This window comes from Argiope bruennichi, chromosome 4, assembly GCF_947563725.1.
Source record: "Argiope bruennichi chromosome 4, qqArgBrue1.1, whole genome shotgun sequence".
Lineage (NCBI taxonomy): Eukaryota > Metazoa > Arthropoda > Arachnida > Araneae > Araneidae > Argiope > Argiope bruennichi.
Window position 1 is genome coordinate 41,538,504 of NC_079154.1, and position 72,089 is coordinate 41,610,592.

Sequence of the window (72,089 nt, forward strand, 5' to 3'; positions counted from 1 at the left end):
CCGTTTAGCGGCAGAATATTTAAATTATGATTGATTAATTATAGCTAAAAGTTAACTTTATTTGGTAATGTTGTAAAATAACATCTGTTGTGTAAGTATAGATATTTCTTTTATTATATCTACCAATTACAACTGTTTTCATCATACGAATTCTGTTCAATTTCTACATATCTAATTTTGTCATGATCCTAATTTTGTTGAAAGCTTTTTGCGTGTGTACCTGTGCTCTTTTGAACACCAATACTAGAATAATTTAGATTGGAACTTCAAAGAGCTAAGAATATATTCCAAGGAGAGTGGAAAAAAGAAAATTTGAATTCTTAGAAAATTCATCAAGCTGATGGAAATGGCGGGAGGTAGTTACAGGAGCTACTTAAAAGCCCCATAAATAGTTAAAATGAGCTTAATAATAATACGAAAATGTTCATTTCACTCCTTCTACATAAGTTTTGAAAAATGATTATACAAGTTAGGTAAGTAATAGTCTCATTGTGAACGAACAATTGATTTTTTTTTAATTTTATAAACACCATTTTTTATAGTTATTAATCATTCTCGTAAATAAGTGCATTTATATATTATTATTTTTGTTGACATTAATTCAGAAAGTGAACGTTGATTTTATAGAGGAATATTTTATAGTGGAATATATTTTATAACGAATATTAGTTTTAAAACGAGACTTTTACATGTTTGAGACTCGTTCACTCAAACTTGATAAGTATGCGGATATAATACTTCCATCAAAACTAAAGTAAGAAAAGCAGTATGGAATCTTCTTTTGTTTTCCAGACTGCAGGAACACGATTTTGCTGTAGTAGATTTTTTATCATTCTGAATAAAAATGTAAGAAAATTTCTCTAAATTTTTAAGTTTACTCTTTATTTAGAAATTATATATATATATATATATATATATATATATATATATATATATATATATATATATATATATATATATATATATATATATATATATATACTTTGGACATTGCAAATGTTTACTGCAGATCAATTTTAACCATTAATTAGAATATTACTTAATTAAAAAAATTAAGGGATATTTTATTGTTTTTCCGGAAACTTTACAGTAAAAAAGATGATTTTTATATAGTCTTTAGACTCAAAATACTATCTTTTTAACAATACTTATTATTTTGCTGTATAACTTTTTAAATTAAAAAAATATTTTAAGCATAATTTGCAATAATACATTCCCCATACTATAAAATTTAACCCCCACGAGCACGTTATGCGTGCAGGAAAAAAATCAGTTTCAATCAACATGTGTTGCCGATAATCTGACAAAAGATAAAATTTACAGGTTAAGTTAAAATAAATAAGAAACACAATGTTGCAGAAAAAAACAAATGCTTGAAAAAAAATTGCGTGCCTTTTAAAATATCTGTATTATTAATTCAAACACTCATTACTACTTTAACTTGCTATATTAATACACACAGAATATCCTCTCTTATCCAGGCCCAACTACTAATTTTTAAGCTGTTATATTTGCGCATATATATATCTCACAGGAAAAATGGTCTAAATGAAGTAAAGAATACTATTTTATGCAATTTAAGTCAGTAAATGATCTGATGAGTCACGATTTTTATATTTTATACAGATCTTCTATCTTATGACTCTTATTTAGTAAATTATTGTTACAAACCTGTAATACTGCTTCCCAGCAGGGTTAGTTTTAACACAGGAAATATTTACAATCATCTGTATTGGATGCTGCTCAGATGCCGAATCAATAATCTCAGAGCTTGACTAGAAACTTGGTGACCATTTGCCGACTTGGCGACTTTGGCGGCAAAAAAAGATAATGCTTGCAACTTCAATAAGAACTGAGATATTCCTGATTGGCCCATAAGGTTCTCGGCTCACCTCCTGCGAACTATAAAAGGACAGCAGTCTCAAGCTGCAATGAATCGCAGTTGGAACCGTAGTCAAGTATCGAGTCTTCGAGAGGACAGCGAAGCAACGGCGGAGTGACAGCGTTGTGAGGAATTTAAACTATTGCTGAACTGAGCTGTGTGCCGAGTCCTGTTATCTATTGTGAAAGCAGCAACAAGTTGTTAATGGAGTAGCCAGTCGTGTGGTAGTGAGTCGGCAGTCGGATACAGCTAAAGCGAGGAGACAGCGGAGAATTTCAGTCGTTTGGAGAGAGACTGTAGAGAAAGCTCGAAAGGTTCTCTCTTCTGCTGAATTCTGTCTGGCCGCTTTGTGGGTTATGGTCGTTGTTATCACTGAATTACTACTTGTGTGCTACTGTCTGTTGTAGTGTGATGTCTTGTCTTCGTCTTGGCTATAGATATTTGTCGTCTGTGTATTCGTCGTCCTTGTGTTAGTGTCTTTGTGTTAAATAAACGTTTTCTACTGAGGCCTGCTGATTGTTTTCACATCAGACATCCACTATAAGGAACCGGGTGAACTTACGGACTTAGTAGTGATGTTATCCGTAACAATATTTTAAAACACCAACAGTTTAAATAATAAGAAAGGATAATTCGAGTGTGAACAAAACGGACTAAGTTATAAAAATATTAATATTTCTCTCTTAGGTTTAAACTTTGAAGCGTTCAAAACAATTCACTGAATATCATTCCCTATTATTACAAGATATTGTATAATATCTCCACAATATTGTGAGATATCTAGAAGAAAATTTCGATTAAGTGTTATTGTTTTACACCCATTTGTGTCATTAGGTTCATATACCCTAATCTGTAAATCAATCCTTTCAAAAATAATAAAATTGCTACCAAAATTTCAATTTATGATGTCCTTTATTAATAAATATTAATATAAATTATTCGATTTTATTCTGATTATTCCAATTGATTTAATTATAAAGAAAAACTTTATACTAAGTTATGCAAGAACACAGCAAAATATTAAATACTGGTCTCCTCGTGCGACTAGCAGGTTCACAAAGAATATATTTGATTTCAGATAAACCGTTTAGGTATAACTTAATGTCTATTATTCCTCAGAATTGTTAACGGTGTCTTGTTGTAGTTGTCTTTATTAAATCCATCTTTATTGCGTACATAAGCATTTCTAATACATACCAGTGCTATGACTTCATGTTTCTATTGGAAATGTAAATAAATGGTTCATATATCCCATAATTTTTTCTGAATTGTAACTTTTTTTTTATTGACTAGTAAACTACGGGGTTATTAAAAAGAATTCTTCTTTTTTAATTTTCAACAACGGAAAAATAGCCCAATCAGATAGGTGATGAAATAGAAAAAAAAAATCATTTGAACTCCAAGTCAAAAATATAATCAATTGTTGGATATTTTGCAAACAAAAATAAATAAATAAAATAAAATAAAAAAAAAATTGTAAAAATTCAGCAAAACTTTGTATGGTTATTAAAATGGTACAATCAAAAGACTTTTTTGAATTTTGAAACGAAGTAAAAATTATTTTTGTTCAATAATATTTTCGTAAGCTACTGCGGAAAAACTCCAAAATTCTGATTAATTTTTAATTAAATTTTAAATAAAATAACAAAAAATCTCTCAGAGGAGAACTTTTAAGTTCCAAATTTGATAGCTTTAAATCAAGCATTCTGGTCTGTAGAGCACCAGTATACACAAGCTTGCATTCAATTTTATATTTAGTAGAGACATTGTCTATCTTCTTATTATATCCTCATAAATAATAAATAATCAATGTATAAATTATGAAATATAACATTTGTAAAAGAAAAATTAATATTACGTGCTAAATATAATCGATAATAAGTTTAAAATATTATCGAAATTGTGTAAATAATCATTATAAATTCAATTTCTTTCCAAAACACAATCCATTTTAATCTAATTCAGGTAAAATTACATTACAATTTTTATTTCTTAAGAAATCATAGACGGACAATCGATAAATTTTCAGAAATCAGGAAGTATCAGCAACCAAATTTGTTTACAAAATTTCAATCTGATTCTAAATTTTATTTTATTTTTATAAAGTAATTCCATTATTACTAAATATATAAATATTGAAGAATGGAACAGAACTTTGTAAAAGAAGTTTTTCACTAGACTTTTTTTAGACACATAAATTTGAATCTATTTTTTAAAAGTCTTTCTTAATAAAAAAAAGTCCATCCATTGATTTCTAAAAGACTATTATATCAATCGTTTTTATTATTTCTTAACTCTGTTATTTGTTAAACAATATTTTCGTTCTAAAATTTGAACTTTCTTCAAATTTTTCTTTTTAATTCAATATATGATTAAATGATATAAATATATTGTTTGCAATAAAATATGTATACTAGAAACTTGTTTCCAAAATGTTTCTAGACGTGTTTCCAAAAGTAACTACATTCAGAAATTCTTTAATAAACGAAAACAATTCATTAATCTAAAAAATTAATTTACTTAGTCTCTTCTTTACATACGTTTAATTACTAATTTTTCTAGCTCTAACAATGTCAATATTTACATTTGTTATAATTTCTTGAGAGATGAATGGATTATTAATGTTTAAAAGAGTAAAATATTCGCAAAAAAGATAAACATATATAAGTTTACTTACGAATCAATTCATATTAAGGGATGCATAATTGTTCATATCTATAATTGTAAATAGAAAAAAAAAGAATTTATTTCAATTTAAAGCCTATAATAAAATGTATATGCCAAAAATGTAAGCGATAATTAGATAACAGTTATTAATACATTATACGGCTTCTAATAATTCTGAGTCTTGAATAATATATTCATAGATAATTTATGTAGGACGGTGCAATTTTTCTTCAATAAGTCATTATATTAATTGTAAATTAAAATTTGGGAAAGTCAGAAACATTTTACTAATTTCTCCCGTCCCAATTGAAATTCATTGATCTATTTCAATTGAAATGCGTTTATAAGTTCGCTATTAGCTTCAGATCTTTTCAGGAAACTTCTCCTTCAAATGAATTTCTTATGATATGTGAATATTTTAAATGTGACAAGAAAAATGCTCAACGCAATGTAAAGCTTATTCAAAAATACGCATTATTCCCTTAAGGTATCTGTTTACGTCAAGTAAAACTTTTGGATGATATCAATGAAATTTCTCCAGGCAGAAAAACATTTTCTTTCTTCGAATTTATTTTCTTTAATAAAAAGGAATTTTATTACCCCGAAAGTTGAATAAATAGAGCAATATTTTCTTAAGAATGTTTCATTTGAATGCCGAGACTTTTTAAAATTCAATGTAAGTTTAAAAGCTTTTCATTTCATGGAAGAGACTACTTTTGAAATAGAATATGATGATCTAAACTTTAAAAGTTATCTTGCTTCAATTAAGTAGGATCATTTGGAAAAGTATTTTCATTTTGTTATTGATAAAAAAATATTTATTATTATAATATATATATATTCATTAAAATGAAAATTGTTTTTACGTGGAATATTTTTATGAAAAATTCATAAGAGTTATAAAGATAAGTTTATTTTACGCATAGAGTAATTTTTAGTTATATATTTTATTCGAAATATATTCATATACAAAATTCGTTCTAGTTTTCTTATCCACTAATCATTTTAATAAAAAAATGCAAAATAAAGAGTGTTGATGTATTTTGTCTGCTGTAAAATATGTATTTTGTCTACAGAAATTTATTTACAAACCTGAAAATCAGTAAAGTCAATGGATTCAATTTAGTGAATGTATAGAAAAATAATCCAATCAGTTAAAAAACAAGTAAAGACGTTTTTTCAACACGAAGGCACAGACACAAAGACATCAAAAGCACAGTCGAGTTTACGCAAAAACAGCAATTTGCAGTATGAAGCTTCTCACAATCAGTTGTATAAATACTCGTAACAACACAAAACGATAAAAGTTATCTGAAGGAACGCATACTTCACACTATTATTCACACCTCTCAAATGTTTGCTAATCACCTCGTCTATTCGTTTTCACTAAAATTGAACGACTTTTTGACTAGACCATATAACTGGCTTCTTAGAACACGACTCGATGATGCATCAATACTTGTCTACAAGACTAGGTGCGACACTAAATATTCTACTTAAAACAGATTGCCTGAGCTCAAATCAAATTACTCACTCCTATACGATCTCTCGGGTTTTATAATGTCTGAAGGAGGACATAAAAACTTCAGAAAGAATCGTCATCATTCGTATCCTAATGGTCCTATCTCTAAAATTTCAATTAATTCTAGAATATTCTAATTTGTCGCCAAAGCTGGAAGTCATGGATCGAGCATCCGATCAGTATCCATAAGGGCTATGTTTAATATGACTTCCTTCTTAGGAGACTTACAACACTGAGAAGCAACATTACAAATTCTTAACAATACGGATTTTTTTTTTTGTTGTTGTTGTAAAATGCAATTTTATAGATAAAATTTCATTTTCATACATGAACATGCGAAAAAAATTTATTGTGACATGAATTAAAGATATTACGTTTACCCCATTTAACTTTAGCCATTAACTAGCTCCTATTAACTTTAAATGTCCATTGAAGTAAAACATAAAAATATACAATGAAATATTTGTTTAAACATAGTAAACTTTAACAAAAAAAAAACCTAAACAATTTACAATAACACTTGAGTGATTCAAATTTTGAGGGATATTTGTTTTAATTTCATTCTACTTTTATGGTTGTTTGTAAATTAAATATTCAGTATATTTTTTATTAACCAGTATAGAAACGAATCTATATTCATAATTCAAGGAAAAATGATTTGAAAATTTTAAATGTCAATTACAATTTCTACAATATGTTTTCAAGAGTCTTCTTGTTTTAGAATTTCACTATTGTTTCTTAATACATAACTAAGTACTTTGCAAGATGTACATATTTTTTTAAAGATATCATACAGTATTGCGAATATTTAATATTATGCTGCAGTTTTATTCTACAAAGATATTTACACAACACTAATTTAGTTCTGAAATTAGTTCTTCATCGTATATGACATCGTTCTTCAACGTATATGAGAAACGATATAAACTCGTATCATAAAGGATATTCACAAAGGAATTATACCCTGCTTCAGCATCCTGAGCAATCTGAATGAATTTTATCCTATAACAGAGAAAAGAGACAAAATTTGGAATCTAAAGCTGAAATAAATGTATTCAGTGCCACTAACAAACTATTCCGTCAGAAGTGTATCGTGTCTTGAAATTGATGCAACTTGACCCCACAACATTACCCATCAAAGAAATGAGAGCTCTCTTGATTTTCCGGAAACATCTCATTTAATTAATCCCGGTTCACATTTGTTAGGGTATCATATCGTACAAAATATGAAAACATGCTGTAAATCATTGACATGAAAATGCAATTTTCTTGCGATTTTGAATAACGTATAAAAAGTGTTTTAGCAATTCATGAAACAAAACAAAAAAATGTGTTCAATGTAATGCATGAAAAACAATATAAGTTATTATATTTGTGTAAAGACGTTTTTCTTAACATAATTCCAGTTATTTACTTTATTAAAACCAATTAAATGTAACATGGATTTATTATCATACTTTCGCAAAAGTTTATTAATGTTTTCTGTTCATTTAATATAATTAATAGATGAAAGTATCCAATACTAGTTAAGTTCTGAGAATAATATTATTTAATAACCACTTTATTAGTTTGTATTAAATGTATATGTATAAAAATGTTTCATTCCTTATCAATTATTAGAAGTGATCTAATATTCTGTATTCATTCAAAGGAAATTTTACGTTATACTGCTTGCAATGAAAACATCTTGCATTCATTGCAACGTAATGCATGTTTACAATTTTAATAATAATCAAGATTCTGATATTTTATTAAATATTCAGATTTAAATAATTCTGCTACAGCTTTAATGCTTTAACATATTGAGAAAAATATCAGCATTTTTATTCACTCTAAAGTAAAGTTTTCTGTAACCCACCTATATTTTCATTGGTAATCAGATTTGCTTTTTTTCGGTAAAGTATTTTCTACCTACAGAATCGTATTCTTACCTTTCTCTGGGAGAAATTCAAAAACGTGTTTACTATATGAAACTCATAAACATATTTTGAATATAAAAATACAGAAGTCAACTGCAGTTTTGAAGACGAAAACATTTCATAACATTCGAATTTTAATTATTTATTAAAGCGCGAGTAATATGTGTCGAGCTGTATTATACTGAGTTGACAATAATATTTTGTAATCTCTAGAATATTTTTAGTATGCGATGTATGTCATTCTAATCTCGGCTTAATTAATAATTTTAAAATAGGAATGAATCATATAGCACTGATTGAAGAAATATTTTTATTTTCGTTTAGAAAGTATCAGTGACTTAATAAAAAAATGGTGACCACGAATTCCGTTTTATATATTTTCAGTCATTAAATCTACTACTGATAAATAACCAATTCTAAAAATTTACAAATATCCTCAAGCATGTTCGTTATACTTCAGGAAATATATTTCATGCACTAATTTGTTTTTAAAAATATTTATATACATATATATATATATATTTATATATACAACTGCGGATGATTTCAACAGATTTTCGAAGGTATATAAACCAATCAATCTTCTTCACAAATTCCGAAAATTGGTCTAAAATAATGCAATACAAATTTCCAAATCTGCATCAATTTTTCTAGAAGAAGAATAGATCTTTTATTTTAAATGTTATTTTACAAAGAATATTTTAATAAACATGATTCATAAACTAGGAGGACTCCATAAAAGTTTTGATTTTGTAATTTTTTTTTCAACAGTACATTTATTGGTTGAAGCATTTTTTTCTCAAATTAAGTACTTTTCTAACTTGAATTATCTTTTCATATATAATTGTTTATTGAAAGGAAATGCTTAGCATATTATATCATGTATATTAGGTACCGTGTATATTGTAAAATGTGGACATCGTCGAAATTTTTGTTAGTAAATATTGAAAATTTCCGTAGTTATCTTTAATGAATCGAAGATTTTAAGCCTTGATTATCTATATCTGGTCATTCCTTATTCTTTAAAAAAATACTAATAAAGAGACTTTGAGGAACTAATATGAAAATCCAATTATAAAGATGAAAAAAGTGGAAGCAACGTTTGGAATAATGTATAGCACTTACTGGTGATATATAACTAATGTAGCAAAAACAGAAGCTAAGAACTATGATATCTAGATACTAAACTTAGGATTCAGAAACTTCAAACAACTTTTCTCAGAAAATTAGGAAGCAAAAAAAAAAAAAAAAAAAAAAAAAAAAAAGATAACCTTGTATATCGGTAGTTCAATTTTCTTCATCATCACGAATCAAGCAATCATGCTCGTCAACTTTGGAGCGAAAGAATGTCTTACCCCTGTATAAACACTACAGGAATGGCTAAAACTGATGAAGTGAAGCGAAAGAACGTAATCTATCTTCGTCTCCCCAACCCATTCACCTCTACCAACATTTTCGTATCAAAAATGAGCGACCCTCTCCCACTAAAAGCAAGCAAAAAACGTAGGGTGGAAAAAACTTATAAGGAGCTAAGAGGAGAGTGGCATTTTTTTTTTCTCCTTTATTTTTCTTTCTACTCTCCTCCTCGCACAAGTCTGTTTCTCGTCAGAATTTAATTAACAGAAACATATCGGGTAGGTAAAAGACCAAGGAACAAGAGTTTGATGACAAGGAAGGGGGTGTCCTTAAATTAAAATAAATAGCTTTTGCTCTAGAATAAGGATAATGATGGCAGGGCTTTTTTCTTTCTAAATTTTTATTCTTATTTTTTTTTACTTCGATTTTATCATTTTTTTGTTACCGAAGAATTGCTATTAATTTGACAACCAGCACTTCAGCAGGGATATATGAAGAACAGGTAAATCCAAAGGTGAGTATGATTATCTACTTGTTCGTATCAAAAAATGGGGCGATTTTTTTTTTCATGCGTTGATCGGTTCTAAGCGTCTTGCTATTATTTTGATAAATTATAGGCATCATTTTTCAAAAGTGTTGCACATAGGTTTTAGACTGTCTTTCATTTTTCATCACATTATTTATTTAAATTTAAATTCCTAGGCATGGATATTTTTTTCTGGAAATATATCACAACAAAAAAAATTATTTTATAAAAAAACATTAACTATTGATTTAAATGACAAAATTTTAAAATTTCAAGCACTGCTTGACATATCACTTTCAATGGGACACATGGTATATAGAAAAGCAAGGGGGGAAAAGGAAATAAAATCAGCGAAAATTTGAAAAGATAATTGTTTATGCAGTATATCATTATAGAAAAAAATGATCTGAAAAATACATTATTAAGCTCCAATAATAGAAAAGATACATTAATATTACCTATTTTTCAAATTTCATTAAGAATGACAACTAATTCAAATAATGTTGTCGCATCAAAGGCAAAGATTTAAAATAGAAAGAAGCAAGTCTTGTATGGGAAATGAATCATAAAAGCAATCACAAGCAGAATAAACAATTCCGATTCGCTCTGAGGCACAGATATATAAAGGAATGATGTACACCGCGATATCACAAAGCCAGAATTATGGTAGAATCCTAATAGCCATCACCAGTTACGATACAGTACAACTCTTTTCGTAGGAGGCACGTCTTGTCATAGGTACTTAGGGGTGACCATCCGACATCATTTTGCACCTATCAAGCTTTACAAACCAACCATCATATTAGTAGCTTCTCTTCCCCATATCTGCTATGTCCCCATGGCGGGGGACAGTTTCAAATTTTGGAAAATTGGAGACCTTTCAGATATATTAATTTAATGTGGCTACTGAACAGTATATTTTATAATTTATATAATTAGTTTAGTATTTAATACTCATCCTTATTTTGCACATTTATCAAAAAAACTAATTTAACCTCGTTGCATTTTAAACTTCTAAATTTATCTGTATTATGCTTTTGCAAATGTAACTTAGTTCTATAAAAGTAATGCCCCTCAATTTTCAGATATTTTGTAGGACATTAATATTATAATGTTAAAATTTAATTATGAATTAATGTCAGAAACGATGTCATTCAAAAATAAAATTATATATTCTTTTATAAATAAAACCAATCAAATTCAATTCTAGATTTGATATTGAAATTCCTTCAAATATAGTCAACTCATTACAAATTTTTAAGAGCAATTCATATGCTCAATTACGAATAATGCTTTAAGAATTTCCAATGGAATGCGAAAAATTATAGATTGGAATTTTCGGTAGATTTTTGTTGTGAATATAAAGTATTTACTAAAATTCAAAGTAGAAATTTTTTTTATGAAAGAAAACACCTAAATCCTTGAATTAACTGAAACAATTGGTGAGCATCTCAAAATTTAAATAGAAAATTTAAACAATATTTGTATATAATATCACTTCGAGTAAATGAAATATATATATATAATATTTTCTATTCACTCTCATTGGTGAAATTAATTTACTTCAGAATCTAATAGCGAACAAAAATGTGCAAAATATCTTCTTATTTATATAATGGAAATTCTGGAGGAAAATATCAACAATTGTCTTGGTGCTGGGAATAATAATTAACAGATTGCAAATTGCTTTTGAAAATATGAATTTAGAAAAACTAAGAAATGTGATTTAAAAAAACTCAGTGGAGAGCAATTATTATCATAGATTTTTATTTAGAAACATAAAAAAAACCATTGCTAAGAAATATGATTCATATTTTATTTTATAATATTAAACAGAATAATGTTAGAAAGAAATATACTATTGCATGGAAACACAGTGATAAATAGATCATTTTGGCAAATGTTGATTTAAGGTGCATTATCTGTTTTTATTTCTTATAATAAAATCTATATATTTCTGTATTATGATGTATTCTTCTATTCCGTGTTATCTTATTGCCCTTTCATAAATTTCTATTTTGAGGATATTTTGTAAACTCCCAATTTCCATAAATAAGTAATGTCAAAATTGGCCTGTGTCCAAATTTTCTGAGATTAAAATAGAGTCTCATTAGTTAAATTTATTTCATCCCAATTTTGACATGTATGCTCAATTTGCCCTTTTGAAAATTTAAAATAGTGTCTCATTCGTTAAAATTATTTCATACCGATATTAACATGTAAACCTATGCTCAGTTGGCACATTTGAAAATTTAAAATAGAGTCCCATTTATTAAATTTATTTCAGACCAATTTTAACATGCAAACTTATGCTCAATTTTCACATTTTTAGCCTATATGGGAATTTTCAGGTACAAAAAAATCATAAGATTCAATATTTTTACTTTTATTCCTATGAATGTTTATTCTGTTTATGTAGATAATCAAGTTTTATGGCACGTTACTTCGAATAACGCGATATTAGGATTAGCTATTTTAGCCTTATAATAGTTTATCATATTTTAAAGATCTTCCATTGTCATATTTACATTTCAATTGAACAGAAAGATATACAATGCAAAAAAATCATATTTTGTAGAAATGAAAATGTTTTTTTTTCCTCTAAAAGTATTTCGATTATTCATGAAGTGATTCCATAACCTTTTGAATTTATTTCATATCAAATTTAAAATTCAAAATTTACAATCAATTTGCTCATTTTAGAATATATGGAAGCTGTTAAGTACAAAATAAACTTATGACCTTGAATTCAATATTATCAGTGGACATCGATAAATAAATGTGATATCAATTTTTGCTATTTTTTTTTATTTTGCTATTTTTGGAAGTACATTTAGTAAGACGAATAGTAATAGCAACAGTTATTGGTACTGAAACTTGAACGGTATTAGGAGTAGTAAAATTCAAAGAATATGAAGAGAATTTATATTGAAGCATAGAGCTATTTTCTGTAAAAAAAATAGATAACATCCACATTAAATGCATATACATTTTTTAATTAAATTCTAGAAGATTCTGTGAAAAATACTACAGCCGGAACAAAATGAGACCACTGACATCTGCTTAATTTAAACGAAAATAAATATGATTAGAATTATTTTCGTAAAACAATAATGGTCTCCTTGATAATTTATATCTATAAGTAAATTTAAGATTTTTAATAACAATTAAATTTCGAAGAAAAATTTCACACTAGAAGCAGTATTTACTGATGGTTCAGTTAAATCTTTTTTTTTTTAATTATTTGTTATTTCCGAGTCTAATATCCGAAAAAAATTAGATTCATTTAGTTGAAAATATTTTTCTTTCCTTCATTAAAAAACATTTAAAGAACTTACATGCACAAACACAATTCATTATTTAGCGCATTTATAGTTCATTTGTAAATTAATCATTCCTTAAACTTTTAAATTGATAACTTTATCCTACATAAATAATGATATTTAGTAAACATTATTTAAATTGATCTTGTTATCATGCGATATATTTGATTACCTTTAATTTTAGAAATTTCTAGAGATAGACTAAAATGAACGACGGATGTAACTTTGCACATCTTTAATAAATACTGTAAAAAAATTTCAATTAAAATGGAATCAAATCTAAAAATAGCCATGTGTGTGTGTGTGTAATTTATTTCTTAAATATTTGAGGAAGAATTTTAAGCGTTTGAAATTATTATTAGTTTCAAAATAAGTTTCATAGTGAGTTTCATTGCATTAGTATAATTAGATTAAGGAAATTTGATCTATTTATTACGATCTAGAAATGAAATAATACCGGATCAGTAGGATATTTTTTTTTTTCTCTCCACTTAATTAAACATTTATTCGTCTAATTTCCAGTTCCACATGCCTAGTCCATTTTGCATTTACTCCATATTTAATTCATATATCTTAAACCAAAATCAAATATAAAACTATGTTATTAATCATAACATAATTTTATATTATAACTTCTTTTAAATTTTATTTTTAATGGCAGATTGTTAGTAAGGAATTTAATTAATGTTCAGACTAAAGTAATAGAAAATTGTTTTATAGGAAAATTTGTTCTAACATTTTGATAAATATTAGCTCCACTTTTAAAAATCATAAGATATATAAATTCATGATTTTCTTTTCAATTATAATATTCTTCAGCGCTGATATATTCAGCTTGATTGCCTAGAATTATATTCAATTTAAAATGCATACTGCAACTGTTCCTTAGTGGGATATACAAATATCAATGTAATACAAAAATAGTATTTATTTTATTAATTAATATTAATATCTTGAAAATGAAATTAATATCCTTGTCTGAAAAGTTTTTCTTTGTAAATTAGCATTTTTGAAATTACAGAGCTCTTAATAGAATCTGCCAAAAAATATTTAATTACCATAGCAATGTTTTAATTCTAACGGAATTTCCTATTTAGAATTTCAATTTTCTGTAATTTAAAAATGAAATTCTTGAACATATTGGCTTAATTTTATGACTAAAATTATTATTGCATGAATCATGAAATAATGAATTACTAAGAAATGGTTCATTAATGAGAGAAAATTAACAATTCTCAAAACAGCAATAATATATTACAAAATTATTTCAAAGTTATTATAAATTTAAATCATTTCGAAATTATTTACACCTTTACTATAAACACATAAAAATGCAATTTTAAAAGCAAATTTATCAGTACAAATCATTAAGAAAGAAAAGTACTTTACATTTTATTATTTACGTAACAATCAATAAACGTATTTTAAACAGTTATGAAATAATAACAGCAATTCTTTTATAAATATTATATCTGTTTTTACAGAAAAATTACACATCTGTATATGAATTTTTTAAATCAGTCTTTTTGTTTGAGATAGAGAAAAAAAAACCCAATGAATTCAAAAATTATATATGAATTTTTGTTTTAAATAGCAACAAATTCCATTCCATACAACTGTTAAAATATTTCAGTGAAATAGGGATGAAATAGGGAACTAAATTATTACATAAATAAATCTCATTTAAAAATTTTTAATTCACCTTTTTCATTAGTAATAGCAATTCTTTTAAACGCCCTACTGTTTTTCTAAATAAACAGCAAATTAATACTAATTTCATTTTTAAATAAAAATCAGAATCCCGTACAAAATCCTTGATCTTTAGTCATTGTTTTGAGAATAAGAAAAAAAGCATTCCGGTTCGTTAAAATTAATTACTTTTTTTATTAATTAAATTCCATTTGCATTTATTTCCCGTTATTTTACATCTAAAGATATTTTTTTTCTAGTTTGGAACATCGCACCCCTAAGGACACGTTATCAAGAGATAAGGAAAGATAATTTTTTTCTTAAAAATGAAAAGGTACGAAACAAATTTTAATTCCGCTCCAATTTCAAAAGAAAAAAAACGCATTTGTTTTGTTTGGATTAAAAAGAGAAGGCCGAATTTGCTGTTTATGGGAAAGAAAAATAATTCTCTAATACTTTGTTAATTCATCAAAGCTAACGAAATTTGTTTGGTTGTAGATATTGTTATAATTTTTAAAAAAGGCTCAGGGAATGGATTTTAAATGAGGTTTTAAGGAGTCAGATTTTTTTTGTATTGAAATGCTTTATAATCCTATTTTTTTCATATTTTTTGTTATTGTTTTATTTCTTATTTGTTGAAATAAAGAAAAAATTTTATTACTTTTTAAAATAAGATTAACAGGCTAGAAGTTTATATGAAATGCTTTTTGAAGAAAACTATAAAAAATGTTTCAATAGTTTGTGCGTGATCATAAATAGGTTTAGAGATAGATGGCCATATACCTTTTTATTTAGAGATCATGCTTCTTCTTCAGATAGTTTTATGACAAGTTATCATTGACATTTCAAAGAAATATAAATAAAATAATGTCACGTAGATAGTTTAATGTGGAACACAATGACACACGCAAGAAGTAGAGCTAAACCAATTTATTAACTCAACTCTGAACTGAGAACACAGTAACTGACAAATCTTCTGATTTTATACTAGCAGGGAAAGTTCCAGAATACTTTTCTGGTGACAGTAAGAAAAGTCCAGAAAACTTGTCTGGTAAACTAAAGAAATGTCCAGAATTTTCTATAACATGAAATAAAGAGAAACATAAAATCAATTAATTAAATATTTACACAAACTGTGAATCGTAGGATTCGAACTCAACCCTTGATTATGAGATCAGTTCTATGACCATTCGGCCATGGAGAGCCGACTGATTCTTTTCAACGCGCACATTGCTCCCTCCTTAGAAGAACAGCGTCTTGATGTTATGACATTTAATTTTATGGCTCTAGTTCTTGATCGAGTCACAGGGCCAGTATAAGTTTCCGTGTCTTCACGGGGAGTAGTCTCTTGAGAAATGTCTCTTTTCGAAACCTGCATATTTTCATAAGAATGTTGGTCGTCTTGTTCTTCTGGGTATGGCTTCATGATAAGACGTGGACAACTTCCTTCGGTTTCCGCCTTCTAGAATTAGGATCGAAATCGGCTACTTCATAGGTGACGTCGGACAATCGCCTCAAGACTTGATAAGGAAAAGAGCTTGAAAGAGCTTCTCGAAAAGCCCTTTTTTACCAACTAGAATAAAAATCCATACCAAATCCCCTGGTTCGTATGCCACTATCCGATGTTTGGAGTCATAATGCCGGCGATCTTTCTGCTGAGCCTCGAGAGTTCGTGCACGAGCTAATTGCCTCGAATCTTCTGCCATAAGGCAGAAGTCATCTGATCAATAATGATCAGATGACTAACGTAATCGTCTTCTTCGCTGAACTTGTTGGAGCAGAGAGGAAACATCGTATCCAATGTTGTATCAGCTTCTCGCCCATGTAATAGGTAGAAGGGCATAAAACCTGTCGTATCGTGCTTGGCAGTGTTGTAGGCAAATGTGACGAACGGCAATATCTGATCCCAGTTCTTCTGTTCGACATCAACATACATAGAAAGCATATCTGCTAGCGTTTTGTTGAATCGCTCTGTAAGTCCATTTGTTTGCGGATGATAGACTGTTGCCATTCGATGAGTGATATTGCACAGGCGATTAATATCGGACACCAGCTTGAACTTTAAAACTTTTCCACGATCTGTAATGATAACTCGTGGATCTTCATGCTTCAGGATTATGTCCTGAAGCATGCAGCAGGATTATGTCCTTAATTTGGCGATTTGTGTAGCTTCCGCCGTCGGTAAAGCTCTGGTGACTGCGTACCGTGTCAAATAATCCGTGCACACTACAATCCATTTGTTGCCGTCATCTGATTTTGGAAATTGTCCTAGCAGGTCGATTCCGATGCGATGAAAAGGCGCGACAGCTGGTGGAATTGGCACGAGATAACCTGGTGGCTTCTGAGGAATATATTTTCTCCTTTGACATTCTCGGCAGTGCATCACATATCTTCGAACATTTCTGTTCAAGCCTGGCCAATGAAATCGCTTTCTTATTCTATCATACGTCCTGGTGAATCCTAGATATCCGATGGTAGAGTCGTCCTACAAAGATTCTAGAATACTGAGCCGTAAATGCTTCGGGATCACTGGTAGAAATTTCTTTCCGGACGGATCAAAATTCTTCTTGTAGAGGACTCCTTCGACTAATTCAAAGTTTCCCAGCCTGCTTGCTTCGGTACTTTGTTGGTCTCTTATTATTCTTGCCAATTCTGGATCTTTCATCTGTTCTTCTGAGAGATTAGTGAATACGGATTCACCTATGGAGTCCCCAGACCATGAAGCATCGACTTTCAATGGGTTTCTGGACAAATTATCAGCATCTTTGTGTTTCCTTCCACTTTTGTACACCACTAATATGTCGTATTCTTGGAGTCGCAGCGCCCATCTAGCGAGTCTTCCAGAGGTATCTTTCAGTTCTGTCTGCCAACACAGGGAGTGATGGTCATTGACGATCTTGAAAGCCTTTCCAAAGAGATATGGCCGAAACTTAGTTATAGCCCATATGGCCGCAAGGCATTCTCTTTCAGTTGTGAAATAGTTTCTCTCAGCCTTCGTCAGAGTACGCGAGGCATAAGCTATTACTTTTTTCTTGCCATCTTGTATTTGAACTAATACTGCACCGATTTCGTATCCACTCGTCACCGATTTCGTATCCATTTTCGTCATAAAGGCCTAAGACAGGATCGGAGGTAAGATCTTTCTTCGAGGTATTAAAAGCTTCCACTTATTCAGGCCCCAACAGAATTCCGTGTCCCCCTTCAGTAACAACTGTAGAGGTTCGGCTTTATGGCAAAAGTCCTTTATAAATCGTCGATAGTAAGAGCAAAGTCCCAGAAAGCTCCTGATGTCATGGATATTCATAGGCACGGGAAAGTCACTCATGGCCTTTATTTTTTCTGGGTCCGGTCGTACGCCATCACTGGATACTAGGTGTCCCAAGATCTTTATTTCTTGTGCTCCAAAGCGACATTCCTTTGGATTAAGGATAAGGCCTGCGTTCTGTATATACTGTAGGACGGTATTCAACCTCTGAAGATGCTCATCTAATGTTTCTGAGAACACCACAATGTCATCTAAATAGCAGAGGCACATTGTCCATTTTAAATGTCGCAGAAGATTATCCATCACCCTTTCGAAAGTTGCCGGAGTGTTGCATAATCCAAATGGCATCACTTTAAACTCGTCTTCTTCAGAATGAAATAAAACGACGTCACGAAATCAAAAGCATCTTCATTTTCTTTAAACAGCATATATGACCCTCGGGGGGGGGCACCTCGAAATGAGGATGAGATGCTTCCGGCATGGTGGTTGGATCTCGCCACCCTGGAGGGTACAATAATAGGTGGGGGATCTGACTCCCCCCACCGATGACGGGACGTACTTCCTTCGGGGAGGGTTGTACCGTGGCCGGTGACGGCCCTTAGGACTCAACCACAGTTCTAGCCAATTGCTGTTGCGGCGGTCCGGTCATTCAGTTCTATGGTTTAAATCCGTGTGCGTTAGGGCGGGTCGGAGAGTTAGAAGGTTGACTTAAACAGCATATATATATATATATATATATATATATATATATATATATATATATATATATATATATATATATATATATATATATATATATATATATATATATATATATATATATATTTGCATAATTTTACAAAGTTACATTATTGCATTGAAAGACATATTATTTCCAATTTTTCTTTAACTATAGATATATTTCTTTCACTTTCGACAAATAAAGAAGTAAGGTTCTGCTTATTTTTGGGAAATTCGAAGAGGCAGAAAATGAATTCGCTGTTCGTTTTTTATTATTATTATTTTTTTTTTCCTATTTCCACTGAAAGATAACCAGAAAATTGAAATAGATTTCGGAAAATGTAAGTTTCCTATGAAATTATAATTCATGGTATATTTTTTTCACTAAGCATACTCATACACTCAATACATAGAAAAAGTAAAAGGATATTTAAATATTATGTTTTTAATGCCATTTAAAAATTGAAGCTTGCATAAAATATTTCGTTGAAATGAAATATTCTTGGGTAATTACCGAGTCTCAAAACATACATTAATATAAATCAATGAGTAAATATTCTTAAAATAATATCCTGAACTACCTATAAGTTTCAAGTTTTACTCTATTTCAGATATATCAATAACAAATAAAACGAAGAAATATCATAAATTAACAATTGTATATCTAGTCTCACATTTTACGTATTTTATATGGTACATAAATTGTTTTCAGTACATCCTATCGGAATTCTTCCTATTTCTTTTCTCATCAAATAGAACTGAAACAGACAGAGAGATTTCTAGCCATATCCTTTCTTGTTATACTAATACGATGGTTCTGGTTGTCTTTACTTAATCCGGCTGTAAGTAGAAAAATCTCAATTTTTCTGGTAACAAGTTGGACAGCACATAATAACCAAAAGATAAAGATAATAAATATATTACATAAATAGTAGAAATAAATAGTATGTATACAGTGGTGGCAAAATTGTGGTCACTTTTAAAACTCGTTATGCTTATAGAAATGCTTATAGAAAATGTTACATTTCACAAAATGCAAACTCTTTCATATCATTTTAAAGAGAATTTATTGCTGATTTCAACACAAAAAGCAAAATTCAAATATTTGCAAAATAAAAAAAAGTTAGTCTTACTTTAATCCGAATAACAAACACAGTGACGAAGTGAATTGTAATTTCTAACTTCGCAGACAAATCACTATTCTTGTTAAGGGAACCAATAAAATGTTAATAACTGCTAGAAGAAGCTGGAATCATGTTTAAAGTTGAAACAAGTCATTATTGTGTTTTTCTCTGTAGAAGGAAAATGTTTTTCATATAATTAAATTGCAAGTTAAAAGTTTCGTTAAACTTTTTAATATACAGTTGGAATTTTTGTAAATATTTCTAATATTTAGTCACGAAGAAATGGCATCAAATAAAAGAATATATTGAACACTTAGAAGATGATTGTATTGCATTAATGTAGTCTGAAAATTGCAAGACAGGTGTTTGTTTCAGTTACAACATCTGGAGCCTGAAAATTGCATTAATGTGGTCTGAAAATTGCAAGACAGGTGGTTGTTTCAGTGACAACATCTGGAGTCTGAAAATTTTGTTTGAGATATCAGGAGACAAATTCAATGAAAAATAAAGTAGGAAATGACTTAAAACGACGCACTACATCTGTTGATGAAATAAAAATAAAAAAAAGACTATACCAAGATAGAAGAATGTCATCAGTGGCCATCAGAATGATGGTGGTATTTATGTGAATTCAAGAACAATCAGGATAAGATTATTAGATGTTGGACTAAGTTGCAGAATTGAAAGAAAAAATCCTTATCTCAATTTACAGCAGCGTATAAAAAGATTACAGTGAGCAAAGCATTAATTGGACAGATGATCAGTGATAGCAAGTTATAAGGAGTTATGAAACAAACGTATTGTTTTATTATGATAGCGAATATAAGTAAGACAGAATAGGCGAAAAGCTACATCCTGACTGCATTCAGGCAACTGTGAAGAACTCAGTTAGTGTTATGATTTTGTCAGGCATGTCAGCAGAAGTTATTGGTAGCCTTCATATTATCCACATGACACTAAATGCAAGAAAACACATAGACACTATTCTAGAGCCAAAAATTATACATTTCATCAGTGATATATTTCCAGAAAAAGCAATGAAGATCTTAAAACTCTCGTCAGCTCAGTGAAACATCATTGTGAAGTTTTAATAAGAAACTTATTAAGTACTGATAAATCACTGCAGTCATCAGCATCTAATGTATCTCGATAATTTTTGCCACTCCACTTTTTTTGTATTGCAAATATTTGAATTTTGCTTTTAGTATTGAAATTAGCATTACATTATCTTTAAAATGATATGTAAGATTTTGCATTTTGTGAAACGTTATATTTTCTGTAAGCATACAAAGTTAGAAAACATAAAAATTTTCAAAAGTGTCCACAATTTTGGCCACCACTGATTATATATATATATATATATCTATATATATATATATATAAAATAGGAGACACTACAAATTATTACAAACTTCAAACACAGCTTGATTAAGCCTTTCTATTGGAGATATTATTTACAGATTTTTAATGGATTTGATATTTTTTATCGTTTTTTTCTTCACTTTAAATTAAATTTACTATCCATGCCATAAATGAAGAAATAACCCAGAAAAATTAGTTTATAAGACACATTGTTAAAAACTGTTAAAAATGACATCAAAAGAAAATGAAAAAGTAGAAGAAGAAAAGAAAACTTGTGCTGATTTTAAATGCCATTATCCTAACAGAAAAAAATATAAATATGCAATATATGTTACAAAATATATTGTATATTGATGGTAAAATGACACAAGTGATTTTTTATTATAGAAACAGCCTTTTAAAATTACAAGAATATATTTAAACATTTTTTTTTTCATTTTTATTATTTCATACTTTACAGAATTATAATACTAATACTTTAGTTTATAAAAAAACATTATATATTTTTAATTACAGTCTTTCGTTCAATAAGAGAGAGAGAGAGAGTAAATACATTTTTTCAGCACAATGCATATTAATACTATTATATTAATTACTAATTTTGTATAACCAATTTGTAAATCCCTTCTAATGATCTATGTGTCAATTTTATGCCTGTTGGCACTTTACACAGTAGGCCAATATATCTAGACATACTAAATCAGTCAACTCATTCCTATAAGAATGAAATTGTGCACCTCGAGGCTATTTGTAAAATTTTAATTAACTAAAAATACATTTTAAATTATTGGAATTTCGGCACACACGCACAAACATGTGCGTGAGTGCCTTCGCGTGTGTATAGTGATGCATGTTGAACAAGTCTTTTGTCTGTTGTGTTTTGTCTGTTTGACCTAGTTAAAAATATGTACAATGAGGGAATATTAGATTTTTTTGTGTACATTTTTATAAAATTATACTTATATTTGGAATTTGTTGGTAATAAATTTCAAAAATGTTAGTGTTATATTTGGAATTTGTTGGTAATAAATTTCAAAAATGTTAGTTTTATATTTGGAATTTGTTGGTAATAAATTTCAAAAATGTTAGAGAACAAAAATGATTGTAACTTCAAAGCTAAATACATGAAATTTCCTTTTAAAATTTTATTCTCTAAATAATCTTAAAATTGTTTTAAAATATATTTTATACAATATTTGTAACAGTACTTTTATTGTTTTAGTAGAAAAAAATGAGTTATTCTGCTTCTACAAATCTTTATTTTTTCGGAAGTTCTTAATGCTTTTCTTCCATTATTGAAAACTACGGATTGAAAATTATATCTTTATTTAAATTTGTTTGCAACGTCATTAAAATTTTTTATTCCATATTTTATTTAATGGCATATTTGTACAACTTGTTTAAAAAGCCGTCTTAGTTATGTAGATATGAAGATATAGATATATATGATATATAATTTGATATGAAGTAATATATACAGAAATATTTGTCTTACTTTCTTCAGTTCACTTCTCAGTATATTTTAATCTTATTAGAATGCTATTTGATGTTCTCATGTGAAAGGCATCGCAAATGAAATAATGAAATATATCAAATAACCTAATATCAGAATCCTGTTTTCACTTTATTAGAGAAATAAATATCCCGCTTTATATAATATGTATCTACATGTTTGATTGCGAGAGTAGTCGCATGAATTGACTAAATTAGGGAATTCTAAGTACACAATCAACGGAACAGAATATGATTTAAATGTGAATCAAAAGTACATGCATAAAAATACTTAGTTCAGGGAGCCATGAATCAGCAGAGCAGATTTAATGAAAACCAAGCATAACTGATATTCCCGGTGAATCACCTTGGCAATCAATAGTGGCTACTTATAAAGACAGCAGAGATCATTGTGAAATTTGATTCGCAAACACAAAACCAAGTTTAATTATTATTTTAAATAATACATCCCAATCAATATCTTAATCATCTTGAAATGCAAGCCGTAAGAATGCAAATAAAATGTAGAGATTCAAAATGTAAAATTATATTTGTAATCTTGTAACTCAGTTTGTTTTTTTTTATCTTGAATAAGGATTAAAAACTCGACTGTTATGATTACAAATCGACTACTAACCTGAAAATGTATTAATTTAAATATTTTTATTAATCATTTAGCAACTTTAAAATGTACACAAAAAAATAGCTTCCACATAATGGTTTTTAAAGTATGCATTCTTATTAGAATCTTAAAAAAATGTCTTTGAACAGCTAGTTCTTGTGCTTAGTTCCTGATTTCGTAGATGGTTTGAAATGTTCAAATATATTTAAAGTATTTAAACCTTTTTAGAACTATTAATCAATTTTAATCTGTTATTCATAGTCTAAATATATATAATTTGTTAATGTATTATTTATGTTTTAATATATTATTTTGAATTTGATTTTAAAGTATTCAAATCTAAAATATTTTTTATTACAAAATTTAAAAAAAAAATTAAGTCTTTGAACAGCTCATTCTTTTGGTTAGTTATTGATTTCGTAGAAAGTTTGAAGCGTTCAAATAGATATAGTTTGTTGAAACTAGTAACAGATGGATAGTTAGAACTATAATCATTTGAAAGATGTATCAATTTACGTTGCGTTTTTAATAGATTATTTTTTTATTCTAGCTATTATTTGTAACCAAAGAATATTCTGATAAAATAAACTTAACTTAAATATAATTAAGACCTATCAATACAAAATGCTAACTGTCATAGTTACGATATCTTTCTAATGTTGTCCGACACTCAGTACCTAAAAAAAAAAAAAAAAAAAAAAAAAACACGAAATGTTCTGGACAAACAAACTTGGGCATTAGTGCCTATGATTATTAGATATAATTGCAGAATAATCGGAATAATCAAATTTCAAAATCAACTGGATTAAGAGTTTTACTTCCAAATTTATTATTAAATCTGATAATAAGTTGTAACTGTAGAATGCATTGACTAAACAAACTGTAGTGTCAATCCGATTATAAGTTGAAATTGCAGAATTCTTTGAAAAACGAAACTTTAACATCAATTCAACATTCAATTGTAGGTGCAAATTATTTACACATATTTCAAAATATATCTATATAATTTGATGATCTTGATAGTTTTCATTCCAAAATCTCATTCGGCAATCAATGCCATAAGACTTGGTATTATATTTTATAAATAATAAAAATTTATTTAATCATAATAGTATTCAGTATTTATAAGAAATTTGAAACTTTTATTTAAGTATCAAATTAATTGAAAAAAAAATTAATGAGTGTTAGAAAAAAAAACTGAGCATTTTATATGGGAACGATGAAATTATATTTTTAATAATAGTGATAAGCAATTATGTCTTCTTCTTTTAACTCTTTAATTCTCATTTATCCTTCCAAAATAGTTTATCATTTGTACACTAGATGGCAGCATGAATTCGAAATTCTTGGTTCAAATTTCATAAAATTAGGTAAGAAAGTAATTATTAGATCCGAATGTCGTGAGCTGCTATCAAATGAAATAAATAGCACTAGCTTGAATAGTAGAATTTATAGTACAGAAGAAAAAATAAATGTTGATTCTTATTGTGACTTTTGGAATTCTAAGTTCAGATAATAAATAAACAAAATAAAGGGAATATGATCAAATTTCTTATGCAGTAGAAGTTTCGAAGAATAACGATGCCTTGAAAGAAAAAAATGCCTAGAAAATATTTAAATAAAGCGAGTAACTTGTTAACTTTTTTTCACATCATAATTTCTTTCGGGATTGTTGTTAATTTTTATTTTACTGTAAAAAACATTGCACAATTTTAAAATAACATTTATATGCATTACATCATAAATGAAATTAATCTTTTTAATCAAACTGGTGGATCAAACAAGCATTAAAACATATGTAATCTAATTGTATTATGTTATTTATATTTTACAGCAGTTATTTAAATACAATTTACATTTATTTTGTATAAGAGTTATAAAAGATTTTTAGAAGAACGTATTAAAATATTTATGAAATTCAAATTCCCTTCTAACTATTAGCCTTTGATTTACAATGGTCATTTGCCTTGACAAAATAAGATAAAAAATTCAATCAACGGAATAAAATCCTTTTATTATTCAATCAAATTAAAGAATCAGTGAGCATTTTCCTTTAAATATTGAAAACTTTTTTATTCAGAGAAGAATGCTTTTCAGAACTGCTGAAACAGTTCAACTGCTTTTCTTTAATATTTCACGTAATGTGAAAATTGCAGATGACCAGAGGAAGTTAAAATTATAAGAATAATGAATAATTATGTAGTTTTTATTTTTTAAAAAAAACAGTATTTTAATCACTTTTTAGAGTATTTAATCAAACATGAAGAAAAAATTATAAAATATGATTTTCTTAAAAATTAATAAAATAGGAGAAGATAAAGCATTTTTCTAATTGCATTATTAGAATAAAAAAAACATGAAATTTATCATTTAACAAAAAAAAATAAAAAATGTTATCTTTTTAAACTTGGGAGTATATATTGAGGGAAAAACCTCTCCAACTAAAATTATTCGTATTTTGCTACAGTATTTCAGGTCAATAGATTACATAGGAGATAGCAAATAAAACAAGCTATATATCTGCAGATGGAAAAAAGGATTCTTTATTTTTCTTTATAATTATAATCATTCATGTTTTGCTTAACAATGTTGTAAATCATTATCTGTATTATTAGCAGATCTTCAAGATAGGTAAATATAATTTAAGCTCTAAATTAATGACGCTATATTGTTTGGAATTGTGGTATATAATGAGAGTTGTCTTATAGAATAATCATTTACTTATTCTATCTGGAATGTCCTTAGGATTTATACAGACATTATTAAATTTCTTTTTCAAACTTAACTCTAGTAAAGAATTTAATCATCAAAAAATATCAATCTAGAATGCTCTTGTCTAATAATTAGTTTGAATTTTCGACATGTTTTTTTGTACAGTAAAATTAACAATTTAACATAAATTTCTGGGATTTTTCAAGACAAAGATGTTTATATGTAACAACCAATTTCTAAACTTAATCAAATTTGTAAAAAAATGTAATAGAGCTTAAAATTAATAAAATGCTTGAAAGCCGACATAGAAATCTAAAAAAAGTTACGCAATGCACAGTATAAATTTAAAATGTTATTTCTTGAAAAAATAAAATAGTTCTAGTTTTATATTTCATTTTCTCAAAATCGTAAAGTTTCAGAGCATGTGGCAGCATATTTAATTTAGAAACTTTAATGAAATGCACAGTTGTCTTTAGCTCAAAGGAAAACGAAAGAAGTAAACTTATCAGCAGCGAATTTATGTTCTTAATTTGTTTATAAGATTACTGCATTCACTGAATTAGTTAATGAAAAAAAATATTTTCCTCATCATTGAGAAAAGAACAAATTAATTATTTTTAGAATTTTCTTCTTTTCCAAAGATAAATCAGTTAGAGTCGTAATACATTAAAAAATTATGACGAAAACTATGGTTTTTTTAAAAATATGTCTCTTATTAGTTATGCAATAACATTCCAAAATCAAACAAATATTTGTGAATGAAATTTGAATCAAATTATATCTTTTTAAATCAAACATTTATCAAATTTCAGCAAATGGCTTCTCGGAACTTTTTCTACTTTATAATTTAATGTTTCTAATTCACTCTAATGCTGCACGAACTATTATTTTTTGGAAAATTAGTTGAAAATGTCTCGTTTTTTTTTTTTTTTTTAACTTTTTAAATTGTTCGATTTCTTAATGTATATTTCTTCTCAATTCGTTTATAAAATAAAACGTAATACAAATATATATTACAAACACATTTATTTTGAAACAGGCAGTATCTAAGACAGTATAAAATGCATTAAAAAATTCAATTTCATAATTTATCTCCAAATTTCATACAACTTTATAAAGTTATATTTGCGGCAAATCTTATTTTCAAATTTATCATCAACGTTACCTAAAAATAAGGCCGCATCGCTAATCAATTTCCCTGATGTGGAGGGCTTGGTAATTAAAATTTTGTGCACACAACATCTTTCTGAAATGGATTTGTTTTCAATGAGGTTTGCATTTTTAATTATTAAAAATGGAAAGTATCATAAAGAATCAGAGTATTAAAAATGGCAGTTTATAATTTCTAAAATAATTATGTGTGAAAATTTATTTAAAAAATAGAAGATACATGCTCATAAATAAAAACAGAATTAACGCTGTATTCATTTGTCAGAAACAGCGCATGAGCAGAAATTAATCAATTACGATTAACTGCATACTGTTGAAATACTTCAGCTACATTTTTACCTGAAATTGAGTCTTGATAACGTTTTTAGGTTTAATTCATTTTTTTTCTTATTTCTTAAAGCATAGCTAACTTGTGACTTCCATATTTAAAATATTTTTTCTCCTTTCAAGAAATACAGTTATCTCCAAGATAACTGTATTTCTTGAAGAAGATATAAAAATATCACAATTACTATATTTGGCTTCCAACTTATCTGAATTATAGATTAATGCAATAAACACAGATTCTAAGGTTAATTACAAAATAACCATTCAGAGGCCCATGCATCAATCCCTCAAGACGAAGGTATGACCAGAACATCGACGATAATTCTCCACTATTTACGTATCCTCTAGAGAAGGGAATAATGGCTTTCATGTCCACAGACTTCTCATACACTTACACATGATACATTCCTCAGTGCTCATTTGTTCTAGTAAATATATACACATCAAAGATATTTTGAAATGTTAAAAGATGGTACAATAGTAAATTGTATATTATTATATGTAATATTTTTGTTATCGGTATGTTTTTTTCTCACCTAAAACAAAACTTGCGTCTATAAATATCCTGAATATAATTTTAGCTATATACTTTTCTGGTAGTATGCTCAGTTTATAACCAAGAACATTGTTTGAACAAAATTTAAGTAAAATGAATTAAAAGCCATTTAAATTACACCAACATCGTTAGAGACTTTATTAAAACAAGCATATTATTCTATATATTATTTTCCCTCATCAATAATATTTCTTTCAAAGAATAAAAGATACATGCTCATAAATAAAAGTAGAGTTAATGCTGTATTCATTTGTCAGAAACAGCGAATGAACAGAAATTAATCAATTATGATTAATCATTTTTTTTTCAATTTAAATAATCTAATAATACAATTAGTGCAGAAACGAATAAGTTATCAATGGATAGCAATTTTTATAGAACTCTGATAAGTACAACATTCATTAAATATTAAAACAGAATCATCTTACATCCAAATTCTCAAATGGTTTAGAGCTTTTTAAAGTTTGAGAAAAAAAATATTGATTGGGTAAATTTTAAAAGAAAAAAGTGAAACATATGAATGTTGAACTGACATATTAAAAATAAATGTATCTAAATGTATGAGCAAATATCAAAAATCTGCAGTTTCCAAATGCTATTTAGTCAGTGTCTTATTGCTCCAATTCAGTAGTTAATTTCTTCTCCGTTAGATGAATACACATTTATGTAATGAACTCTACTTACATATGTTATTTTGAGAATTAATATTAATATTAAGAGCAACTATTTTCAGTAAGAAGTTTTCTAGCTGTCATTTTATAAGTAATTTAGAAATCATGGATACATTACACTCTTTCTCTTTTGTAAAACTAACTTATATAAATTCTGTAATTAATACAGTCTTTTCAAGATTCATGGAATCAAATATATGTGCCGGTTATCATGAATGGCAAAAAAAAAAAAAAAAAAAAAAAAAAAACATCAGCTTAACTTTATTTTGACAAGGTATAACACATTTGAAGTAGTATATAAGTCTACATATTTTAAATTCCTTCTGATAAATAGTAATATTCGCTGTTCTAAGTGTATTGTTTGGAGTGAATAATTAATTTCAACAGTCCAAAAAGAGACTGAATGAAAAAGTCATAATATAATATATAGGGTGGTTATAATTAAAGTTCCACTTTAAAATAGTCTTAAAAGGAAAATCACTCTACCAAACGTTATCAAACTTGGTAATGTTTTAAAGAAATTCATAAAAAATTTTTTTCTGCAAAAAAAAAAAAAAAAACTTATCACTAGGGGAGAAATTTCTCTATGCAATATTATTAAACAAAATAAGAAATGAAGTCATCGGTTTAAAATGTGTTTAATCTTTTCTGAAACGAAACTGTCTGTGAGCTAGGTTATGCAAAACTTTAATGACTGGTAATTGGCTTACGGCAGGATGAAGCAAATGATTTATGAAGGTGCACTTTACACATAATTTGATTTTCCATATAAAAGTGAGCTTTCTTGGCAGAGTTCTCATTGTTAAGAATTGACAATGTCTCCAACCATGCAAAGGCGTGATTTTCTCGTAACATGTTAAAACTAATGCGATTGCAATGAACAGGGTGTTTTGCAAAAGTATCTTTCAGTAAGAGGAACACTCCGAGGCCAATGACACAGCAAGATTTGAGGGAAATGATTGCAAAGTTTGAAGCCAGGGTTTATAATTTTTTACACATGAGATGCTAAAGAAATAGGCTTGTGAGGAAGCCGAGAAGGCTATTGCATTAACAGTGGAAATAGCAAAAATGGAAAGCACACACGGTAGGTGCAGTGTAAGTGTTGTCGCACTTCAAATGGACGTACCATTGAGTATGATGCACAAAATTGTCTTTAAACTGCTGCAGTTCTACCCATACAAAATCAAACATGTTCATGAGCATCTTCCACTTTGGAATTCCATTGGACATGGGACCTTTTGTAGACAGATGAGGCCCATTTTTATCTAAATGGTGATGTGAATACCTACAATTGCAATATTTAGGCCAAAAAAATAATCCCTCATGTTATCTACACAGTTTATTGCATTATCCTAATTCACTGTTTGGTGTGGTATGACAGCTAGTTTCATACTTGGGCAATTTTTTTTTGTAGAACTGTCAACAGCTGGACCTGTTACATGCAGCTGACTGCAGCTTGCTTAGAGCCAATGTTAATACGTTCCGTGATAACTGAATTCCACCAACGTAGTATTTTAGACACCACGATTTTTATGCAGGAGGGGGCCCCACCGTACATTGGAACATGTTATAAAGTAAATTAAGCAATATTTCATGAATGAACTGATTATATTGAACTGATGAAATGAAAATGATTAAATGAACTGATTATATTATATGATTCCCCACTTCTTGGCCACCCCGGTCACCAGACTGCATCCCCTGTGACTTCTGGCTATGGGTTTATCTCAAAAACACTGTTTATAGTGATTTCTAAACTATTTGACGAAATTGAAAAATGCGATACGCCGACATGTGCGTAATATTCCACCTCATATGCTAAGAGATCCTGTCGAGAATGCAGTAACACGCTTTAATTTGTTTTCAGAAAATTGTGGACTCCACATGTTTTGTAACACCTTTCAGAAATAATTAAACACATTTGAAGCCGATGTCTTCATGTCTTATTTTGATTAACAATATTGCACATAGCGCCATTTACCACTGGTGGTAAGTTTTGAACTTCTTTTGCTGGAAGAGAAATTCCCATGACATTCTTCAAACTATTATCAAGTTTGATAACATTTGTTCCAGTAGTATTTCTTTTATGACCATTTCAAAGTTGAACTTTAATTATACCACCCGGTATTATAATAATTATGCCAAATAATATTTCGAAGCAAAAAATTCAACTAAATACAAATTATCAGAAACCATAATCTGCATCCATTCTTTGCCTACTGTCCTAAAATCAGACATTCCTTGACGCCATAATTAGTGATATTCGCATTGCGAAAGACCTTACCTAAAGATTTGAAAAAAATGCTCATCAAAATTTTTTAGTCCAAGCTTACAATAAAATAAAATTTTAGGTCATATTATCTGTCTTGGAGGAAACCTAAATTCGAGGAATACATGCGTTTGTATACAAATAAATTCTTATTAAGAAAAATATTTTTTCAAATAGCGGTAACATGTCTATGAATATTAGACTGCTGCTAACAAAACAGTCTGGCCATTGTTTTATTAAATAACAATATTTTGTTAAAATAGGCTTGGATTACATTTTTGTGAATCTAAATCATTTACTTCGTCTTTCAGAAATGGCTTTAATTTTAGGTTCAATCTATAAAATTTCATATGATTAGGAAAGTTTAAAATTTTAAAGTTGACGTCATTTTTACTTCACTACTATGACAACTGCTTTGTCCTTTAATTTATAAATCTTCTCAATCAATCACATTATAATTCGCACAAAATATTGTATGCATGCCTACAAGGAACGTTTCATAGCATAGCCGTATGATATACACTTTTATTATTGTGCTAATAGGTATGTATGTACAACATTTCGAATACATTTTCAATTCATTTATCCGATGAATTCATTTCTGAATGAATATATATTATATTATTTTGACGAAAAAAAATTCAGAAAAGTTGATTTTGTTAATTTATAATCGTTTTTAAAATTATTTTAAAGGGCTTCTATTTAGTCATAATCGAATCTAATACATCATTTTCAAACCATTTTATTTTAGCTTTCAAACAAAAGATGGCAGCACATGTAATCTTAAGAAAGCTGCTTTTCTTTCAAAAGATGTTCTAAAAAATAGTAGTAAATATGTATCATAATTTGGATATAAATAAAAGGAGAATTGAACAGAATGTTTTAAGGAAATGCAATTACTGATCATATTATTTTTAGGTAAAATAATGATTTCTTTTTGTTAGCTAAGTCATTTTGAAATATTAATTTGGTAGAAATATACGAAATATTACCGGTAAGATTAAAGCAAAAAAATTGCTCTAGATATTGTAAATTATAGTTAAAGTTTTTTAAAAAAAATTATTAGTGCTGCTGCTAATAAAACTGCAGTCATTCCTAACGTATGTAATACAAGGGAGAAAATTTAAATTATATTCAAATTTCAATATAAATTTTTACTTTTATTTTTATGTTGTGGAAAGCGGCAATTTAATGTGACCTTCATTGGATCCACATGAACACCTGAAAAGACAGAAACTGAAAAATAAATTGGAAATAATACAACATATAAATGAGATTTTTGCCTCAAAAATAGGTAAGGAAGAGAAGCAAAATTATAAATATATATGTATATAATGAATCGATATTGGAAAAATAGAATTATACCTGAAATTGACAATTTCAGCATTTACATAAACTTATTGGACAATTAAATCGCATAATAAACCACATTCAGTAATAAATGCAATCAATAAAATATACAAATTAAATGTGTGAAAAAGGCAAAACTATTTTGATTAACATTCAGATTTGAAGAAATATTAACCTTTTCGGGACGGGAGGCCTCTATCGAAGACGCACGCACGGAAAGGAGCGTACACGAAAGTAATCATCCCATAGGATGAGGATTTGGCATCGCTAAGTTTTACTTTGAAAAAAAAAATCACAAAAAATAAAGTTTAAGTCTTGATGTCTTCATCTTTTTTACCTTTTTAAATTATTACTTCATTCATAGTATAAACACGCTCTTCCTTTGACAAATTGCGTTTTTTTTTTTTTAACCAAAACCAAGGCTTTCCGTAATAAGAAGTGAAGTGCGCGAATTGTATCTAAAAACTACTCAAAATATAACAGAATTGATGGTAAAACCAAAAAAAAAAAAAAAAAAAGCGATTTATTGCATTAAGTGGAAAGTTACACTAACGGCATGGTTCACGAAGCTCCTAGTCACTGTCGGGGGGATTAATGTCCAGTAGACGGAATACTGGAAAAAGGACTGGCTTTCAGTAGTTGGCATGATCTTCTTCGAAAGTCCATGGCAGTTTAATCAAGTAGAAAGTTACTTACACACCCAAGCTCTGTTTATTTATATTACTCATTCCCCACTCTTTCGCAACATATAATGAGTAAAATACCAAAGTGAGGTTGAATATGAGCAAACTGAAGGTCAGGATACCACAACTATACTTATTTCAAAGGCAATGGACAAAGGGAACCATCTATTGGCGATTAAAAATTATTCCAGTTTAAAACGCACATATGCATCCAGTTTAAAATGCACATATGCATCACCGTCCCATGAGTATCCAGAAATGCGCAGGTGGTACGCCCGGCTGTGGAAGATGTCCACTTGTGATGCATATATGACACGCCCGTCGCGAAAGGGTTGGCGGTCTTCATAATTTATATCCATTTGCAGATGATGATATTGACTGCTGAAGATGTATAATAAGGACTTTTTTGAAATGAAATTGGTATTTTTAACACCTTAATAATTAAAAAAAATGAAAAATAATTATCTAACACACTTTATTAAAGCAAGCTTATACACTTTTTAAAGCATTATAGAAAATACTACCATTAAATAATTCTGAAAATATCTTATCATTATAGAAAATGCTGCCAATAAATAATACTGATAATGGTATAAAATAGCATTTCTATTCAATGAATTTGTATTTAAGAAAATTTTCTCTGGAATTTTGATTTTGAAAGACATATATATATATATATATATATATATATATATATATATATATATATATATATATTTACTCTTTTATTAAATATAATAATTCATGCGTAACTAAATATTGCACAATTTTTTGTTCTAAGATGTTCATACAAAATCGACTGAATTTTTAGCCATGAAAAACAATAAAAACTTAAGGACATAGGAGTAGTTAAAGAAGATATGGTTCGTGTCTATTTCTCATAACATTTATGAATAAATTGTGATTGCTAAATATTCTACAAATTTAACAAATATCAAAACGTTACGAATAAAAGTAGAGACACAACAAAGAGAGACGAAGATTACGAAGGGAGTATTATAAACTCTCAAAGAAATGAAACGATAATAGATTTTTATAAATACAAAGGGACAAGATTTCTACGTAAGATTACTGTTTCAATCCCAATAAAAGATTAGTATTTTTTTTTAAATACGATATTGACAATAAATCTTTAAAAGGCAATACGAGATTTCTCTTTACAATTTAAGACATGTGTTAGAGTCAATAAAGGGACTAGGGGAGCTTTGGTCTTTCTTTTTTTCTCTTTTTATATCTTAATTTGCACTTTTTTTACAACGAATTTTCTCTGTATGGAATTTTTAAATGGAACGATGAGATCCTTTAACAGACTAAGCAGCTGATTGGCCCAATCAGCATTGCATTAAAAATATAAAGCTACATGTTATTCGCTTCAAAATATTTTCCTTTTTAATGCATCATTACAATGACTCATTGTATATATAATAATATTCATCATCCTTTGAATTCAAACAAAATATTCCCAAGAAATTACTAATTTTTCTTTTCTTTTGAAAAGTAAAAAGTTTCGTGCTCTAAAAATCCAGATTCATTTTTAAAAATATTTTCATGAAATTTTTGGTAATAAAGCAAACGATTTATAAATAAAAATTCTGGAGTCCAAAATTTTTAGAATTTCTTTTTATAAATTATTTGTTTTAAAAAAAACTGTTTACCTATTTAAAACAAAATATAGGAAATAATAAAATATTATTTAAAATTAAACATAAAAATGTAACATGGAAAGGAATTAAAAATGCATTTTATTAAGATAGTTTTTAAAAGCATATTTTTATTTGTTGTTAATATAGAGGAAGTTAATGTTATGTTTATAAATTTCTAGGTTTTAAATTTATTAGTTATTTGATTAAATTTCGATTAATTGCGATTCATGTTTCATTACTGAAAAGAAATCATGAAATTCTGACTCTCTGAGCCAAATGTGATTAAACATTTGGGAATATATATATATATATATAATTAGATTGGCTGATTAAGTGATAGTTAAACTTTGAAAACTTTAAATTCGAGCATTCTTATCCAAAACATATAAACCATTGAAAATTCAAAGCTGCATTGAGCAGCAAGAAGTGAATGAAAAATTTATTCTTTATTAAAGTAATATGAGATTTGAAAATTTTCAAATAAAATAAAAATATTTAAATTTGTATTGCTCTTATTCAGGGAAATAATCTTACTCCAATCAATACTACTTCTCATCCGAACATAATAATAATAAAAAAAATATCAACAGAAAAAGTGTTTTAAACATTCTGTAAGTTATTTTATGTTTACATTGTTTATTCCATTCCATAAATAAGGTAAAAAAAAAAAAAAAAAAGATTATCTCTGATCTTCTTTAAAATCCTTAACTAATGCACAGTTACATAGAAATAATATTTATCAAAATACAACAAGTAATTCTACATTTTAAATTAGAATATTTCTTCAATTTAAATCATTTTCAGAATAGCAATACATTTATATTCTGAACTGTATCGTGCTGCCATCTATGCTAAAATACAGAAATGAGAAATTTCTTTAGTTTATATTATATGATAATATTAATAATCTCTCATTTTAATGCTGCAAATTTTTTTCATTGTGATCTGTTTCGTTTATCTCAACATTTGATGCTGCTATTTATGATATAATTTAAAAATTAATTATCTGCTTAGAGACAGCATTATTTACATTTTGTATTTTATTAAAAATCAATTTGAATTATTCCTTATATTATATTATATATAATTCAAATTTTTATATAAAAAAAGATGTATTCTTTATAATGCTATCAAAGTCCCCAAAACTTTTTAAGTAATATAATAATTAATGAAATTAAAAACAATGGTGAAGATAAATGCATTTAAATTTAAATATTAATGTCCAATTTTGCACATTTCCTCGGCCGTTTAATAGTAATGTTTTCTAAAGTGAAAATAACATTATATTATGCATGATATAATTGTATAATAATATAATATTATTTCTTACGCTATATATTTAGTATATAAACTTCAACGTTATTTCTTACTTTCAGAATTATTTTTTAATTCTATTCATTCGTTAAAATCTTATATGAAAAAATTAAACTTATCACAGTTGAAAGGATTGAGTTTGATTTAAAAAATACGTCTTATTTTAAAAGTAAATAATTTTTAGAGATGATCTTTCTAAATACAAACTGAGAACAACAACAATAAGAAAAGGACCGAACAACCTCTACGTCATCTGTATCAGATTTTACAGTTTAGAAAGTAATTTTAGCCAATAGTTATGCTAAGAATATGCAATAAAAATATAGATATTAGATCTCAAGTGGATAAATTTTGTTTTTTTCTAACTTCAAAGACCTAACCATTTTTTTCTAACTTAACCAAATATATTTCTTAATAATGTTAACCGACACTCTCAGAAAAAATAATTTTCTTTCCTTTAAGATGTCGCTACTGTCTTTCTCTTATATTTCTCTTAAAAAGGCGATATAAAGTCAGTAAAAATTTTCACACTTGCACTCCTAAAGATAGACACATGGATTATGTGAAACTCTTTGGCACCTAAAGAAATGAGTGAAAAATAAAATTATTAGAAAGATTATTAAGGTGACGCTTTCATCTATCTCCCTCAAAATCTTTAAACAATATTTGCAGGAGCTATATTCGGTGTTGCTTAAGCTATCATTTAAAAATATTATTAATTCAACAATAAAATACGTTTACGTTTTTGCGAGTTCCAAAGAAAAACTGAGTTATTTGTTGGTGTAGCTGATAATTCAAATAATTTCTTTATTTCATCTTTCAATTCATAATATATATATATATATATATATATATATATATATATATATATATATATATATATATATATATATATATATATATATATATATATATATATATATATATATATATATATATATATATATATATATATATATATATATATATATATATATATCTTAAATAAAAATTAATTAAACTATCATTGTACTCATTAAAGTGCAAGGTAAACTGATTAATTTATTTTGTTATATTTCAAAGCATTATAACACTATTGATTATTTTGGTAATTAAAGTTAAGAAGAGAATTATTTTAAGACTGATCTCAAATGTAATTAGATAAATGAGTCTTCGTTAGATATTATGCATTTTCATTTAACCTTTTTAAAACCGGACGTCAAAATTATTACGTAAGAGAATTTCTTACAGTTAATAAGTTAGAGAAACTGTATCAAAGATTTTTTTTCCTCTCTTTCAACTCTTTTTTTTTTCACTAAGCTTCTTTCGAATATTTTTACTCACTTGAACTATTTTAATACTCCGTCATAAATCATAACTGGATTTAGTGTCATTTAAGATAAAAATAGCCAGGCAGAAGGGGATCGGAAAAGATAATTTACCCGATCTTCTAATCATTTCAAAAGGGCAATGAATATATATTTTTCCTACTTTTATCTTTTCATCCCAGGTATTCTGTTTAAAAATATGTTCTTCGAAATTTTATGATCATAAATAACGAAACTGCTTCAAAAAAATATTGCTTGTGTATAAAACTGATATATTTTAGGCAGTGTTCTATTTGTTCTAAATTAAAAGTTTCGCGACAAAAGAACGGACCAGAAATATGAGACAAAATTGTCAAATGGCTCTTTTCAAAATTCTGTGAAGTCCCCACCTCTCACCAAAAAATTATCCACTTGCTTCTTCAATACAATATAAAATTGAATGAATACATGTGATGTAAAGAAAGTTTTTAATGTTTTATATAAAATAACATGCACGTTTTTATCATCATCATGCTACCACTGGGGGGGGGCACCTCGTAATTGGGAATGAGAAGCATTCGGCATGGTTGTTGGTTCTCGTCACCTTGTGGGTACAAAAAAAGATGAAGGTCGGCTCCTCCCATCGATGACGAGTATGTACTTCCCAAAGGAAGGATTGTACCGTGGCCGGTGATGGCTCTTAGGATACAGCCAAAGTTCCCGCCAGTGTTGCCGTTGCGGGGGATCCAGCCATTCAGATTTTTCTGGAGTAGCCGGTTTAAGTTATGTTTACCAGTCACCATGTCTACACAAAAAAAGTAAAATCAGAACTCTTTCTATACATATATACAATTTTTTACTGACACCACAAGACAACACAAAACTTTAATCCAGATTACAATAGTTTTTATTATTGTGGGTTTCGATTCATAATTCGCGCTGTGATTACCCGCCAGTCATTGCCGAAATCCTTACGGCGTCTGACCAGGTATCTTTGTTTTACATTCGTGATCACATGACCAGTTGGAAGAGCGCATACCTAAGAGGCTTTATGTCTATTTATGAATTCAATAATTCAAAAACATTTGAGCTAGGGAGATGAAATTTGATTCATAGAAGTTCACAAATTTGTAGATTTTGATCAAATTTTGAACGAAATTCATTCAGAGGACATCTATTTGTCTGACTGTTCGAGTACAAGTTAACTCGTTAGCTACAAATAAAATCTATCTGCCTGGCTCTTCAAATATAGAGAGCTCGATATCGTCAAAATGTAAACTGTTTCACAGATAAAATTTCATATCAGATATAACATCATAATTTTGATTCAATCAAATTTTGAATCAAATTCTTTAAAGGGTTGACCGTCTGTCGATCCATACTTTCCTTCTCATTTCAATGCAATAACTCATAAAGAAACTATCTTAATTAATGAAATTCGGTATGTGATCTTGAAACTACAATTGCTGCTCCATGTCGAATTTTGGTTTTTACTCTACTGGCAAAGGCCGTCCAAAGTACATAATAGCAATACAAATTCAAAGGAAATTTTAGATTCACACCAAGGATATATTTATTTCTTGAATATTTCTCCCAATTTCATGCAAAACCTTCGCGGCCTTACTCAAGATTCTCAATTCTATGTGGAAAAAGGGCGAGGAGATCTTTAGTAGAGAACATGCAAGGAAATTTCGGGACGACCATTGCTTCTGTCCCTAACATATCATATGATAAATTTAAGGCAAATGTTTATTATTGTATGAAATCTTTAATTGATAAACAAGGCATAATGTTTTCAGATTTCTTATATTAAGAATATCCACTAAATTGCTTTCATAAAAACTCTTCATATACCGACTTCAATTCTTGGTATATCAAATCCAATCTCGAATGTACATTGAATACAATGCTTTTAAAAATTACTTTTAAAGTTACTGAAAATTACTTTGTATCATGTTTTGTTCAGATTCAAGTCTAATTCAAAATAAACTAAAACCACATATGTATCTTTACTTAGTATCTACAATATATCTTAGTATCTTCAATTTATATATATATATAAATACATATATAAATTGAAATAATAAGATGTAAAGAACTTGAAGAGCGTTGCATAATAGTTACTTCTATATATAATGATTTTTTTTAACTAGTGGGAGAATAAAGAAAGGCAATTTTGAAAGGCGGAAAAGAAAAGTAATTTTATACCAGAAAGTCTTCTCTAAATCAACATAAACATGAATTTTCCAAAGGAAAATTTCTTGCATAAAATTAGAAAATGTACATAATAATTCTTCTTGGGTATCGTATCTGTAGTATGTTTATTTTCTTCTTTGATATTTAGAAACAAAGCAATATATATAGTATTAGTACTAAATAATATGAGAAGACATTTCACATTATTTAATATCAACAGGTGTGAATCATTAAACTGATATAACACAAATGCAGGGCGTATTTCTTCTTAAAATTATTTTGCCGCATCATTAGCATTATTTTCTTCGATAACAAAATATTATTAATGTTATTGAAATTCAAATGAACAAAATCATTATAAATATTGTATGCAATTTCTTATCTGAATTTTTATTACTCACATTCTCTTTTAGGGTTTTTCCTTCATTTTTCCGACTCTTCTTGTTTAGTTTGAATTTCTACTAATAGATGGCGCTGCTGTATACAAAGTGTGAGAAAATGGTCAGGTGTTTATAAAATCAGATTCGTTAATATTAAACACTTATTCCTTAAAAACTAGATATTTCATTCATACTTAATTCTGATTTGAATCTAAATAATTATCATATATGTAAACAATCGTTGATGACTGGAGAAATGAATGAAGATATCGTAGAATAGGTGAAGAATCCTCCACCAAACTTCAAGCTCTGAAACTGGAATTATATTGTAATTGGTTTTTTCTTTTCTCCTGATGAATTAAAACATAGATGAAATAATTTTTTGTGAAAGTTGATTTATAATGAATGGAATATTTTTTATATCAAGGAATCATTGATAGATATTAAATTTTTTCGTAATATTTTAAACAGGCCAAACAATTAATGCAATGAAAGCATCAAGAAAGAAAAAAAAGAATTCTTGACTTGACATGCCAATGCAACTATAGGGGAATCCAAAGATGAGGAAATAAAAGTATAATAATTATAAATTTTTAAAGATAAATTTATATCTAATATACTTTTGACATATTGTAATAATAATAATATCAATATGTAATGATTGATAAACTTCGTTAACTGGAAATTATTCTCAATTGTATTGACATACCAATAAAAATAATAAAAAAAGCATTCAGTTTAAATTTAAAACCAAGCAGAATGTTTAAATATAACCAAATAATTAGTAAAAAAATACCAAAGTATATAAATATTATCTTATAATTAGAAAATAAGCACACAAAAAAAACCGAGTAAGTAAATTAAATCAAATAAAAAGTAAATTAGTTAAATAATAATGAAGTAAATGAAATCAAGTTAGAAATAAGTAAAGTAAAATTAATGAGTCAAAATAAAGCAATAAATAAGTAAATAAGGCGAAAAAATTAGTGAATGTAAGAAGTGAATTTATTAACTGAGTAATTTCCATGGTTAAAAGTTTGTAAATCACATTTTGCAAAAAATTGAAAGGGTCTCATCCTACTGAGTACGAAGAAAGATGAAATTAATTTTAATGGACTCACTTTCTCAGATTTCATGCTTCAGAAAGATGTGATCAGTATTGAACGGGATATCAAATTACATGTTTTCAGCTTAAAAAAAAAAAAAAAAAAGTGAAACATGCACTTAAATTTTTTGAGACGATTTGTTGATTTTATAAAGAATTAGAGAAATAAATAATTCTATTTCCCAACATGGTTTAAAATAATTATTAGCTAAGCGGTAAAAATGTATTCATTAATGCTAAAATGATCTTCTTATTAAAAATGAGGACATTATCATTATTAAATAAATCGTGGGAGTGGTATCTCTAAAATTTTTCGCATGCTCTTTAATAAAGTTTTGACTTTGGGAAAGGTCAAGAATACCTTGCTTGACTTTGATAAACAAACATTACGAAATATTAATAGTTGGCACAAATTTAGCATTTTTATTGAATCTATTATATAATCTTTCTAAATTTTTAGTGATTTACCCACGACATTTAATAATAGATACACAAGAATCTGATTTGAATTTGCTTCCAGCCAACTGATATAAATATTTGACATATATGTTGCCACAAAATTACATACCAAATTTCATATATTTGACTACATTATTACTTCATATGTTTGAATATACAAGGGATGTTCAAATGAAAAGGTACGAAACGACACTGTGGGTATAAATAAATACTTTATTCAAAGTATACACCATAGACCTGAGCACAATGATCCCATTGATTAACGAGCCGAAGAATTTCTTGTTCCCAGAATTCCTGTGGCCGTGACGAGACCCAGTCCTTCACAGCGTCCTTGAGTTCGCCGTCCTAGTTGAAGCGCTTCCCTTTCATATAAAGTGAAGCGCTTCAGCAGACCAAACATATGAAAATCGCAGGGCTACATGTCCCGGCTATAGGGCGGATGGTCGAGCTGCTCCCACTTGAACTTGACCAGTTCCCCGTGTGCGAACCTGGAGACGTGTGAATGCCAGTTATCATGGAGCAGAACCACACACTCTGTGAGTAGACTTGGTCTTTTGTTCTTGATGAACCTGTGTATCCTTCCGAGTGTCTCACAGTACATATTGAAGTTAATTGTTCTTCTGTCATTGCCATGGTAACATTGCCACGTCAATTGGACGGAGCTCTTTATAAGAGCCACTGCTCTCTCCTGCGCATGTGGGGGCCCGCGCATGCTCCAATCTACTCAGGAGACTCCAATAGCATTCCTAGATGTCTCGCTACGTTCTCCCATAGCGGCATAAGCAAATATGTTAACTGTTACGACATTTCGTACATTTTCATTTGAACAATCCTTGTATTTTTGAACTAATGCGTTTAGTAGCTTGTGAAGGTACAGACTGATAGAAAGATAAACATTTTAAAATCTGGTTTCAAATTTGACACGTATCTACAATTTTGATGTTAAATTTGTGCTCCAAATTTTATCCATTCAGCTGTATTCGTTTCATAACTATCGCATTGACTTCTATTCAGACAGGCAGGCAGGCAGACTTCATCTGAAAGGATGTTTCTCAAAATTTTATAGATATCTATAATTATGATGTAAAGATCATACTGCAAATTTTAACAGTCTATCCCAAAGTGGTTTCGAATTATCTCTGTAAACGGCAGACAGACTGAAAAAACGTAGTGTGTTTTTCAAATTCGGGCAGAGTTAAAACATGCAGATTCACCAAAAATCCAGATTTAGAAATTTTTTACGACAACAATACTTTTTACATATTTTGTCTACGAGGAAATAAAAAGGAATGATAAATGGATATATTTATAAATTATACAATCCGGGATACAAACGTTCTTTTCAAAACTATTGTATAAATAAATAATCAGATTATCACGGTTTCATAATATATAATTAATTTAATTTACAGAAATGCAGAACATTGTTAAAAGGGGAATTGCAGTGTTTATCTCTTTTTCAAAAATGTTGTGATATATTGCTAAGTAGAACTATATACATTTATTAGAATTAAGAGATTTCCTTATTCTGATTCAGAATACTGATTTATTCTTCACAGTTATTATATTTTTCATATATTATTAATTACTTCAAAATTACAAAGTCCGCATATATTTTCTGGAAATTCTAAATATATGCTTCTGAAAGTTATACAAAAATTTATATTTATTATCATTCTAGTTTGCAGTGTTTTATTGTAAACGATACTTCTAATTCTATAACTAATGACTCAATTTTTACTCAATGACTAAATGAAGTTAAATATTTTAAAAAGTATGCCAGTGGGAATTACAATGAATAACCGTTAAATGATATTCGATTGCTAAATTAAGAGAATCATAATATTTTTACTATTAATCACTGAGCCAATCTTATTAATTATACTATTATTAGTTATATAATTTGATCATTCATTAATTAAAAATTCAAATATAACTTTATTATTCTTTTCCTTGAGAAGGACAGTTTTGGTCTTTTTATAGAATTTGTGAAATATTTTTTTAAATTATTTTTATATCTTTCTTTAAGTTATATAATATACATTTTGATTCCTTTCCATTTCTATTAAACAAAATTCTTTGTTTTAGGATTTTTAAAAGGACTTTTTTTATCATATATCACGAGAAATTTTACTTTTTTCAATGATTTTTTTTTATCAAAATCATCTTTTATTAAATATAATTTCTTCAATGAAAACGACAAAGTAAAAAATACAATTTCGGACGTGTTAGTTATAAATAGGAATACAACTTTTACTTTTCAGCCTACTTCAATTTGATTAAAGAGAAAAATTTCTCTAGAAAATAAAAATTTGATTTTATGTCAAATTAGAGATTTGAAATCTCAGAACGGCTAAAAACTATCAAGAAAAATTAAATTAAAAATATATATTTATTATTGAAATATATATTTTAAATAATGGAATACTCGCACAAGTAAACACAGAGATTTGATATAAGAACATAGAAATGCAATCTCGGATACAGAAATTTCGAGCAATATATTTAATTTTTTAAACCATAACTAATATATTCATTCGATACTTTACCAAATCTATGCTAGCCGAAATGGATGCAGTTAACTCAATTGAAAATATATTATAAGAAAATTCATATTAAATGAGACACTTCCTAATTTCTTAATATTTAACAGAGCAAAATGAGGCAATATAGAAAAATTTTGCAGTACTGTAGCAAAATTTGATTGAAAAGATCAGATTTTATACATTTAATCTTGTATTTTTATTTAAACTTCAGTATATATAGTTTAAATTCTGATACTTTTCTTGTGTGTTTTTAAATAAAAAAAACTTATAGCAAGTGACAAAATGCAAAAAAAAAAAAAAAAAAAAAAAAAAAAAAAAAATCGCTTCTGTAATCTTTCTAATTGTTACACATCAAATCATTCACATTAAAGTATACATTAACAATGCAAAAGAACTTCCGTTATATGAAATTTTTTAATGCTGCTTCTTACTTCACATTACCAAAAACATTATCTAACTGCTGACAAATCACAAAATGTGGATAATGTTGCAAACTAGATAAGTATTGACTTATGACAAACTCACTTCAATTCGTCCGAGTGAATATACACGTCTGCGACGGAAACAAGTCATTTGCTATATCCTGCAAAGGCGGGGTACTTTCCTCCAATTATGTGGATCTTGAAACTGCTCTAAACGCATCGGGAGACAGGCTCACGTCCATTAAAGCGAGTTTCAGTAAGTCGAGCAGTTAGGCTATCACGCGTTCGAATCCCTCACCATTGGTGGCCTGGGTGATGAATGACTTAACCATGATTAATAGCAGTAATGTTTCGAAGTTCTTGACAAATGAATGAATTCACTGAAAAGTTAGTGATAAATCAGACAGGAAGTCCTCCTAACAGACAGTAGGAATCATTCAGTTAAAATCATAGATTAGATGCACTTATGACACGCGGATTAACTATATATCACAGACCATTTTAGCAGAAAAAGAAAAGTTTGACATTTTAGTTATGATTATTTTTTTATTAAATGATTTGTGGAGTTTTTGAATGAAAACATATAATTGGTGCTTTATAGAATTCTATACGCCGAGTAAAAATAAATTTCAAAAATGAACTGTCTTTTCATATTTTCTGACAAGTATCTTATATTCTATGTCAGCATCAATCAAAGAACAATTTTTTCAACCTTCAAATACAAATTAGAATTTTGACGAATAAAGAGATGTTCGCCATTATTTTAAATAAGCTTTATTGAATTTAATTGTAATATATTTATTAAAACTTAAAATCAATGCTTTGTATCATTCCAAAAAAACAATTATAATGCAAATAATGTAATTAATGTTGTCATTATTTTAATAAAATATATTTACACTCACTTATTTTGCAGGAGAAGTATATATTTGAACCATACCGGCAATTATACCCCTATCTTTTAGAATTGTTAAGAATCCGTAACATTATTTCCCTGTTTAGTCGCTTTCATAACAAAGCAGAGCATTTTACAAGCAACTCTAATGGATGTCTGGTTAATGACCCAACGTGCTTAGCAACAAACCTGGTCATAATTTAGCAACTTGGTAATGAATTTGCCGAATTGGTGATGAAATCGAAAGTTCTTGAAGTGGTTGAAATGTTGGCGCCATGTCGAATGGTAAAGAATTAAGGATATATTTTTAAATGTCTTTTTGCTTAGTTTCGGAAAAAGCTAAAAACGTCTAGTAAAAAAGCTAAGATAGTTGAGTTGAGCTCAAGCGAATAGTTTAGCGAATTAGTTTGTTTAATACAATCTGATGCTTGTGGATTGATATTTGTTACAATTGCTGTATTTTGTGTATTTCACCTGTTTTTTTGATACTATGAATTCTTGCTTTCGTGCAGAATGAAGCCGCTTAAATCATTATTCAGTCTGATGGACTTCGCACAGTACAACCATCGAATGGATTTTGAAGATTTTTTGCAACACTCTATAGAAAGAAAGAGTAATAAAATTTTGGAATGTTCCTTGAAAAAATTAAATCCCTAACAATTATTAAATTCAATTATTTTTTATCGACGAAATAATATTCAAATAATTCTTATCAAAAATTCCTTTTCTCTTTTTTTTTCTTTTTTTTTATCAGAACTCTAACCTCTAGTCTTGAATCTAAAGAAATATACTTGGAAATATAATGCAACATCATTTTAACAAGGCTATCTGTAATGATACTTTTTTCTCATAAAGTCACAAAACTATTTTTCCTCTTCTGAAAAACATCGACTTTTATACAGCGCTTTTATCTTCCTAAAAAAAACGAAGATGAAGAAAATTGTCAAATTATTTGAAGAATTTGAAGCTAACAGAACAAATGATGTCATGGATTACTTGAAAATACTCGTAACTGTTAAATTCTTTTCCACTTTTTTTCTCCCCGTATAATACCTATCTATTTTAAAAGGTATAGAATTATTTCTTTCCGTTTCTTTGGATATAATTTTAAATATCATAGTTCCACAAAATAAAAAGGACTAACAAGTTTTTCCATATTATACAAGCTCTGATCACTAGAATGCTGATGATTGTTCAGTTGTTTGCTATAATATGGGGCATATCCTAAAACATTTTTCAAATTCATTTAGTTTAATTTAGTGAAATAGAAACTAGAACTAGGATTATTTTAGGATGGACCTCGTAATGTTTAACCTTTATCAGGTGACGAAGATTATCCCCGAACTTCTACTAATCTTCCCAAATTTCCACACCGCACCAACAGGAGGGGTTTTTTTTTGTTTGTTTTTTGTCCAAGACGCCAGATTTAATGGGTGCTAGGCTAACATACACAAGCATCTTAAATGGATATAGAGTTTCAAATCTGGATCCCTCTGGCCATTTGCGTTTTGCAGATTAAATTTTATGAAAGAGAGCTATAAGTTATGAATTAGATTTTTAAGATTATTTTTTCAATAAATAATTCATGGAACAGATTGATAAGGAAAATGGTTTAATTTATTTTTGTATTTCCATCTTACAATCCTGGTCTGATTTTTCTTGTATTGCGTACCATTCTTGTATTGCGTACCATTGCGTTCTTTCATTGCATCCAGGAAAATTCTTTTGAGAACACATATCATTATTTTTCCTTTAGATAAGTTTTGATTTTTTTTTTTGGTTTATCAATGCCCAATGATTATATTAGATTAAACTCCAACAGAAGCCTCTTATATATATTCAAAACAATTTTGTTTCAAAAGATAATAAAAGAAAAAATTAATGCGTTAAAACGTGTCCAATACTTAAGACTGATATTAACAGTGAAGGCATTTTCAGTGTCAAAAGAAATATTTTCTTTCGCATCGATGAAGTTATTCAGAATACCATAAGAACATAGAATCATATTACAATATTTCGTAAAATACAATTATTTATTGGAGATTATTGCCTTCAATATGAAACTTAAAGAACAATATATAAAATTCAGGTAGAAAAGTATCAATCACGAGTCGTCATTCATCGATAAGTTCACATAAAATCGGTATCGATAAATAGATTCATACAGTATCGATGTAATTTATTTATTATCATATATATTCTCGCAAAACCGAGCTGGTAAATTTACTTTAAAATTCTTCAATTTGCATTAAAATCGCGTGTTCAGTAACAAAGTAGAAACGAATAATGGTTCAATGAATTCTATAGCATAAGCAAATAACGATTTTACGAATTCAATAAGATAAACGAATACCTGTTCAACGAATTCAATAACAAATATGTTACTCGAAGTATATGTCTTTTAATTGTTAAGCATTCGATCAGAAAAAAGAGTTCTAATGCGATATTTCATAAAACACAATTACTAATTGAAGATTTATTACTTAAGAATATTATTTTTAATATGAAACTTTAAGAACGACAAATAAGATTCAATAAGAAATGCAGCAATCATGAGTCTCCACTCATCGATAATTCCACACAAAATTGGTGTATATAGATAGATTCACATAAAATTATTAAAGATAGATTCACACAAAGTTCCTGTAGATAAATAGATTCACACAAGTTAGATGTAATTTATTTATTGTCTTATATATTCTAACGGAATTGAGTCGATAAATTTCTTTTAAAACACTTCAATCGGTATTAAACTCGTGTCTCCTTAACACAACATAAATGAATAACGGTTCAACGAATTCAATAGAATAAACGTATGAATTCAACAAGATAGACGAATACCGGTTCAACGAATTTATTAACAGATACGAATAATAATACCTACATAATTACAATTTCAAGAAAATTATAAAGGATAAATTATGTAGAGAAACATGAGATGCAGCAGATTAGATTTCGTTTTGAGATTTTTTTGTTTTGAAAATACCAGAAACCAATCTCTGATAAATGAATATATGTTTTTAAAAAATGTATAATTTAATAGAAAAAGTGCATTTTAGTTTAAAAAAATTCTGATATTAATTGACATCTCTTTTTTATATCCAGATTTTGCATACGATACCATTTATTATTAATGTATCGTCTAAATCAAATCTGTGAGTATTATGTTAAAACTGAGACAGAGAAAAAATTCTAATTTACAAAAAGGTATTTTCCTTTAAAAATTATTTTATTTATTTATTTATTCAATTTTTTCATTTGTCTAATCTTAACGTGTTTTTTTTTAACTATTACGATTTCATTCGAAAATTAGCTAACAGATGGCGCTGTTATACATTCCTACCGAAATTATGTCCAGGTGAGTCCCAAACCAATCATACGTCAATCCATATTTCTTTGAAAAACATTAGTTTCATTTTCGCATTCTTGTATTTTTCTGTTATCAATGACAAAATTGATTAGAGTGGATTATCCAAATGATACGCGATGAAAGTAAAGAATTTTCAAACTTCAAAAGATAAAACCAATAAAAAAATGCACATATAAAATATTTTTTTTTTATCTTCCTGTTTTCTTAATCATTTCTGTTTAGCTAGCTATAATAATTGAAGTCGGAAAGATACAGCTGAAATTTATCAGCATTTTCTACAGCAAAACGTGATAATATTTAAGCATTTTTTTTTTTTTTAATTTCACATTTTCATCACCAACAACAAAAATTAGGGTTAAAATTTGTTGCAACAATAATAATCATTTGGTTTCTTTAAGACAACGAAATATATAATTGTAAAGTAGATTTTAAAATATTTCTAAAAATCAATTATGAACATATACAAATTTTATGGTGACAAATTCTATGGTCATCATTTAAAAGATATTTTTTGAATTGGTGGAAATAGTGAAAAATATTTTAAGCGATAATAATTTTTATTTATATAATATTAAAATCTCAATAAATCGTTTAATTTTGAAACTTATTAAAATTATAATAAAAATTTCAAAAAAAAATTGCTCTGAGAAGCACATTCCAATTCTTCAAAGTTTGTACCTAATTTGATATATTTTGTTCAAATGGTTTTTCTTTTTGAACCCCCAACACACATATACACAAACATCTTCCTTTATTATCAGTAAAAAATGAGGATAATTGAGAAAGGGATAAACTTAATTCTAATTCATAAGTACCAAAATATATAACATAACAATGATCATGAATTGTAAAGATATTCAGGCTTTATAATATATTCAGGCTTTGTGATTCTTGAATATATATATTAAAATAGTTCAACATCATTAACAATGAATAAGCAACATTTACTAAGGAATAATATTCTTTAAAAAATGCCACGCAGAAACATCATTTTGTGCCATTTCAAAATTATATATAATAGAGAAAATGATGCTACTCCACAACAAACGGGATAGCTATAATAATAAGGGATAGAGTAATTTTTTTCGAAAAGAACGAACTTAACCATTGCAGATGGAACACTACTTTGAAATTCTTCGTAGTTCAGCTTATAAAATGAATTCTCTGAAGCTTCATGTGAGAAATATATAATCTATTATAAAGTGAGCGATTACGAAAAGTTTTCATTGTGGAAATGTAATTTATAAGCTTGGTGAATCGAAAATTCAATAAATAAATTTATCAATGTGGATTTGGAAGTTTTCAATTCTTGTAATAATTTAGAAATACTAAATACATTCTCTAAAAAACATTCTATTTTTTTGAATTCTTTCTCAATTCCATAAGAACTTTAAAATTTAGTTAGAATTATCTATTATAGATTTAATATTAAAAATACTATTAAACCATAACTAGTTTGAATGGATTTAACGAATCATTTTTTCATCAAATAATTCAAAAATAAACATCTAATTTTTTCTTACAACAAACATTGTTTGAAGTAATCAAAGAAATTCTGACAAAGAATGAATATGTATAAAAAATAATCCTTACATCGTATTAATGTTTGTACGGGATATTATTCTTATTAATATGTTTCTATACAGATTTATTTATTCTTACAACTCTCAATATTCAGGAAAATTGTTTTAATAATAAATAAATACCAGAATTTATAGAGTCATTTGATAAAATCAAGAATATAAAGAAATAATTGAACTAAAATAATTTAAGGATAATTATTTTATATCATTAAAAATAATAACGAATTACATCAATTGTAAACTTTGGTTTTTATTGAATCATCTAAAATAAATTTAATGCCTTTTGTAGTCTCTTTAAAAACTTTTTTTGGTACAATTGTTCAGTGACATTAAATTCAAAATGGGAATAAATATAAAAAAATATGTGAATTTAATAAAACTAATTTTCCGATATTTCAAAATTTCTTTACAATTATTTATATATGAATGAGTTTAATTTTTTTTTAAATTTTTTATGAGTAATATATGTAAAAAAATCTAAATTATTAATACACAGTGATCGCTGTATTTATATTTATTTAATGCTATTTAGAAGAATTCAGTTTTACAAAAAAAAAAAAAAAAAAAAAAACGGCTTCTTTTATATTTAATTAATTTTTAATTGATTAAATCAGAATAAATTAATTAATCGGAAAATTAATAAGATTTTTTTTACTCCAAAACTTTTGCTCAAACTACATATCACGGTATCTGTAAATTAAGAAACACAAATATATATCCAAGTTTGTTTCGCGAAATTTTGAATGACCAAGTAATGATGAAATAATAGCGCGGTATATGAAACAGTTTTTACTGGTTAATTGAGGAATATGCAAAAAATACTGAATCTTACAAGAGGCATCTAAATCGCAAGGTAATGTAAAAAAAAATATATTATTACAAAACTGTAATATTGTGTTGTACTTTAAAAACTCTTACTATAAGAAAGATTTCTGGTTATTTTAATGAATTCCAGATCAATGACTTCTTTCCAATTTGGAGACTTATTTGGCAGCTTTGAAAATCTATAAAATTCACGAATTATAATGATACCTATTGGAAACCAAGATCTAGTAATCCTGTCAGAAACGCACCTTGTTATGGAAAATATACAAAAAGCATTCACAAAGCATCATACGCATTCACAAAATCATCTTCTTGGGATTTATTCTCTCTCTGCATTAGATTGCAGGTCGACTCTCGAGCTGTCCACTCTAAGTGATAATGTTGCTTTCTAATAAACGATTTTCTATTTCCTTGTATTACAAACTTCTCTGTTTTTTTGTATACATTTTTATTAAGTATTTGCTAGTTGCAATTTGTGTTTTCTTGTGGAATGGGATTTCACCCTTTTATACAAAGTGTTGAACTTTCACCTTACATTCACTAAGCGGATTTCCGTAAAATTATTGTATTATGCTAATATTTTATGTTTATGTTGATTTTGGTATAAGAAATTGCGTGATTCAAAGCCAGATGAGCAGATCTAAATGCATTTATCGATGTAAATATGTCAGAAAATCAGAAAAAAACATTCAATTAACTAACTAATTTTTTATGTTTATGTTGACTTTGGTGTAAGAAATAGTGTGATTCAAAGCCAGATGACCAGATCTAAACACATTTATCGATGCAAATATGTAAGAATATCAGAAAAAACATTCAATTAACTAATTTTTTATGTTTACGTTGACTTTGGTACTAGAAATGTTGTTATTCAAAGCCAGATGGCCAGATTTAAATACATTTATCGATGTGAATATGTGAGAATATCAGAAAAAAACCAATTAACTAATTTGTTATGTTTATGTTGATTTTGGTACAGAAAATGGTGAGATTCAAAGGCCATATGGACAGATCTATAGTATTTATCTATGAAAATATGTGAGAAAATCAGAAAAAAACATTCAATTAACTAACTAATTTTTTATGTTTATGTTGACTTTGGTGTAAGAAATAGTGTGATTCAAAGCCAGATGACCAGATCTAAACACATTTATCGATGCAAATATGTAAGAATATCAGAAAAAACATTCAATTAACTAATTTTTTATGTTTACGTTGACTTTGGTACTAGAAATGTTGTTATTCAAAGCCAGATGGCCAGATTTAAATACATTTATCGATGTGAATATGTGAGAATATCAGAAAAAAACCAATTAACTAATTTGTTATGTTTATGTTGATTTTGGTACAGAAAATGGTGAGATTCAAAGGCCATATGGACAGATCTATAGTATTTATCTATGAAAATATGTGAGAAAATCAGAAAAAAAAACATTCAATTAACTAATTTTTTATGTTTATGTTGACTTTGGTGTAAGAAATGGTGTGATTCAAAGCCAGATGACCAGATCTAAACACATTTATCGATGCAAATATGTAAGAATATCAGAAAAAACATTCAATTAACTAATTTTTTATGTTTACGTTGACTTTGGTACTAGAAATGTTGTTATTCAAAGCCAGATGGCCAGATTTAAATACATTTATCGATGTGAATATGTGAGAATATCAGAAAAAACATTCAATTAACTAATTTGTTATGTTTATGTTGATTTTGGTACAGAAAATGGTGAGATTCAAAGGCCATATGGACAGATCTATAGTATTTATCTATGAAAATATGTGAGAAAATCAGAAAAAAAAACATTCAATTAACTAATTTTTTATGTTTATGTTGACTTTGGTGTAAGAAATAGTGTGATTCAAAGCCAGATGACCAGATCTAAACACATTTATCGATGCAAATATGTAAGAATATCAGAAAAAACATTCAATTAACTAATTTTTTATGTTTACGTTGACTTTGGTACTAGAAATGTTGTTATTCAAAGCCAGATGGCCAGATTTAAATACATTTATAGATGTGAATATGTGAGAATATCAGAAAAAACATTCAATTAACTAATTTGTTATGTTTATGTTGACTTTGGTACAAAAAATGGTGAGATTCAAAGGCCATATGGACAGATCTATAGTATTTATCTATGAAAATATGTGAGAAAATCAGAAAAAAAAACATTCAATTAACAAACTAATTTGTTATGTTTATGTTTACTTTGGTATAAAAAATGGTCTGATTCAAAGGCCAAATGGACAGATCTAAAGTATTTATCTATGTAAATAGCATGACATAAGCCATTCAATTAACTATGTGACATATTAATTCAGAACTTTGAAAACACTAGGTACAGCATGTTGTAGATAAGGCTTTATGAAATAAGAAAGAAATAATTATTATAATTCTGCTCATCAAGTAAAACCTTTTTGCTAAAGAAAATCGCTGCATATAAATAAAGCCATTTGGGACAATCTAATAATTGCTGGAATAGTGGGGAAAAAAGATGCAGATAAGTAGGAATATCTAATTATCTCATAAAAATACCAAATGAAAATTAATGTATGATATGGTCTAAATCATTTAGTTATGAAAGTTTCAATATTTTCAACAAGAATGAGAGATATGAGGGGATTTCAAAATACGGCAATGGGACTGACCGATAGAAATAAGTTGCACTGTTCACTTATGAAAGTGGAAATTGTTTATTGTCCTATTCAATTTGTTTATTGTTCACATTTAGAGTGAATTTGGAGCTGCTTTTTCTTTCACCTGCATCCTGAAGTTGAACATCACAAAAGAAAAATTCATATATATTATCAAAAACAACTAAAAATGGGAAATCGATTAAAGAGTTATTTCATCATTATAAGTTTGAAAATAGTATACTTATGAAATTAAACTATTAAACAATTTTTTTTCCATTTTATGGTTCTTAAAATCTTTTTGAAACTGTGTTTCACAGTTGATTCATTTTTCAAATCTCTCTCAATGATTAATTTAAATATTAAGTTGGGAAATAACATGCTAAATGTCTGCATGCGATCATATGATAAAAATGAACTGAATGCAAAGCTAAAGATATAATGTCTATGTAGAATAATAAATGATTTCATTAATTTCAAACGATATTATTTACAAAAAATATAATTTGCTTTCATTTTCTTAGAATTATTTATTAAAAATAATTAACTGAAAACTTAATTCTTAATACAAATGTCATAATACTTCAGTATAATAAAGTAGCTAATTGGCAATATTTCATAAAAATTGTTTTTGAGAAAAAACGTAAGACAAAATCTATTTGTGAATCATTCGGAAAAATCTTTTATTCTAAAGAAAACAATGGCCAACAATAAACAAACGCCATAACCATTATATTGAAGAGGAAATACATTTCTTTTGAAAAAAGAATAATATATGAAAGATGATTGTGAATTATTTTTGTTTGCAGTTTCAGTTTTTCAAATTAATGCTTACCAACATCCTTTTAGAAAAGTAAAAACAACAATGATGTAAACGATAAAAAAAATTATATTGCATCCATTTCATAAAACTAAGAAGAAATAAATAAGTTTAGCTATTGGAGTTTTTCAAGATTTGTAGTATTTTAGAAATGAGAATTTCATTCAATACAGAAATTTCATATTATTGCTTTTATCTATTCAAGATAAATATATTTTCATCTAATAAATTAATTTTATTTTTTGACCTTTTAGATTTTTATTTTTTGACCTTTGGGATTTTTATTTTTTGACATTTTGGGTTTTTATTTTTAGACCTTTTAAATTTTTATTTTTTGTCCTTTTCGGTTTTTATTTTTTGACCTTTTGGATTTTTGTTTTTTGAAAAATATTTAAAGTCTTGAAGCTAGAGTTTCCCAAGGCTAGAACATAAGTGTTAACTTGAGGTGTGGTGATAGGAACTTAAACTTTCTTCATCTATGTAATCTGACGCTAACTAAACAGTTTGATGTAAGATGAGTTAGCATTTGCAGTAAATACTATTGCAGTCTTTAAAAAAAACGCAATAGTGACTGATAGAGACGCAATAAGCTTGCAGTCTTAAGTGCCCTGCAAGCTTATTGCGTCTCTATGTGCAAATGCAAGCATTTTTTTTTTTGTTTGTTTGTTTAACAGCTGATACTGAAAACACATATTTTATATGTTGAAACATGCCTATCCTAATAGTATTTTTATATTTTAACAAAATACCCTAATTTTATCGCTTCAAGTTTATACTATTTTATAACAACCGGTTTTGACTTGAAAGATTTAGTGGTTGATAGACCCCACCCAAATCCGTTCCTTTTTCTTAGAAATATAGCTATCTTACCTCTAATTTAGGTTTTAACACATGTTTTTACTGATTTTTGGGATTCTGACTGTCTTTTACGCTTTGTAACCGTATGTTTTTTTATTATTATTAATTTCCACTGTCTAGACAGTATTACCTCAGCATAGTCGACACCTGCTTTTGTATCATAAAATGCCAAATTCCGAAAAATTAATGCTAACATCATAAATTTAGACATAAGTAATAAAAATGTGCATTTATAAACTACTATATTTAAAAAAAAAAACACTTACAATCATACACTGTAGTAAATAATTAATTGTTGATGAATTATCAAGAGAATTCGTTCAAAAATTAAAAATAATCCTAAAATCTAATATTTTTTATATTCTATATTTGTTTTTAATCTGACTTATAAACCAAATTTTATGACATCCAGAAGACATGAAATTTTCCACTGTCTTCTCGCTTTAGCTGTGTCCAACTGCAAACTTACTAACATACGACTGGCTACTCCACATAAAACTTGATGCTGCTTCCATAATAAACAACATGACTGTTCTATTATGGAAGCTCAGTTCAGCAATAGCTTGGGCTCCACGCATCTCTGGCATTCCTCCGTTGCTTTGCTATCCTCTCGATGACTCAAATGCGATTCAGTGCATCTTGAGACTGTTGGTCTTTTATAATTTACTGCAGACGGCCCGAGAAGGCTCTGGACCAATCAGGCGTATCTCAGTTCCTAACGGATGAATCGTTAAAATTATGGAAGTCTCCAGCAATATCTATTTTGTCTCGAAAATCGCCAAATTCGTCGCAAAATGATCGTTAAGATCTCAGATCACTGGCGCGCCACCAGATTAACGCCCGACAGAGCTGATCGTAAAACTGTCTTTCCAGTGATTGAATTGACCGTGCTGGGAAGCAGCATTATAGGCTTGTAACAATAATTATTATTAATTTGATGTAAATATATGTTAGCTTATGCCATTTGTATAAATTATAAATATAAAAGTGACCACAACTATTATACAAATAAATAATAAATATAATATAATGCAAGTCGTATGAATATATCAATCATTGGCAGGTTTTTTCTTCAGTCAAATAAAATGATTTCATTCTTTATTATCATTTCACTTAACGAATATTTTAAAGCCAAAAAGGAATACATTTAAAAAATAATATTTAAAAATGTAATAATGATTCAACTTTTTCGTATACTTTTAATTTTCAATATATCATCTAATCAAAAAATAAGATGGTGCTTTAATATAAATTACGATTTTCATCGGCATTTTTATAAAAAAATAACTTAATTAATTCATATTTAAATATATCTTTAATGTTCATAGAATTTAATTAATTTCTTGATATGATAAATGCACTACTTGATTTATCAAATTGATTAAAAGTACAGAAGCAGAAAATTAAAAATATCCCTTTAGTCGCATATCTTTTGTTAAAACCATGCATTTAGATTAAAAAAAAAAAAAACTTATTTTTAAAATTCTAAAGAAAATTATTTTCAATTGTAGCTTTGTTATGAACTACAAATCTCAAGTCTTATTAAAACCTGCAAAGTATCTTTACTTCTTATAGATACTAGTATTTTAGGAAAGAATAAAAAATTGAAATTTTCAAAATGAACTGTAATTTTGAGATATTATTCAAAGGCTAATTTTATAGCCAAATAACTGTATTCTTTGTTTAATATATAAGTAAATTATATTATTCTTTGAACAAAATAATATCTCATAATATTTTTCATATGCATTTATAAATAATGAGACTGTTCAAGCATGTTAAGAAAACATGCAATTTTGAAACACAAACCGAAAAAAATTCTTAATAACTTTCCTTCTTTTCACTTGATATTTTTCTAAACAACTTCCTCCATTTCTTTTACATTTAATTCAAATTCGCTTCAGAAACAAGTTTTAAAAATACTGAAGCAAGCAATTGATTAGTCAGTTTGCACTGAAATATATACTTTAATAAACTCAAAAGCGTATATAACTTTCTTAGTAAATTACATGATTATCTTTTTTTTAAAATTGTTCACTATAAATTTTTAAAGAACGTTTTATCTATAAATGATCCTTTGACAGAGCACAAGCCGGACGTAATGACTGAGAAGATCATGGAATTTCATGCTGATAATAGCAAAAAAGTATTATTTAATAAAAAATTAGTTCAAGAAAATTACCCAGACGTCTAGCTGTCGTCTCAGACATTTTTTTTTTAATGGCAGCATTAATATTTAAAAAAAGAAAGAATTCGCTTATATAAAATTATACCATTACAAAGATTCATTTTTTATTCAATTCACTTTTAGTTTTCACTTAATATATATTATTACTAATGTCTGATATATATCTAATGTGTATTTACGAAATTTTTATTTATAAAATGCTTCTTCAGTGACATTTAATATTTCTATTAGTTTCTAAAAATACATTTCTGCATTATAATTAACCATATTTTAAAGTAAAATCTAATTTTTTTCTGTTAAACGAAGTAAATTAAAAAGGAATTACAATGAATTGCTTAAAATGTTTTGGAAATTTGAATGCATATTATATTTAAAAATAAAATTGTTTCTGAAACCAATGAATTGCAGAAGCTAAGATTTAAAAATCATTATTTAAAAAATAATTAAAGTTATATTTAATTTTTAAAACCCGGCATCTTTAAAAACAATTGTAGTTTACTATGGTATAAATATCCTTGAATTGCCTGTTATGAATATTTCTTATTAGCAGTTAACCAAGTTGTTTATAAATTTTATTTATCGGTTAGGCTCAGTCGTCTTATTTTCAGTTTTATTTTTCTCACTCAGAGGACAAAGAAAGTCAAACCTGATTTGAATATCCCTTGAAATCATCAAGTGCTTAGAATCCATTCTTCAAGTTGTGAACAAATGGTTTAACAATCGTAAATGGTGAATTTGTCATCTTATTAGCAGTTATATTTTTACTATTTATTTTCAATAGTAGACTTCAATATGTTTGGTGTCTTGATGACTTCTAATTAATATATTAATAAGCCGGCGAATATCTATTTTATATGTAAATTTCACAAATATACATGTTTCACATAAATAAGGGATTTCGACTATTGCCTTTATAGCGATTTTGTATACAGCCCTCATTTACAGCTTTAGTGGATGAAAGGTAAAACAGAAAATTTCAAAATATACGAAGCTAATTAAGTAATAACATAGATTATAGCATTCTAAATAACACAATTTTATATAGGTCTGATCATTTCACTATGTATAAATAATTTAATGCCAAAGGTAGAGGCAATGAAATCAAAATAATTGTAAAGCTCGTTACCTTCCTTTAAATTAAGATGCGATTATTTTATCACATGAAATGCTTATGCTTTCGGTTGAATTTTTCTTAATTAATTATAAGTGAGTCAGGTAATAATAAAGTTCATAAATTCATTGATTAACAAAATTCTTATAAATGTAAGCACATATATTTTCTAGACTTAAGTCAATTAGGAAATTTAACTTTGAATAATAATATAAATATAAAATATTTCTTTTAGGATTTTGAACAGCAACAATTTTTATTATAATGCATATCATTTTTTTTACAAACGCTCTGAATTTAAGTTAACATATTTCATTACATTAAAATCAATAATCCATTAAACTTATTCAGATGGTCGCTGAGTCAGATACTATTGTCAGATTTCAGTACGTGATTATGTAACAACGATACTCACCCAATGTTAATAAACATAACAAAAGAAAATATCTCATTTACTTTAATGAAGTACTCAAGTATACTTCACTTGTGATGGGAAAAGTTTTTACTTTAAAGCAAAGTAATGACGGGTATTTTACTCAAAAATCGTGTTTCCAGTGCCTTTCATATTCTTTCATACTGACGTACAATGGTGGCTTAGTATGCAAAAGAAAAGCAGCTCAAAAATTGCTCTGAAAATTGAGATATTATCATAAAAAGTTCAAAAATGTCGTAAAAATAATGAAGATTTCGTGTTTGTAGAAGTGATTGTAGTTCGAATATCATTTGAGCAAAATACATTTTTTCATTAAAAAGTTTATTTTAGTCCTTTTCATACGCATAATTTTCATAAATGTGTCACATTGGCGTACAATGGAGGCTTAGTAGGAGAGAAAAGAAGCTCAAATACTGCCCTGAAAATTGAGATATTTATTAAAAAAATATAAAAAATGTCGTAAAAATAATGAAGAACACAAATTTGTAGAAATCATTGTCGTTCGGATATTATTTCAGCAAAATACAGTTTTTCAATAAAAGGTTTATTTTAGTTATTTTCATACCCATAATTTTCATTTTCATTGTACATTGGTGTACAATGGAGGTATATATATATATATATATATATATATATATATATATATATACATTTAAAATGCGGTAAAAATAACGAAGAGCTCATGTTTGTAGAAGTCCTCGTCTTTCAAACATCATTTGTGCAAAATACAGTTTTTCAATACAAAGCTTATTTTAGTCATTTTCATACTAATAATTTTCATAAACAAGCTACAATGTGGGTGGAGCATGAAACGGATTTGTCTCGAAAAGTTCATCACATTGTGAAAAGACGATTTAATAGCAATATTTTGCGTGAATAATTCAAAGGAAGAGTCTTGCAGGAAATAATTTTAACAGATTCTCGTCACTTCGCAATTCCAAAACGCAAAACGTGGCTAACGTCAACAACGCGATAAATATTGACTCGTGACGAAATACCGTAAATTTCGCCCGTGTGGATGTATGCCTTCTCGGCGGAAACAAGTCATTTGCTATATCCTGTAAAGGCGGGGTCCTTTCCTGCAATTATGCAGATCCTGAAGCCATTCTGAACGCATCTGACGACATGTTCACGTTCGTTAAAGCGTGTTTCGGTAAGTCGGACAGTTGGACTATCATACGTACGAATCGCTCACCATCCCCAGGCTTGGTGATGAATGACTTAAAGATGATTAATAGCAAATGTGTTTCGAAGTTCTTGATAAATGGACGGATGCACTGAAAAGATAGTGATAAATCAGATGGACAGTTGATTTAACAGTTGCTCGAAATCATTCGTTTAAAATTATATATAAGAAATATTTCTGATATTTTAACTTCTTGACATCACATTTAATTTTTGAAACGAAAGAAATATGTGACATTTTGCTTCTGGTCATTTTTATAGGTTAAAATTGAATAGCTTCTGTAAGAAAACATGAAAATTATCATTTTTGACTATTACTAGTATATGTGATTTGAATTCTTTGTTATACATATTTTCATCTCTTAATGCTATAAAAATATCCATAGATAAACAAAAATATCAGTGAAAACAAACATCTATATACCATAAATTTTAGGAATATGTAAAATTTAATTCTAATTAACTTAATAGGAACATTTGATATCCTATTTTAAGGAACATGGGAAGCATTCTGTTGGGGTTTTTTTTTTCATTTGAAATTGCGAAAAACAAATGTTAAATGTTTGATCATTATTCAATAATAAAATATATCGTATTTGTTCTGTGGTAAGCTTTACTGAAGAGATTAATATTTTTGTTTTACATAAGGAAGATTTTAACTGCAGAAGACGATTGAATTAAACTCCTAAATTCTTTGTCGGGCCTTCAGGGTGTGTGGTTAGTTTTTTCTGTTCAAAAAATCAATTCCATTACTAAGCTTAATATTAATAAGTATACCTTTCACTTGCTTACACATTTATATCTTACGTTCTTGTTGAAAAGTCTTGCATTATTAATTGCATTGAATTCCAAAGTAAAAACAATAAAGGGGAATTAGATCCTCTTGAAATATTTAAACATTTTTAATAGGAAAGATTTATCTGAATCAGAATAATCTAAATGTGAATTTTAAAAGATTAAATATGAAGAACAGAATTCCTTATCTCGTCAATGTCAGGCTTATTAAACTAGTTTATTTCAACTTTTAATATTATTCTATTCATATTTCTTAAATTGAAACTTGTTACGAAAATCTGGTATTAAAATGTGACTTTTCAAAAATTATTAGCTGTAATTTGAATTGCGTGCCAATATTTTTGAGATATTCTTGAATTATTGTCATGATTAGTTCACATTTCTTTTCCAATGAACTTTTGTGCCATACTGATATAGAATTATCTTTTCTCAAATTATAAGTTGAAATTATGTCAATCAAAAATGCTAAGAGTCAAAATAAAAATAATTCATTGTTTGCAAACACATAGCGTTTTCTATGGACGATTTCTTAATTCAACAAATAAGCCAGTTGTAGCAATTGCATTACTCTTATCTTCTTTTTGGGATATTAAATGGCAATGCCTGATTAGGCCATCCCATATGTCATCCCATAGTGCATTGCGATTGTAATTAGAATGAGATGTGACGCTGAACTGTGAAGCCGTGCGCGTGAAGGTCTTGTATTTGTGCTTGTTTAGTGTGTGAATGTGATTATTAAAAGAAATGTTCCTAAAACCATTCGTCCTGTTTCTTCCTGCACGGATCATAATAATCTACATACCACCACATTGGCGCCCAACAGAAAAGAATGTGCGAGGAAACGATAGTGACGTCGTCCCGACCATCACAAGAAAAGTTTCCCGCCACCACACAGTTCATTTACATCTAATCAAATATAAATGAAGCAAAACGAGTAAAGAATTAGGTAGTTTCACTAATGCTTTTTACTGTGAATATGCATTGTTATGAAATCGATATTAATTGGCAGATATATTTAAAATATTTCATTTATTTCGAATTATAAAAATATAATACCAAAAAACAAATATTAAAGCATTATTAAAGTAAAAAAATAGAAAGTGAGAAAGAAATTTCTTATTCAAAAGCTAGATTGTACATTTCTAGTTTAAAATTCATTGTACGTCAATTTATAATTCAAAAAAATAATCTAAAACTAGAAATACCCTTATTTAAAGACTTACACCACTTTTAGATGAAACTCTTCACGGATTTTAAATACAAAGAGATTAGTATTTTTCATTTTCAGCTTTAAAATATGCAGCTGTGCAGCTCAAAAATTTCTCTTATCTTCTAGTCGAAAACAAACATCTGGGAATGATCGGAAATAATAAGAAAGAGATTATTATGCTAGAGGTAATTGAAAAATAATATTTCATAAGCTTAGAATTGCTTATATGAAGCAATTTCAGAATTTAAGTAATGAAAAATTCTCACCCGAAAGCTACATTTTAAATTATATCTCGTGTGCTTGAAAAATAAGCCATCATAATTAAGATAAAAAGGAAACAGTTATTTTATTTGTTGAAAAATGTATTGCTGGAAATAAAAGCAGCATTTCGTTTTCCCCACACAATTTCGTTATTGATTTATTTATGGACATTTTGTATAATTATTACATTATTTTTAACTATTTGTACTTGTGTTTAAATGTTTATAAAGAAAACAAATTTATGCATGTTAAGAAGCTCATTGATTATTCTTTATCAAAATTGCTTCATGTAATTTTGAATGTCTTCTAAATATAAGTAGTTGCAATCTAAAGGTAGGAAGTTATAGATGCACTTACAGTTTAAAGACAGCTGGGGTAGTCTCCACAAAACTTTCTCACATACTCTCTAATAAAGATGTTATCTCAGTGAACACTTTGCATGGCCTTGGCATATATTTTTACTGAATTTATCATGTGATCCTTGGTGAGTGTTTTGACGATTAATCCCGAGCATACGGTCAAAAGTATCCAAAAAACAAATTTGGGTAACAAACTTGTTACTCCCAAACTATTGAGACAAAAATATGGTACAATTCTTCACTTGTAGTCATAAAACCATATACCAAATTTGATAGATTTAAGGTATGTGCCTACCTTCGAAGACTTTTTTTTTTAAATATTTAAATTTTCAATAAACAAAAGATGTTTTTGTTTAAAATGGGGCATAAAACTTTCAATTTAAATGTAATTTGTTTGAAATTATTTTTAATTTTTGAAATATTGGTCATTTTTAGTCAAATTTTAGCGAAAAATGACACTTACGGTAAACTTTCTACTATAAATTCTAATAAATATATTTCAATAATATTTATACACTAAATAAATAACACCCTTATCTGTGTTATGAACTAAAAGAGTTGCAAAATATTGGAAAGTTTTTGAACTATTTGAAATTTTGTGTCAAACCCCACTTTTTTAAAAAAAAGACTCATGTTTTTTTCACAAAAAAAGCAATAAAATGAGAAAAAAAATGAAGATGGAGATTAGATTTTAGTTCATTACACAGATAAAATATATTTAAACATTTTCGCAAAATTTCAAATCAATATCTTAAAAAGATATGTTTTGGTGATGTTTAGCGTAAAGCAAAATATTGAAAAACACATTTAAAGATTTTAATGCACCTTAAAAATTTTTTTACTCCTTTTTTATTCTTAAAATTCACCATATTTGTAGGTCAAGCCCTCTTTAACTTCATTTTTAACTAATTTTGATTATTTTTTAGCTTTCAGCTTTTTTCTGGTCAGTTTAGTGGAGGGCAATGATTGACATCTCGATTTCTGAATGCGCTCATCATCGATTCCCATATAGATTTTTAAAGTCAGAGGAGTCATTGGAATTTCCAATTGTTTAAAAATAGGTAATAGTCCTATATAGCCAGAATTAAAGAATATGGCTGCCACATATGCACCTATGTCATACCATGCAAGCATTTTTTTAATAACTCTCTATTACAGAGTTCTAAATATGTTTATTTTACCACTTTCATGACAGAACTAGGAAGCTCTGGTGATTTTTCTGAATATTCTGATCCATTGCTCATAGCTTGCTGATATCGACACCAGCTCTCACTCCCTTCTGAGCACTGCCTATGCATTAAGTTTCTACTGCTAGAACAGCAGTGAAAGAAAGATTGCATATCTATAACAGCAGATTGCATTTTTCTAATATCTCCAACATTACTACGGATAGCAATTCCATATTAATTTTGAAATTTATCGATAAACCTATCAGTTAATTTTCGTTTTCCACCGAGTCCTTCGGTCTTCATTTTCAATTTCCTAAGTCGTGACACTACTCTTCTTTGAACGTGCCCTATACATTCAAGTTTTGTGACTGTATCATTTCCATAGACACCATCCATTTCCATCACCAAAATATTCAGTGTATTGTAATTCTCGTTTCAATACTGATCTTTCAAAAATTCTGTAAGCCCCAACAGCTTCCATATTTCCTAATAACCCCTTGTATAAAAAGAATTATGCTAAAATTTTGAACAAATCAATTGAAAACAAGACAAACTCCTTGAATTACGAGTGTAAACAAGCTACAAATGATAACAGCATTAACGTTCAGTTACTGAAACTTGAATTTAAAAAATTGCTGCCAGATTTTAAAAAATAATTAAAAAATGAAAAAAGAAACGTTTATTTATATTTTTAAAATAGATTTTGGCATTTATATCAATTAAAAATTACAAAATAGACGCGTAAATGTATTGTTCACGTTTTTGCGTCCCTTTAAATCCCCACTTCCGGTTGCAAAAAATCAACTTCCGGTTTATTAATTAGGCTGTAACTTTGCTTCTAATTAACGTAAGAACAAAAAGGAAGCAGTTCTGGAATCGCAAATGTATGGGCTATAAAATGAGAACATAATAAAAATTTCGATAATTTTCACGAAAACGCTTATTTTAGGGTAGGCACATACCTTAAGTCATTGCGTTTTCGATTTATTGCGTTTCCTTGCTTCTGAAGGTAAAGACCAAAAGAAGAACACCCCCTTTTTGGCTTTGACTCAACACTTTGGAGGCGTGTATGCGAAAGGTATTAAATATGTGTACTAAATTTCATCTATCTAGCTCTCTTCATTTTGTAGTTCTCTTGTTAAGTTACATTCGAATAGCAGTACAGAGAGACTTCCTTTGAACGGATTTTACTCAAAAATTGATTGAAATCTACAAATTTGGTTTGAGTCCTATATATCAAATTTCAACGTCTAACTGAAAGTGTTTCTGAGTTATCTTTGTCACTGACAGACATTTTCTAAAACTGTAATTTTCGAACTCAATGAATTCTAAAACATCGAGATTCGTCAAAACCACGGATACGAATTTATTATGCTATCTTTATACTTCAAATACGAGAAAGTAATTATTTCATTTTTGGGATATAATGTAGTAAAAAACAATAAAAATAATCATTCAATTCAAATTTTAAAAAAAATTTTGACTGTGATAATAAATTTCGACCTCATTTAGGAAGAATGTTTGCAAGTACTTCTGTATATACGATTGCAATAGCAGTGATGAACATTAGGAATATACTTTTCTTTAAAAATTATTGGGCGTATGCATGTATGATATACTTTTGTGTTATACAGCATCATGAAAAATCACCCCATAACCAGGTATACCCACAAAAGCTAAGGTATACAGTATCAGGTATGAAACGTAAGGTCCTAAAATATTTACAAGCAATTGTCTGAGTATATAGCAATACTCATATAATACTTGTCTATATAATGACGACGAATTGTTTCAATTAACAAATGAGTTATTGCTTCCCTTCCTGTGTGCTATCATTGAAGAAGTTCGATTCAAAATTTTAGAGAGAGACATACAGTATATATACTTTAATGTGAATACTTTATTTTATTGCATATAATAAATTATTCAGAAGCATTTTTGAATTTTTTAAAACGATACGTGCTATTAAAAATGATAAACTATATCTTAGCATTAAATTATGAGAAATTATTTTCCTTTTATTAAAGAACAGCAGGCTTTTGCAACCAGTTTGATTTCCGGGAATATTCGCCATATGTCATTTTAGTTCTATCATCTAGACGCAATTTTATATCAGGATTTCGTCAATTGTCCCACATCAACATGAATGTTTAGACGTCTTGCATATATTTTGTTCTTTATGTAGATGAGCTTTAAAAAATGAAAAGAAGTCCCGTGACATCGCAGCACTGCTAAGAACGCAATTCTCTGATTCATCTTTATTCAAATTTTAACGGTAGTGGAAAATATATATTTTAATTCGTTTTAAAAACTAATTAATTTTCAAAAGAAGAAAGTCTAGAGAATAAATGTTCAATGAAACGATAAAAAAAGACTTTTATCGTTCTTGCAGTTCTTGTTACTTATGGCACTTTATAAGCCCGCTTACAGTTATCGGTCAGCGATTTATACCGAATGAACGTCTCTTGTCTCTTCAGTAGCGCAAACTAGGGCCAAGAGCACGACTTAGCTACTTCACACCACACATGCACTTGCACAACATCTTTTTACAGGGGGGGGGCACACTCACACGCCTCAAAGAAGAGCAAACAGGCCCGAACCGGGACTACAACCCGCTACACCCAGATCACGGGGAAGACGCGCTATCCCTATGCCATGACGACGGCAGATCAACAATCTTATCAATTGTTAAAATGTATCGGAACTGTAGAAATAATATTTAAAAAACAGGAAACGCGCATAATTATTAAAAAGTTGATTTTTTAAATTTTGAAGCGGTGTAAAAACCGTTTTTGTGCAGTAATGCTTTTGGAATTTATCGCAGAAAAAACTCGAAATTCGACTTAATTCTTAACTAATTAAAATGCTAAATATAATCTTAAAAAATGGATGATCTATATCATTCATCCTGGTATGCAGAACAACAATGCACACATGCATACATTAACATATGCATGCGCCTTTGTTATAAGTAGAGAAATTAATCTATAACTGAAAAGCAAAAGAATTCTATTATTAAGCATACATAAAGGGAATAATAAAATGTCTAATTAAGTAAGATTTTTTTAACAGTTTTCTGTTCTTCAAAGCAAATAAAATAAAACCCTTTAATGTGCAGTAATTTTGTTCTTTTTCTTGTATTTTTTTTCCTTAAAACGAAACTTAATCATACATGCCTTCTTGATTTTACATTTTTTTTTCCTAAAGAAAATAAAGCAAAGAGTATAATAATAATCTAAACCACATAAGTAGCTTTACAAATCAGAAAAAAATTAAATCAAATACTTATTCTTCTCCCATGTTCTTTTTAATTACATAAAAAGTTATTTTTGCTATCTGGTTAATTGGCGATGATGGTTATGAAAATAAAAAAATAAATTCAGTTTTTATTTTCCGTTTTTTATAATGGAATGAAACTTTGTTTCTTTTTGTATAAATAATATGAAAGGAGACAATTAACCACATTATTATTTATATAAAAATTATTTGCGACTCATCTCAGCAATTATAGTATTTAGATAATTTATTTATGATTAGGAGAATTATGAATATTTTACAAATGAATAAATTAACCCTTTTAATTTATTTTCAGGTTTTGTATACTTCCTTCTCAATTTTTTTTCAATCATAAAAATATATGACAACAATTCATTCGATTATTTATATAAGAATTTTTTGTCACTCATCTCATCAGCAATTATAATATTTCGATCATTTTTTTACAATTTGGAGAATTATGAAGATTTTTTCAAATATTTAAATAGTTTTATAATCGAGCAAATTATCGTAATTAATATAATTTCAGATTTTGTATACTTCTTTCGCAAAATTATTTTTTTTCAATCATAAACATTAAGACAATTATACATCCTGTTATTGATATGAAATTTTTTTGTCATTCATCTTAATAGCAATTATAATATTTGGTCAATTTCTTTAAGATTAGGAGAACTATAAATATTTTGCAAATATTTAAATAATTTTACAATTGAATAAATTATCACATTTAATATATTTTCAAATTTTGCCTACTTTTTCCTCACAATTAATTTTTGTCATTCATAAGGAATAAAACAATTATACATCCCATAATTTATAAAAAAAATATTGTCACTCATCTCCTTAGTAATTATATTTATTTAATTAGGTAAATTATGAAGATCTTTCAAATATTTAAACAGTTTTGCAAACGAATAAATTATCCCATTTAATATATTTTTAGGTTTTGCATACTTCTTTCTCACAATTATTTTTTTTCAATCGTAAACAATAAGACAATTATACCTCCTATTATTATATAAAAATTGTTTGTCACTCATCTTATCAGCAATTATAATATTTCGATCATTTTTTACATTTAGGAGTTTATGAATATCTCTTTTTTCCACCAATTATAAAATTTCGTTTTTTTTTTTTTGTTACAATTAGGAGAATTATGAAGATCTTTCACATTTTTAAATAATTTTACAAATGAATAGATTATCCCATTTAATATATTTTCAGACTTCGCATTCTTCTTCCTCATAATTATTTTTTTTTCAATCACAAACTATAAGATAATTATATATCCTATTATTTATATTAAAAAAATTGTCACTCATCTCAACAAAATTATAATATTTTGATAATCATCAATTGATTAGCAATTATTTTATTTCGAATTTTTTTCTATTAAGATAATTATGAATATTTTTCAAACATTTAAATAATTTTGCATTTCAATAAATCATCACATTTAATATATTTTCAAATTTTGCATATTCTTTTCTCACAATTAGACTTTTTCAGTCATAAACAATAACATGATTTTCTTTCTTTAACATAAATAATTAGAAAAGAAACCGCAAGAAAAATGGAGTACAATGTATTACATTCCATTAATATTTTATTTCATTATTATTGCTTTTTTTTCATTTATTTACTTTTAATATTCGTAACTCACTTTCTTGAAGGTAAATTGAAAAGATGTGCCGTTATTTATTTTTATATAAATAATATGAAAGGAGACAATTACATGTCCTATTATTTATATATATTTTTTTATTCATTTTTTCTGCAATTATAATAGTTCATTAATTTTTTTACGATTAGAAAAATTATGAATATCTTTTAAAAATTTAAATATTTTTACAACTGAACAAATTATCACATTTAATATAATTTCAAAATTTGAAAACTTTTTTCTCCTAATTAACATTTATTTTCAATCATAAACAATAATATAACTTTATTTCATTCTTTCTTTAACTTAAATAATAACAAAAGAAAAAGAAAAGAATGAAGTACAATAAATTACACTCCATTAATATTTTATTCCCAAACTGATTTTTTTCCATTCATTTACTTTTAATATTAGTCATTCACTTTCTTAGAGGCAAACTGAAAAGGTGTTTGCTTTTAAAAATGACATTACAATAAAATGGGTATTTCATTAGAGTTTCAGATCACAATCTATGACGTTATCCAGGCTGGTTTTTGCAAAATTTATTCTTGCAGTTGCCTTGGCACGTAAACCTTAAAACTGGTCACCATTTAGGCAATTGGATTAGGTGGGATTGGCCGTTATTTTTTACTGCGCATTAATTTAATTGAGGCAGTTAGAAAAAAAATTACATTGATGGGAAGATAAATTTCGAGAGAGTGAAATTATCTTTATTGGAATTTCTATTTCTTTTCCTTTTGTTCTGGTGTGTAAAATGATCTTTTGACGTGCATAAAATTTTATTGCATATAATAAATTTGTTATATTTTTTATTTAGTTTCACTTAAATGGGAAACAAAGTGTTTAATATAATGCACATTTGAAGTTTTTTTATATAAAAATAAAGTAAATTAATCCATTGTTTGGGGTTTTTTTTAAAAAAAATATTTGTTGTCATGGATTTGTTGGCACAATGATGCAGCATGTAAATAGAAAACTTTTTTCCGTAAGTAAAAAAAAAAATGAAATTAAAAAAATACCTTTTATTTATTGATAATTTCAAAATTTTTAATGTAAAATAACATAAAAATATCTGTCAAATCAAAATTAAATGGGACCGTAAAATTTCAGGTTTTTATTAAAACTTAAAATTTTTATCCTTAATTTCAGCATGGAAAATATTTAAAATTGACAACCGAGAGTGGTCAGAGGAATAAAGTTATTTGTATTAGATCGTAATATTTCGTATATTTCGTAATATTTCGTATTATATATATTCAGATCGTATTCAGATAAAAATATTTTTAATAGTTTTCATTAAGATGGAGATATTGCAGCTCTGTTTCAGCAGTTTTGATAGTAAGATAGATAGAAAAAAGTTTATGTGCCAACCAAGAGTTACCACTTAGATTGTTTCCATACTTTTTAATTTTTTTTCAAACCGTACCTCATATACGGTGCATTAAGAGCGATATGATACTGAACCAGCATTGAAGAATTTTTTTTTCTTTTTAAAACAGAATAGAATAGGGGCCAAATATGGAAAAAAAAATTTCTTTTTAGAATAAGTAAAATGAAATAATCATTGACACGAAGCGGCTGAGAATTTTAATAATTTCTGCACAGTTTTGTGAAATTAAATTTTAGCATCACCAAGAAGCTTTATGTCTACTGTTACCTTGTAACATTGAGCAAATCAAGTATTTCTCAGTGTTAGTTTTGAGCTGCGTGAAGTTCAAGTAAAGGTCCGTTTTTATAAATTAAAAAAATTAACATATAGAATTTTTCTAGAATTTTGATTATGAAGTAAATTTACAATGTAGAAATTTGCAACTCATTAGCTATGAAAAAAGCTAATGCTGTTATTATTATAAATGTAAATAAAAATTAATTTATCATTCGTAAATATAATAAAAAAATCATTTTTTTATATGTATATCAATAAAATATCATGAGAAATATGTTTTTTAATATTTGAATTGTTCAAAATTCGGACTTAACTGCCCATACGAAAATGTCTTACTAATTTCTCACACTACTGTTAAGATAAGAATTATCAATCATTCGAGGGAAATTATTGCTGATTACCAACTCTAAATATCCAAACAGGTTCAAGAACATCATCTATTTATAATTAAATATATAGGCATCTAGAGTTTTGATCATGAAGTATATTTTCATTGAACGAATTCATAACACAATCGCTATGAAATAATTTTGAATTAAGGCTTTTTGTTATAATAAAAATAAATAAAAATCAATTTATAATTTGTGAATATGATAAAAAAATCGATTTTTGTAAATGGAAGGAAAATATCTTTTGAAGTATGTCATTTGTTTAATATTCTAGCTGTTCCAAATACTAACTGAACTGTCCATAAGGTAAATTTTTACTAAAACAATACGGTGAAGATATGAATTATGGACTATTCAGAGGAAATTATTGCTGAATAAGTAACCTTAAGAAACTCGCAAAGTGCTAGAAAATATCATCCTTTGTAATTTAATAAACATAATTGCATTGCTAAGCATGTGTAAATCAGCGTGGCTATTCAAATTGACACCCACCTGTATAGTGATACTTTCACACTTATACTAATGCATTTTATAAGAATCTTTAGATTTATTAGTTGTGTGTCAGTCTCTCCAAATTGGAATATGTTTATGTTTACTTCCAAAATAAAAATGGTACTCATCATCATCAGCAGCAACGAAAAATCTGCCTTCCATAGTATTCTGGACATTTTTATCTGAACCACACAAACAAGGCATATTTTCATGCACTGGAACAAATCGAGTGTTTCTAACTTCCCTTATAATTGACTTTAACTCCATTGAAATCTCTTGTAATCTGAGTAGATGTTAGTTTTCTATTTCTTTTATTATGATGTGAGCCTACACTAGATATA